Genomic DNA, 72,089 nt, shown 5'->3' on the forward strand with positions numbered 1-72,089 from the left:
AAAGGCAATGTCTCACCTCCCAGCCTGGCCCTGGCTACTGACTGCAACGCCCTTCATCTGCATATGTCTGTGGAGACAAATGGTGCAGCCCCTGGAGTGTTCTCATGGAACTCGAGCATCAGTGTTCCTCTAACCTGATGCCAGAAACATATCTCGTAATGGGGGCGGGGGGTGGGGGGGATGTATGCACAGCAACACCAATTGCTCCCCCTATCTTCTCACCAGTGAGGTCCTGACTGTCTGGGTAGTGCAGAGACTGACTCCAGTTCACTGTTCCTCCCATTGGCTAGTGATTGGTCTAGGTGGGAGTCTCCATTTATCAAGGAAATGTGAGGCTGGGGGAGGGGAGCTGCTCGGAGATACTGTCTTCACCAACTAAAGGAAAGAGATCATCTTCCACTCCGAATCCTCCCTCCATGTAGTTGGGTCGCTATCACTGGGGACATGGCTCTGGACATTTTTGACATCCATTTTGCACTGTAGAAAGAAGTGTCAGCGATTCCTATGTGCTAACAGATTATAGACAGCCACTGTCACCAGTGAGCCACTGTGTCAATCCCGGGAACGTGAACATCCCGCCAAGGGAGCTACACACATCTTTCCGGGGACGTGAACATCCTGCTAAGGGAGATACACGCATCTTTCTGGCTCCAGCCACTGTTAATCCAGCCCTCAGCTACTTGTAACCAAGCCCATTTCTGATTCAAATCATAATACAGTCGATATCTTACATCAGCATGGCACTTTACAGTCTTCAAAACACGTCTACATCCACTGCCTTGCCTTATTCAATCCTGCCAACAACTTTGAAAGAGACAATATCACTACTGTGAGCCTTCATTTTTATAAACAGAGAAACTTGAGATGTAGACAGAGCTAGAGACTCTTCTTTGCTTCTGTCTCTCTTGGAGTTCACAAACGATGATCTACAAGCCAAATAAATAGATGAAGATTTTTTTCATTCCTGCATAGCAAAAATTAAAAATTGGAAGGATATTACTTCTTGGCATGGACATTTTTTTTTTGGTGTCCATAGTAAAGATGTGTTAGGATACAGTCACATATAAACTCTCATGTTGTCTACTGCTACACTAGTGCTATGTTTACAGAGCTACGTAGCTATAACCAACTGTGTGACCCACAGCCTGAAAAAGCTGTTCTCTAGCCCTTTACAGAAAGCTCTTTAGAACCCTGCTTTATCCCTGTCATACACACACACACACACACACACACACACACACACACACACACATACACACAAGTCTCAAGTTCCAATAAAAATTGTATGGAGTGGTTGGAACAATGTACTGTGCACCCTAGCACAATGCCCTCACATTTGGTTTGCTGTTTATCATTTTTTTCATCCTCTATAACCTACTGACAGGACCGTAATCCCCAGACTGCCCAGATAGGAGCAGGCAAATGCCTTGACTGACTGTTAATTAATCAGTCTGGCTTGAATTCTTCCTTTAGTAAACACCAGAGCACAGCTGTTTAAAACAGTAACAGTCCCTCAATCAAAAAGAAAAATCTAACACCCCATCAAGCCAGGAGGCAGCAGCTTTTTCTTCTCTGAGATTTGCCATCCTGTAATTGTCAATGAATCTGCTAAATTTGATACAAAGCTCACAGAACTTCCGGGCAGATTATAGGCTACCATATTATTTAAAACAAGATTACACAAACCAAACATAGCAAGTAAAATAAGCAAATCATTTTGTTTCTTAACTGATGTCTAGTTTCAATCTGTATAACATGATATTTGGTAAATAAAACATTTCACTTAGGTGAGAAAATATAGATCTAAATATTTAACAGAGTATGTAGTGGGTTTTTTTGTTTGCTTCCTTGCTTTTTGTTTGTTTGATTGTTTTTGTTGTTTGTGGGCTTTGCTTGTTTTGTTTTGTTTGAGCCAACTTCTCATGTAGCCCAGGCTGGCCTCAAAGTCCCTCTGTAGCTGAGGCTAGACTTGAACTCCTGATCCTTCTTGATGCCACCCCCCAAAGGCTAGGGTGTTAGGCCTACACCACCGAAGCTGCCTTTCCAATTCGTACTTTGCATTCATCAAAAATTAGTTGAAGGGAGCCAGGAAGATGGCGCAGTCTGTAAGTAAAGGGAGCTGTCTCTAAGCACTTGATGCACAAGCATAAGGAAGTGAATTCAGATCCCCAGCACCCAGATAAAAAGCAAAATGTTGTGGCACTTGCCTGTAATCGTAGACCTTGGGAGACAGAAATCGGTAGATCCTGGGGGCTCACTGGCCAGCCAGTCTGGCCAATAGGTGAGCTCTAAGTTCAGTGAGAGACTGTCTCAAAAGAACGAAGGGGAGAGTATCAGAGAAAGACACCAAGTGTTGACTCTCTGGCTACCACAAAAATGCATACATACATGACATATCCCTGAGCACACATGTATACACACACACACACACACACACACACACACACACACTCAAATTAGTTGAAGACTGGGGTGTTACTCAATTGCTTGTGGGCTTTGGGTTTTTATCCCCAATATCACAAAAAGAAAGGAAGGAAGGAAGAAGTGAAGGAAGAAAGGGGAGAGAAAGAGAGAGAGAGAGGGAGGGAGGGAGGGAAGGAGGGAGGGGGGAGGGAGGGGGGAAGGGAAAAAGAAAAAGAAAAAACAAATTAATAATTGAACCTGAAAGTTCATGAACCATAAGGAAAAGTATCTTTAAATATCTTTAGCACATAAATGCCCAGAGTCTACAATCTTCTAAGATTTATCTGAAATTTTTTTTCATATTATTATGGCTCTGGGTTAAACTACTTCACTTAGCCCCTACCGATTCCTTGAACAACAGGCACTTAATTCTGAAGCATGCCAGCAGTTCCTTATACCAGTTAGCAACTCTTTTTGTTGTTATAAAGCAGAAACCATTTACTGCTCACTAAAGAGTTTCCCAGGATTTTTAAATTAAAATTATACTCACCTCATCCCTCCCCGACACCATACTGAGGTCACGGATTACCTAAGTGGAAGGTTTGGTTTGGTGCTTCAGAACTCCTGGCCCCGTGACCTGGAGAACTTGGTGTTTTCAGCCTCTCGGCTGTCGGGCTGGCTCAGCGGTGACTACCAGGACCCTGGAGCTGGCCTGCCATCTCATGTGATAGAAGTATACAGCAAAAGAATAAAGGCAAACAGCTGCATTCATGCCAGCAGTTTCAACCTTGCGCCAGCTGAGGAAGAGTCAGTGCATCAGAAGGGAACACGCTCAGAGAGGAAAAGCCCTCGAGACACCCAAGCGAAGAGTCAGGCTGCATCCAACTGCCCCCACCACCCAACAGGAAAGGAACTGTAAAATGTGCAGACATGGTTTTAAGTGGTGGTTGAGAATGTTCTTTCCCATCCATAAACACCTCCTTTCAATAATAGTATATTCTCTGAAGAAAAAAAAAAAAATAGGAAACCGGTCACTGTGTTACCTGGAGGACAAAGGTTTGCCGATGACACGTGAGACTGACTCCTTTATAACTGAAAATGAAAGGTGACTTGTGTTTGCGTGGACTCTCATCAAGTAATTGCACTAATTAGCTAAGCGTTAATTAACTCTTAAGATTACATGTTACACATCAGATACGATCTTCAACTAGAGGTAGTAAAACACCCAATTCAAGATCTGACTTCTCACCTGCTCCTTCATTCTGTTATGTGCTGGGAGCTGCTGTCCATGTGACAGACTTTAAGCAGGCAAAAGAGCAAGATGTGGTCCCTGCCCTCACAAGTCATTTTTTCTAACAGAGCAATACATTCTAGGCATTCAGTCAAGTGGACACAAGAATACGGAGCACAGGACACAGGAAGACTGCCCCCCAAACACTCCAAATGTATGTTTAGAAAACAGTCTCCTGGAGGTACCATTCGCTTGCTACAGGAAGATTACGATTAGTTCAACACTGAGAATTCTGTAATCAACAGATAAGCTGTATCAGTTAGTGACTGTCATCGTAATGCTGTGTAACAACCACAAAATCCCAGTGGCACACAAGTGTTTATTACTCAACTACTCAGAGAGGCCAGAGAACCTTCTCTGCTGATCTTTACCACTCACATGTCTGGGGTAAAGGGGGAATGTCAAATAGCTCTCAGTTTATCTAAACTAGCTATGGCTATAAAAGAGGGACCACCACTACTCCGTTTTGAGTAACCCACACCTTCCAGGAGGCTCGCCCCAAAGTGTTCTCAAGACAACAGCAGAAGTCTGAGAGGGCAAGTGGAAACATGCCAACCTCGGGGATCTTGACTAAAAGGGCACACCCTATTTAGTAGACTATTGCATTCTACTGGCCACAACAAGTCCTCGTGCCGGTTCAAATTATGGGATGGAGAAGCAAACACCACCAGTTTTAGTGCAAGGAACTGTAGTCACGGGACAAAGAACATAGTTGCAAAAAAAAAAAAAAAAGAAGAAGAAGAAACATTAAGCTTCATCGCTGCAGTGTACCACCAAACTGCCACAAGAGCAGTCTCTGAAGTTCCTTCTCTTAGTTCTAATCATCTTTCTTCCACGAGAGTTGATTTCAGATGATTTGCTTTATGTCAGAAATTAAACCCATCCTCAACATCAAGGTAGTTGTTCCCTATGGATATGTAGATGCTATCTCATACTTTTTTATGAGTCCTGGAAACTGCCAACACAGAATCTTACGACATGAAATGCCTGAGGGGCGTTTGTTGGATGGCTGAACAGCTATGTATACAAATCACAAAAGTGTTTTGAGTGACAGCTGCACAGTAAGATGGAGCTGATCCTCTCAGGTGACCATTTTGACATGGGCAATTTCAATAGAAGTGTTCCTGAGGGTGTGTGTGTGTGTGTGTGTGTGTGTGTGTGTGTGTGTGTGTAAACCAAAGGCCAATGTTGGATATCTTCTTTAATAATTTCTCCACCAAGCTTTTAAATAACTGAACCATGTCTCCAGCCCACTCCTGAGTCTTTATTTTTTTAAATAACCAATTTCACACTATTTAAATATTCAGATTAAATTAATTTATTGATTGTTATTTATAACATCACTAATTGTCCCTAATTAATTATTCAGATTAAATTAAATATTCAGAGCCTACTCTGAATTACAGAACCGAGACTCACATTCATTGTCGGTTTCTGAAATCCCCTTCCCATTTTTCTCATAGTAGGGTCATTTTGCAAACACACTATGTGCTAAGCTCGTGCTGGAGATGTAATGGTCTGAATTTCCCTGGGGATGGAGAAATGAAAGCAACCACTTTTAGAAAGAGGAAATGTAGTCACAGGAAGAAAGTATGTAGTCATAAAAATTTTTTTTAAAAAAGTGACTCAGTAAGCCAGTTCACTGCAACGAAGAGAGAGTGACTGGAAAAGATGAAATAACTGAATCAGAGTTTTATTCCTGGGGAAAAAGGAGTCTCATAAAGTGATCTCAGGAACCTTATGCAAAATTAGTACATGATTAGGCGATCGGATATTTGCCAAAGAAACTTCCAGAAACCATTGATAACCTTCTCAATGGCTGGGTTGGCGCTGTACCTCACAGAATCGCTCAGAGACGTTTACATGATGGGTTCTTGGAGCAACAGCCTGCTCAGGCGCTTTGCGTACTAATAATTCTTTATGTTTCTAGAGCAGACTCTCAGGAAACTCCCAGCACTGCACATATGGCGTGTCGGTGTAAATGATGTCCCACGAGTGGGTTAACTGCCTGAAGAGGGGCATTAACTCTTTCAGGTTAGTGTGCTTCCCTCTAGAGCAGTGTTGGGGAGGCAATAATTGACTAAATCATACCCCAGTGGCTGGGAAGAACAAGAACGATATGAATTAGTCCCAGGGAGTAATTTACAAACTCCAAAAACCTGGTTTATTGCCTCATCTAGTCAGGGTATCTCAGACAGCAGGAGAGAAGTAGCTAAAGCAGGAAACTAGGTAGGTAAGGTTGGGAGGCAGCAGTTGCCTAGTTACACAGCTTGCTACGGGCAGGGCTGCCCCTCTGATTGCCTGATCATCCAGCAAGACGTCTTCCCAGTTTGGATCTGGGGCTTTTGAACTGAAGTTTCAGCTAAGTGGGGCTGGGATCTGGGTAAGTGAGAGAAGTCCTGAGATGTAAAATGAGGAACCCCACTCCCACCCCTTGCTGCTCGTTCAGCGAGGGTGTTGACTTGAAGCACTCATAGGAGCCCAAAATTCCACGCTTCCGTTTGTTTCTATTAAACCCGTCAATGTTTACAAGGACTCATTAGTTGATTAATTCCGTTTTTCCACATTGAAGAAAAGCAGAGAAGGTCTTGTGGGGAAAGCGAGAAAGTATACAGAGAGAGTGCCCTAATGTTCCTTGCCTAAGTCCGAATGGCCATAAGTCATCCATTTTACAGAAGGAAGAGAACATTCTAGATTGTGGTCTACTTATTATGCAATTAACACAGGACAGTTTTAGCTTGAAGATCTAAGTACTGATTCCTTATCTCACAGTCAGTTTTCCACAGCGGCAGTATTCTCTAGCTACCTTGTGAATTCCGGCTTCTAAGGAAGATCCAAGCAGATTTTAAACACCCATTAGGTACTCTGCAAAAGAACAAAGAGACAGGCTGGAGACAAGGCAGAAACAACGCAAAAGGAGTGGAAACTGTAAGACTCCGAGGACCAGGCCCTTCCTGCTGCGAGGTGGTGTCTTCTACAAGGGACAGGAAAGCTGCACCCAAGGAAATCTCAAAATTCTAGTCACCTAAACAAGACCTGCACAACGGTACCAGTTTACATGGGAATGTGAATGGGGAAGATGTCACAAGGCCCCTTCCCTAGATGAAGAGCTACAGGCAATGAATGGCTGCTGAGAGAGAGAGACAGAGACAGAGACAGACAGAGAGAGAGACAGACAGAGACAGAGACAGAGACAGACAGAGAGAGAGACAGAGAGACAGAGAGACACACAGAGAGACTCAGAGAGAGAGAGAGACAGAGAAAGAGAATTCAGTTTTCTCTTGGGACGAGCCCCAATAGGTTATTCAATTCTAAGCAGTCAGCTCTACACACATAAATAGAAGCATAACTAACTGGGCTCAGCAGATTGTATTCAGGTCCACATTTGTGTGTGTGAAAACAATAATTAAAGAAAAACTCGGGAAGTGGAGAGGGAGTGGAAGGCATGGAAGCAGTTGGAATGGGGAGAAAGAGAGAGGGAAAGTATGTAAATACAATACTTGTGTACGAAATTCTCAACACCACCAACAACAACAAAACCTCAATTCAAATTTTTAAAAGATAGCAATCAATTTATTGTCAAAAGTTTGCCCCCCCCCACCCCATCCGCTTGACTTCCAGTAAAATGCCAATTGATTCCTCTGAATGCCGACTCATTTCTTGCTTCAACAAATTACACTAAGTCACAAGTTCAAAGAAAGACACAGCACCCCTCAGAGTGCGCCCTCCCAAATGCATAAGCCACTGAAGCAATCCAGGAAACATGGGCCATTGACTAGGTGCCGTGAATCAGTCAGTTAACCAGACATCCTACCCTCTGCCTTTGCTTGTCTGGTGACATATGGTGACTGGACTAGACAACTCAGCCCCTTCATCCTCTGCATCTCATAACTCCACTGTCCATCACCACTGGAACAGTGTGAACCATCACACGCTCTGATCAGAATCTTCTTTCTGGAAAACAGGAGTCTCATAAAGTAATCCCAGAAACCCAAAACAAAACAACATGAATGGATAATTAGCCAACCTGATCCTTGTTAAAAAAAAAAAAACCACAAACAAACAAACAACCTGCTGGTAAATCCTTCCCAATGCTAGGACTGGTTAGTTATGAAAACAATTTGCTCCAAAGAGATTGTATATTTTTAGTGTTTTTCTTGGGGGGGGGGATATCATTGTGGTGCCTCTTCTTTTTTATTTCTCTTCTTTAAGTGGTCTAAAGACAAATGTATGTTTTCTTCATGAGTAATGGTATCTAGAGTGAAAATACCTGATGAGAAGTAAACAAGCGTGGAACAAACCCCTGGCCCATAAAATGGTGACTTTGAAAAGGAAATTGTCCATCTTAATGATGGGTTCCATTTCAGCCATCAAGACCCAGGAGGGAGTCCAGGTAACCAGGTCCCACCCTCACAGGCACAGCAACAGAGAAATCCCATGAGAACTCTCCCGGAACTCTCTGTGAATGGCCATGGGCTCATCCCACCCCTCTACGTCTAAAGCTCCGAGCAAGAATGTGTCCATACTTTGCATGAATCTCCCCCCCTCCCTCTCTGTACCTACTCCATGAAAGGCTTACTTTACCATAGCCCTTTCCATAGCCCCATCCTACCCTGAGTTATTCTTCACCATTTTACCTTTGTGTTTCTCTTCTCGGGGACCTAAGACCCTGGCACACATCTTGTTACCATCTGTTTAGACATCTTCAGCTTAGAGATCCAAGAAATTCCCATGAAGATATGAGTGAAATGGCCAGGGATTCAGTTATTTGCCCTAGAAGAAGAGATGTGAACATTTATTCCCTCCGATCCTCAGGAAGGGTTTTCTAGGTGAAAAGCCAAGATTTGGGGACAAAGCAAGAATTCATGGCTGCTGACATTGCTTCTTTATCAGTGAATACTGCTTTAGGAGTGGGAACGGTCCTGCAAGTCACTGTCCTCCAGACACTGCAGGGGAACAGGTTCAAGTCCAGCATAGCCTGTGTCCTCAAGATGATGGAACCTCAGAGCTGCGGGGTCTTCCCTTTTCAGTTTTTTTGGGACTCAGAAATTGTAACACCAAGCTGTATATGTATGCCCAACATATCAAATGCCTTCTTCTTGCTTATCTGTGTATAAAGTGTTCATTTCAGAAGAAACTGCTCTGTTTCTGGATGCTTGGGGATAATCCTGGACATAAATAGAAATATTTATTTCAACTCTCAGTTTTCAGTTTGGCCAGGCATGGTGGCAGGTGGCATATACTTTTAATCCCAATGCTTGTGAAGCAGAAGCACATGATCTCTGTGAGTTCAAGGCTAGCCTGGCCTCAGAGTAAGTACCAAGATAGCCAGGGCTGCACTAGAGAAACACACACACACACACACACACACACACACACACACACACACACACACACACACACACACACAGCCTTTATTTGAGACCTTGAGAGATGGTTCAACGATTAAGAGCACTGGCTGTTCTTTCAAAGTACCAGAGTTCCATTCTCAGCACCACATCACAGCTCAAAACCCTCTATTGCTACAGTCCCATGAGATCTGGTGCCCTCTTCTGGTATGTAGATGTACATGCAGACAAGACACCCAGATAAAAACATAAATGAATCTTTTTTTTTTTTTAATGTTTTCGGTTTCCTTTATACTACCACTGAAGATAATTAATATGCTAAGAAGCATCCTCTTGCCCTAGAAGGCCCCAAAATATGTTTCCTACTTTTGCTTTAAAGAAAAAAAGAATTGTAAAATGATTGCCATAATAGGCACAGGAAAGTTTCCAAAGCCCTTGGGGATCAAGAGATGCTGGCTTAGTGGGCTGGGGAGGAGGCTCCTCTTACTGCTCAGTTCCCAACACCTGTCAGACTTAGCACCTGTAACTCCCGCTCCAGAGCATCGGATACTCTCTTCTGGCCTCCATGAGCACCTGCACACACATAAATAAAAATAAAACAAATCTTTAAGCAGGGTCAGGGGAGATGTTTAATGGTCTACGACAAAGCCTAGGGTGATCTGGGTGCGTTCTGTGCTTTCTCCAGGGTCTCACCAATGACAGGCAGGGCAGACTCCAGTACATGAGCACGTCCATGGCCACCAAACTCATTCTCATTCTGTTTTACACCATGATTCCACGTGACTCTTCTATGACTGCTGCCATGGTTTAAGTGTAAAAGCCCCCCTCCCCCTGATACACACTGGTCACCCCATTTTGAGAGGTTGTAAAACCAATTGGACATAATGCCTACCTGGCAGAAATACTGCCCTCGTGTCAGAGGAGCGGAGCTTATGGGCCATCTCTGCTTTTTGACCCATTGATAAGTTATGCCTCAAGCTCCCACAACCATAGTTAGAGCCCTGGTCATCATGCCTTCCCCACGTGAAGCCAAAATAGTTCATTAAAGATACTTCTTGTCTGGCATTTGGTCGCAGTGATAAGGAAATAATTAATATGGATGGGTACACTTATAAAGGAAGGAAGTCGTACCTCATTTAACAGACTCGGATAACAGGCACAAGACAGGGCAGTTGAAACTCCAAGTGCCTGCCATTAGCACAACTTTTTCTGTGTGATCAGCCATTGTGAAGAGAAGGTAGAAAGGGACCCCAGGAAGGTTCCTCAGCAAAAGGGCCATGGCTGTGGACTTCAAGATGTGAACAACTTGGACTCAGACAATTGGCCCCGGAATTGTACCTGATCTGGGGTCTGCCTTTCTCCAGGGTGACCTGCCATCTCTGAAGAGGCCCGATTAAAACATTCAGTCCAGCTCAAATATTTTGTGAGTGCCTGGCAGCAGTTGCTTTCACTAAAGAAGTTTAAATGTGAGATCACCAGAGAGCTGAGCAGTTGGTAGCTGGTGCCCAAGCCAAGGGACACACGGGGAGGAAATCAGGGAGCGAGGAGCTGAATTGCCTTGGCGGCTAAGCCCCATTAGTAGGGACAGACAGATGCCTGCTGCTGAGGGGGTAGCAAGATAACCCCAGCCCAGAGCTGCATCCTGAATGACCTTCCAGTTCCTGGACTTCAATCCAGTTTTCGTGAGACCTGGCTGAGCGGCCTTTCCGGAAGGCTTTTGGGAGACACGTGGCTGAGTGGTGGAGATTCCGGTCAGCCTTCCTTTCACAGTTAACCCAGTGGCATCTGTCCCTTGCAGCCCCTCATCTGATGAGCACAATTCTCAAGGCCCAACACTTTCCCTAGCACACAGCAAGTTCTAAATAACTGCAGGTGTTTGGAAGGCCTGCCCATGCCCAGGGAAAAGCCTTAAAAAGAAATCATTTATGGTTTAAAAAAAATTGATTCAAGTCAACTTCAGATTCCAAAATAATGCTAAACTGAAAGTGAATACATTAAGCTTTTCCTTCAGCCCATTTCTAAAGTACGTTGCTACCATGCATCTATCAAAAAGGAAGCATCTCATTGTGCAGAGAGCGGAGAGCATCCTGCTTTCAGGTGAGGTATGTTTGGAAGACTTGCTTTGCACTTAGTTTAATCTCTCAATCACAGTAATGTTAGTAGGAACAATTTTCCGCCCACACTAACTTCACTGACAAGGCTCCAAAGTAGCTGATCTTTGACTCCGAGTACTTGTAATAATATGTGATCTTCACCCCCCACATTGCCACACACATTTCCCCTATCTATTGTCTCTGCTTCTTCAGAAACACACACTCCCCAACAACCGGATGACTCATAAAATAAGAGGTGCATAGATGTAAATTGAGCCTGTTTATGCTTTCCCTGTCTCGGACTAATAACATTAAAGAAATCCTACTAAATTCAGGTCCAGTGGTTTCTGGTGAACAGGTTTCCCTTAGCAGAGTCGTACCTTATTTTGCCTATGTCAAAGATAGAGCGACTTCCATGTCTGTGTGAATACAATGTATTTACAGTTCAGCCATATGCAGGGATGTGCAAAGACTGGTCCTTCTCTGGTCCTCTACAAAGAAGGCTCCTGGCTGCTTCTGGTGTTCAGCTAACCAACAGAAAGAAGGCTGAGAAGGTCTCACCTCTCCCCTTTTCAGAGCTCTGGAAAGAAGGCTGAGTTCCCCTAGCTGGACACTGTGCCCGGCTCTGTGCTTGCTTAGGTCCCCCCAAATGCTTTTTCAAAACTCTGGACAAAGGCGGGTTTTGCCCTACCTCCCTTGACCTCTTCCTGATAAAGTGATCTTACGCTTCTGGAATTGAGATTTTTGAATGTATGTGCCTACCCCAAGTCTGGTATTACATTACAACAAATGGAAATGGAGCCTAGGACTGAGCAGCCGGCCAGGCTCAGAAGCCTTCTTCGTAGCCTGCCATGTAATACATGATATGCAGAGCCTCTGACTTCAGCCAACAGATATTTGGAGGCCGTGTTGGCCCTACCATGGGGACTAAACTAATATGTGTTTAGGTCAGAAAGCGAATCAGAAAAGCCACTGGAGGGCACGTCACGCAGTGAGAGTTCTATAAATGCATCCCCACTCGTAGCGTCCTCTGGCAAACACTCTGCTCTCCTCTCCCTGCTGCTCCGCGCTCCTTCTCGGCAGACAGTTCGTCTCCTCGCCGCTGCCTTCTGCCCCGCAGAAAAGCCGGAGGGCGCGACACTCCAGGAGGACCCACAGCCTTCGACGGGCGCCAGGAAAGCCCCGGGGCAGCCTCCAGCAGGCAGTGCGCCCTCCTTCGGAGCTCCGGATCTCCCCTCCAAGTTGCGATTGCCCCCTGGGGCTGCCGTGAGCTGAGCTCCCCGCGTTTCTGTGGATCTACCGGGCTAGAAGGCGCGAGCCCCGCGGCGGTTCCTGCACCCCCGGGAGGGGCGCTCCGCGTCACCCACTCGCACTCCGAGCCCGCGGGCCCCCGCAGCTCCGGAGCCTCTTCCCCGGATCTCCGTCCCTCCCCCACGCCCAGGCCGCCGCTGCCTCCGGACCGCCCCCCTCCCCCTCTCCCGGTTCCCGCGCCCCCTACTCCCCAACCCCGGCGTCCCCACCCCCACCCCCCGCGGCCCGGGCTCTCCACGACCAGCCTGCCCTCCTGGCGCCCTCATGTCTTCAAGGGACTGCCAGCGCGCTTTGACGTGGTGCCTCGTTCGGATCCCCAGGCAAGACCTCGGCATCATCAGACAGGCCCGCCTCATACTCTCAGCCACCGCGCCCCGAGGAGGTGCAGAGTGAGGGGACCGCCTCGGAGCCACCCGCAGCGTCCGGGCCCCGTGCCGCTCCAGCCCAGAGCGCCGCGCGCGCAGCCGTGTCACCCCTCAGCCAAAGTAGGGGCGGCTGCTCAGACTTGGTCTTCTCGGGGTCCAGGAAGCCAGTGTGGGAGGTGTCGGCAGCCTTCGCTCTCCTCGCGGCGGTGGCGGTGGCGGCGGCGGCGGCTGGCACGGTGGCCGCCGCCTCCTGCGTGTCCTCGCCGTCCGGCGCGACCCCTGGATTGCGTGCTCTTGCTCCCGAGCTTCTGGGCGGGGCCCCGCGCTCCTGCCCGCGGTCCGGATGGGTCTCCTGGCTGGGATTCGGGCCACTTGGAGTTAATGTCCAACTGGGGGTCTACGGAGACCGGATCCGAGGTGAGAGGGGGAAGTGTGCAGGAGGGGACCGAGCGAGCGGGGTGGCGGTGTCGTCTGAGGGCAGAAGGGCGCGGTTGAACCCCAAGCGGACTACTAAGTGCAAAGTAGGAAGTCTAGTGGGGAGCTCAAGAGACAAGCCGAAGCCTTGCCGAGGGTAGGTTGCCTTTTCCGCGTGGGAAAAAATATATATTTATATATGGAGCTCCTGGTGGAAACCTGAAAAATCGGGGTTACGGGGGGGGGGGGCAATTCTTCTGCCTCACCCGGTAGGGCGCTGCTCTGTGCGGCCCCGGCTATCTTAGGACTGGCGAGACTTGGCCATCTACTAACCCACGGCCGCCAGTGTCTTTTCCAGAGGGCAACTGCAGCGTTATCATAGCTCGGAGTGTAACTTACTGTTGAGCTTGTTTTGGTCTGTTCTGGAAGAAAGCTAAGCCCGGGGAAGGAGGGCTGCAAAGGTGCTGTGAACCTAAAAATAGAGGGCTCACCTCCTCTGGCGAAATCTTGCAAAGCTACATGCCTACCCTTCTCCGGCCTTTTGCTAGCACTTTGTTAATGCCCTTGTGCGGGTCTAGATTAGGAGAAGAGCTCCTTACAGCGCCTAGGCCCCCGGCTTCTGTCCGGAAAGACTCTTGGGAAGCCTCCAGGTCTCCCGCTAGGCCTTCGAGGTGATTGTTTTAATTGCCTCTTCTCTGTGGCAACTATGTGTCTCTTCCCCAAGACACCCCCACTCCGCCCCCCCACACACACACAACACACGCACACTACTTTGTACCACTTCGAAGCGTAGACTCCTCAATGAGTTGGTTTCCAGCCCCACCCAGGGAAAAGAAACCCACGAATCAGGGTTTCCCCGCCTGGAGCCTCGCCTGTGGCAGAATCTGCCTTCAGGGCCGATGAGCGCGCCCTGGAAAGGCTGTCCAACCCCGGAGTTCGCCAAGTTTGTGCTGTTTGACCGGGATAAGCGCGACTCTGCCAGTCCCTTCAGGGAATGTATTAGAGAGCACTAGACTCACTCTCCCTCGTATTTTGAATTTGTGTTTGTTTAGGGAAATGCAACTAACTAACCCCCATAAGCGGGCACCTCCTCCCACCAAGCCTTCAAAGAGGGATTCGCTGTTGCCTTCTTGCCCTGACCATGCCTACTCGGTTTCTCTGCGCTTTGATGGGGGAGGTGTCTTTTAAACAAGTGTCTAGTGTCCAGGAAGCCCACAGCGTCTCTAGCTCACTGTTACAAGAGATTGGAGTGCCCCGGGGCCTAGAACTCAACCTTGGGTCCTCTAACCAACGGACCCCTCTGGTTTGCCTTCCAGAAGCATCCCATGTGTTTCTCCCTTTCTCCAAAGCATCCCAAATCCCCCCCCCCCTTTCTCCATCCTGGGCTGGTGAGTTATGGGGGAGTGATAAGAGAATGCGTCCTTAGTCAAGGACACTGAGGACAGAAGATAAAAACAACAGAGCCTTTTAGTAATGTCTGTCCGGACCCTAGAGGAAACACCGGAGTTCAGAGTGCCCTCTCCTCCCACGCCACCGGGTCTTGAAAGCAAATCCCAAACAAACTTCCCAGCCTGTCAGCTCCAAAAAGGTGCGGGGGCACTGGCTGGCGGCGGGAGCAATCGCCCACTGCAAAGCTGTGACAGAGGATCAGGGTGTCGAAAAGCAGGTTGCCAAGAAACCACCTCAGGTGAAATGCAGAGAAGGGGAATGGGGGAGAGGAACAGAAGAATAGAAACCTGAAAAGTGAGGATTCGCATAAGGACAACCACAGGTTTCTGGGCTAGTTTGGAGATAGATGGCAGACACAGTGGTTCTTCTAGGGTTTTATATTTTAAAATGATAATTCAGCCTACCCGCCGCACAAGCACTAGAAGGCCCGAGCGGTTTCTGGTGCCCCCTGGTGCCGGGAACTCAGAATCGGTGAGCAGCGGTTTGGCAGTCACTACCGCGGCTTTCCGCGCATCCTTTAACCCCCAGTCCTGGGACCCACCCGGTGCCCACGTGCGCCGCACAATTCTTTTGCTTTGCTGGCATGAGTTGGTCCCAGATGCAGAGGGGAACCAGCTTTCCAAGCCCGAGAGAAAACAAGGGGTCACTTGGCAAAGCCAACCTCGGAGTGAAAAGCTTGGTCTCCTGCAAGAGCCGGTGCCTTAAACTACTCTCACGCGCCGCAAAGACCAGGCGTGGCTGGGACAGGTCTGGCCGACGCTTTGGGTGGACGGCGACAAAGAGATAAGCAGAGATGGATGCCTCGAGGAGAGGCCCAGATGGATTCTTGGAGATGCACACCCCATCTTTTGACCAGGGGGAATAGGGAGAGCAAGTGTCACCAACTACAGCGCGGCTTGGGGAGAAGCCGGCCTCGCAGCTCTCAGCGAAGAGCGCGGCGGCTCAGTCTCGGGATGGGAGGGAACGCTTTCCGGGGTGCCCAAGGCTCCCGGCCTAGGATGAGATGGAGAGCCTCCTCTGGAGAGGCGGAGAGGGAATGTGCCAGTGTTTCCCCTCCTTTGCCAACGTCGCCACACTTCTGATCGAGACTCTCCACGTCCAATTTTAAAAGCCCTCCGTGAGCCAAACTGGGGAAAAGGGGGGGAAACCCTCTTAATGCGGAAGGGAAATCTGGTGCCTCCGCAGCTTCCTGCTGCTGGGCACAGCGATCCGGGACGGCGCCTTAACCCTGCGCCTCCCTGCTGCTCGGGATCGCCAGCCATTTCGCACGCACCCTGGAGCTGGCAGAGCTGGCACCCCGGAGGAGGCGGGAGACCTCGCCTCCCCCCCCCCACCCCCCCCCCCACTCCCAGCTCGGGAAGCAAGCGCCTCTGCACTGCCTAGGAGTTTTCCTGGGCCTGCGCGCCGGGAGGGACCCAGAGGCGTCTTTTCCCCTCCTCTGGGGTGTACAAGCCAGCCCGCGCAGCCGGAACCTCGGCGCTGTGTGGTTCTGTCGCTTCGCATCTCCGAGTCCAACAGCTGCAGAGACAACAGACGCCCAAGGGGTGGAAAATGAATTCATCTCCGCAGCGGTGGGAGGTGGTGGCCGAATTAAACGCTTTCCTGGTGGCCTTATCAAGGGGCCTAGATTGGAATTCTGGGTGGAGTTTGTGAGGGGCGGTAGGGATGTACCCCGGAAAGGAGAGAGGGCAAGTGCCTGAAGACTAATAGGAAAGGTGCGAAGAGGATCTTTTGGTGTTTTGGTTTGTTTGGTGTTTACCTGGAAACTGTTTTGCCCTCCCCCCAAGGAAAATGTCAAGGCTGTTTTATGAAATGCATGGATTCTCCGATTTGAGAATGCTCTCCAGGCAGTGGTCTCCCGACTCTGGAACACTGGGGCTCCTAAAGGCGAGATTAACACCATACATACCCCTTAGGTGATTCAGTCCTCCCATCTCTTTGGATAGGACTTCTCACCAGGTTCACAAAGCTTTTTTACCTCGCTTCACCCCAGACTGTATGAGCCTCCTTTTCAGGGATGTGAGGCCTAAGAGTCCAAAGGATTCTCTGGAAAGACGTGGCCCTCACCCCAATGCCTTCTTAAAGTCCTTCTGGTGCCCGAGGTCTCCTGCAGTGTTCAGGATTCTGACGATGGTCCTGGTGTAGCAAGAGACACAAAACGCCAGCATCTCTGCTGCAAAGGAAGGGGTTAGAGCCAAAATTTCACAAAGCTGCACAAATAAAATCAAGAGCATTTTCGGGTATACCACGGAAGATTTTTAAAAAATCAAGATATGTGCAATCCCTGCCTATTAGCAACGGTCAAACATTTATTGGGCATTTACTGAACTTTTTCATGTTAATGTTAATAATGATCTCGAGAAGTGGAACTAGCCTTTTAAGCCAAGTCGATGCTTCCGAAGTTAGGTAACTTAACCCAGACACTTTCATGCAGGCCAAAGTCTGCAATTCCACATTAACTTGCTCTGGGTGACAAAATTCCTACTTAGTTGGGATGTTAGAAGGGTGGGCGGCAGGCAGGGCGAGTGTTCCCACCGAGCCCGCATCCTACCTAGTGGGAAGGAAGGCCCAGTTTGAGACAGAGGGGTCAGCTTGATTTTAGTCCTTGTTGTTTGTTTGGGTGGAAAGCTGGCTCCCAGGGCCCAACTATGGAAGCTGCTAGGTGGAGAGGGAAGGTTTCTGTCCAGGGCCTGGCAAAGGCAGCCGGAGAGGGGCAACCCTGTTCTCCCCCGAGGGAATATGGCTACGCCAGTAGAAGCAGCCGGTTAGAGGTTGCAGTATAAGTTTACATCCCAAATCTGGGACCTGGGGATTGGAGGGCTGGGAAGAGGTCAGCAGAGGCGAGGCCGTGTCGGGAATGTGGGCTGCACCTGGGGAGCATCGGGGTGAAGGAGCTTTGAGCCGGAGACCTGGGCGAGGGCCGGGTGCTCGGGGCGCAGGGCTGGGGAGCGGCAGGGAGGCGGCTCTGCAGCCAGCGTCGGGGTGCCAGGCGTCGGAGCCTAACTAGCATGGTGCGGTTCTCTTCCCCGCCGCCCGCCCGCGCAGGTGCCGCCGCTGGACGGGATTCTAAGATGAAGTTATGGGATGTCGTGGCTGTCTGCCTGGTGTTGCTCCACACCGCGTCCGCCTTCCCGCTGCCCGCCGGTAAGAGGCTTCCCGAGGCGCCCACCGAAGACCGCTCCCTTGGCCACCGCCGCGCGCCCTTCGCTGCGCTGACCAGTGACTGTAAGAACCGTTCCCTCCCCCCTGCGCCGTCATCGGCCGACCCCAGGGCACCCCCACCGCCGCACGCACGCAGCCACCCGGGGCCAGCCTCGAAGGCTGTGGGCCGTGAGCCTCCCCTTTCCCGGGCAAAGTGGGAAGGGCTCTGAGGCCCTTAAGGGTACTCCTTTGCCCGCTGCAGCCCAAGGGTCCCCAGGTGCCTTGCTTGTGAGCGACACGGGACCCTTTGTCTAGTGCAGAGGATAGGGAATAGTGTGTCCTTTTATCAGTCCCTCACAAACAAACACCTCCAGAGCACACATACACATTGCCCGCCCCTTTTCTCCCCTGCCCCTCTAAAAACACGCCCCCGGGCTGGGTTCTTTCTTGAAAGCTATTTTGCTGTGCTTACCTCCAAAACCTCTTGCACTTTCTCCCCCATCTGCGCTTGCAAGGGGTTTTGTGAAAACCCAGCCAGAGAGAAAACACAGAAGAGCCTCCATGTCCAGGGCTAGCAGCATCTGCCTAGTGTCAAATCTGTTCTGAAGAGTGCTGAGGTTAGAAGGACTTGGGGGTGGCTAGTGCAAGTTAAACTGAAAAGGAGAAGCGTTCAGAACACACCCCAGAATGTTAGCTCAAAGGGGGGGGGAAACTAACAAAAAACAGGGTACTTTTACTTTAAAAACAAGTCTGCGGTTTACTACTCAAGGGCTATAGCATGTTCTAGAAGCAAGCAATTACAGTGATGATTTGGTACAATCTAACCTGAGTTCCTCAGAAGCCCACCTGGGTAAAGTGAGGAAGATAACAGAACAAGTGCCAGGAATGGGTGGGAAAATATCTAGGCAAGAAAGGTAGCACCAGAAAAATAGATATACCCTCAAATACTCATTCTTACCCACCAACCCTCCCCCCACTTAAAATGATTGACTTTGACGTTTCGCACTTGAACTGTACTGCCCAAGTCAGCCCCAGGACTGAAATCATCCTAGTCTTGGACTAGGAAACAAGCATGAAATGTGATGTGCGCAAGTTCCACAAAAGCAAAATTTTATAAGGATTTCTGGAGTGATTTAGGGGTAAAAGAGGAACGTAGTTGACCTTTTGAAGTCCTGAGACTTTCCATCAATTAACCGAGTAAACTCATCTTTGAAGAATTTCACATCCATCACAAGTTTAGGGTGATTTGTACAAACATTTCTCCAGTAGACCTTTGCTATTGGCTTCATTCATCCATTCCTATAGAGCGGGCCAGAGGGACAGGAACACAGTGGCGGATAATAATAGTTCTTTAATTCATGTATCAAAGGAGAGAACAATGAGTAATTGCAAGCTGATTAATTCTTGGAGGTTTAATTGCTATACAGGTAAACTGCCTACCTGGGCTTGCTAAGTTCAACATTCCATTAAGTCTTACAAGTTTATGGCTTTAGAACTCAATGAATAGTTTACAACTGTCCACCAAAGGGAAGCCTTTCTTCTCCCACATGCCAGTAGCGACCAGGGCTGCTCCTTGGCGTCCGTGCTCCTGTCATCCTTTGAGAAGAGACTCATACAAAGAGACTGAAGTCCTCTGGGAATGCTGATGCCCACTGATACTGGACTTCATGCCAGATTATGATATAATTGGTTTGATGTGTAGCATGGGTGTGTGGACTTTTTTAGATGTTTTCTAGGTGTAACATTCAAAGTTATGTCGCCATAGCTTGAAAACACCCTAGGAAAACCTACAGCTTCTGTGGGTTAATCAGCCACTACGCAAAGGGAAATAGCACTGAATCCCTTTGGCTGCATGGAGCCCATGATGATATGAGAGGGAATTGCTTCCCCTTTCTCAAATGATACTTAATCATCTGCGGACAAGATTCTGACTACTGATTTTGTTCAAGACAGCAGAACACAACCAATTCCACTCTGCCTATGGAAAGACCCAGTATAGCCTAGACAGAGAAATTACCCCAAGAGAAACTGAGCTGTGCTCTAAGCCAACTGACTTCTTTCCAGGTATGTTCAATTCGGTAGCAAGCTGTCGGTGCAGGGAAGGCAAAATAATGACAGTGTGCAGACTTTAAATATTCAGCTGGTGTCAGCACACCCCTGCCACAGTGCTGACATTTATATCCTGCACTGTACACGGAGCAACTGGATCAGTCTGGTGTAGAAAAACATTGAGTCATTTCATTTCATTGGAAAATAAAAAGTACTATAAATTTTGGTCCCTATGGTTTGCTTCGGGTGCTTGGGACTTAGTGATTAAGCAAAAGAGCTTCTACATCGGGTCACTGGAACTGGGTCCATCCACTCCACACGTTCACTCTTGAGACTGCATCCGTTCCACTGGGTCCAGTGCAAATTAAACACCCCAAATTCTATTCCTACATGGGATAAGCTAAGCAAATAGAATGAATAACTGACTTGCGTGTCTCAAGGCTGGCTATGAAATAAGCAGGCCGTGACCATTTTAAACTCAAACTTGCTTGCAGTTTGCCTTCAGAGGAGGCATCCAAGACTTTGTCTTTAGCCCCCTCCCCCTTGTTCATGTGTTTCTCTTCCTGCTTCTCCTCCTGCCACTGTCTTCTACAAAGGAAAATTAGAGATAGTATAGGGGAGGGTCTACAGTGCGGCATATACAGGTGCCGTAGCATTCTGAGGCTAAAAGGAAAACTTGGTGGTCCCGAGAGCTGAAAAAGCAAAGTCTGAAGTGTCAGATATCCACAGTGGCAGCTGACAGGTCTGGGGATGCCAGGGCCAGTGTTTGCCCAAACCACTAAACTATATTTTGTATGGAAGGGAGAAACTCTATAGGGGTTGGATGGTCTTCAACCAATAACTGATTGTTTTAAGTTTTTTAATCGTAGTGTCAGGTAATTCCTAATTTATTATATTACAACAGGATTACAGCCCTCCAGTTTGGTCACAAGACATGAAATCTTCCATGGAAATCATCTTTTAAATCAAGCTATCAAGTTCTCAGACAATAACCCATAAAACCCCCCTTGTGAACTGTAACTCACAAGGTTACTATGTATGGGTCTCTCTGCCCTGGGTACCATATCCCATAATATCTGGTGTGAGAGATAAGAAAGTATGAATTGGAGGCTACCTGTATGTAGAGAAATCATTAGGATAGACATTGAATTTAAAATTTAAGACTTGAGTGGAGTCAGCCCAGCACTGTACAGCAGGTGGTGTTAAACTTCCAAATCCAATATTTTGAGATGTGGAGCTCTAAGTAAGTACTTCCCACTCATTGCTTCAGCCTGTGTGGAGGAACCAATAGGAAAGGCAAGTCACTAGAGCAGCAGCAAAGGGGATCTGGCACTTGGAAAGGGGCTCTTGAAATTAAAATCTGTGAGGAAGACTCTTTTAGGGTACACTGATCTCTTATTTGAGATCTGAGAGTAGCATCTTCTTCCCCAGGCCCTAATAATGCTGTTCAGAGAAATGCTTTCAAAGCTCACTTATAATTGACCAGCCATAGGACATTGCACTGACCTATCAACCTAAGCGTTAGGCTCAGAAGTGCCCATGTTAGCTGACACAAAAGTAAAAAGTTTCTGGTATTTTCCTTTCCTACTGTATGTGTGACTTTTTTTTTTTTTTAACCCAGTACTTGTGGGCTTCACTTAATGAAAATACTTACAGTATAAATTAATCATTTGAGTTCCATCAGAAGCCATCTCACATTAAATACCCCTCATATGCCAGGTATGGGCCACATCCAAAAGGCAAAAATAAATCTAGTTGTAAATTATAAGTAGACAGGTAGGCAGGTGGAAAGGTGAGTAGACAGGTCATCCACAAGACAGATCTATCCGTTGTCATGCTGCCAAGAATCCCTAGCAAAGGACAGACATGGCACACGCCTTTAATCCCAGCACTTGGGAGGCAGAGGCAGGTGGATCTCTGTGAGTTTGAGGCCAGCCTGGCCTACAGAGTGAGTTCCAGGACAGTCAGGGCTGCTACGCAGAGAAACCCTGTCTCAGAAAAAGAAAGAAAGAAAGAAAGAAAGAAAGAAAGAAAGAAAGAAAGAAAGAAAGAAAGAAAGAATTTCTAGCGTTGTACTCACTGGGATTTAGAGAGCAGGACAGCAAAAAATCCAGGAAGGGGGAATTTAAGACTTGTTTAAAATGTGGGTAATTTGGAAGGAAAAGGAAAGAGACATTCCAGACAAGAGAGAAGCATGAGGAACTTGTAGCCATGCTATAGAGGAGGTGTGTAGTTGGACATACAAGGGAGACAGAGCAGTGGGCATGTGCAGGAAGAGGTACTGGAGTGGTGGTAACTGGGAGGTGTCTCCCCAGGTGATTATGGAGGAGGTACTGGAGTGGTGGGAACTGGGAGATGTCTCCCCAGGTGATTATGGAAGAGGTACTGGAGTGATGGGAACTGGGAGGTGTCTCCCCAGGTGATTATGGAGTGCTCTGTCTCCATTTAGGAAAATGAGTTTGCCCTATTTTCTATGGGAGGCAGGTGATAGCAGGTGGCCTCTACAACACAGCTGATGTGTGGCAAATATTAGTCCACTACTCATGAGTGGGGCTTTTAGCATAGGCAAATTTTTCACAGGTAGTTTTGTGTTCTTATTTTTAAAAAGCTTCAAGTCACAAGCACGATATAATCAACCCACTCACCCTCAAGGACATGTAAATACAAACTCACTACTAAAGTTAGTGTCCCGGCACCCTTTGACTATCCACATGAGTAACCTGGCTTGGAGCAAAAAAACTTAATATCCTAAAATCAAATTAGTTTGAGCTCTACTGAACAAGGTTATCTCCATTTTATAGGTGAAGGAGTAGAATCTATCTAGAGAGCTGTTCCAGGTTACAAGTCAAATAGGGAAGGCACATTTCAAACTTCAGGCAGGCTTCTAGTCCCAAAGTCAGTCTTTTTTTGTTTTTCTTTCTCATCATATACTATGATCCTGAGTTAGTATATTTAAAAAAAAAAATACAAACATGTAGCTGGAAATCTATCAACTAACCCTAAAACATAGATTTCCTGGAAAACCACACAATGGAGCCAATTGATGATGAGAGATCATTACATTTCCTCTTGGTCCCTTTTCTGCCTTTTTCTGGCCAGAGGAGGTCTAAGGCGACATTATTAATGACTACCTCAAAACCCACATCAGAAATACATGAATTCTGTAAGGATTCCCACAAAACTGGCACAAACTTCCAGAAGACCTTCTGGGAAACACACTTGCTCTTTGATCACTCCTACACTGCCAGGTGACAGGAAACCTTCAGGTGGAGGCAAGACATGACCACAAAAGTTCCCCGGGGGACAGGAGTTGGCTGGAAGAAGCAAGGCGTGGGTCACCACTGGGACATGACTGCTATTGTGGCTAGCTTGGCGTAGTCAAAGACCACATTTGTAAGGCTTTAACAAAACAGTGGAGCTGAAAAACCATGGCTTTAACAGTCCATGGTCTTATGTCTTGTGCACTTTGAGGTGGACATCTACATTCTTCTATCATGACTTTAAGTAGTTATATGTCATTGGTTGACCATTTGGAAAATATATTTATATTAACAAAATTTTGAAAAAAAAACAAAAACAAACAACAAACAACAACTTGGGCCTGCCAATTTCCTTTTAATCACGGTAAAACTCTCAGACTAACGAAGCCCGATAAACTAGCTTTTTGATCAGAAGAGATCTGACTTCATAACTCAAATATACAAGCTGATATGTACTCCACAGGGGAAAAGTCACTTCTGGATCTGAATTATAAGAGGACTAAATAAATAGACTAGGAAACAAAACCCCTGCCTTCCTTGCCAGCAGTGCCTTGCCAGGAAGAAAATGGAGGCACCCAGTATCTTGGCTTGCTCATGCAGACCCTTCTTTGTAGCATCTATAGAATGGTGATCACCAGCCACCTCTCACGAAGTTTTGTCTTCTTAGGAGAAATTTGCCTCATTTGTTTTTTCTCTTCAAGCCATTTGAGAATGTATTAGGAAAGCCACAACACTAGGTACGTTCGCATATGTCTTCTAAGAATAACGCACTGTCTTGCACAAGCAAAATTCAGCTACAAGATCAGGACATTTGACATCAGTCTAAGGCATTTATCCAACAGATATTCCAGCTTCACCAGTCCTGGTGATAATGTCCTCTGTATTACTTTTTAAGCCCAGAATCACACGATACATTTGATTGTCTGGTTCCTTGATTCTTCTTTACTCCCTCCCTGCAACCAATGACGCTGACATTTGGGGAAGGCTCCTTTGCCTATCCTTTCCCTGACAACCCCTCAGTTTGAACTATTCTAATTATTTCTATATGATTATGGAATCTTAAATCAGAAGCACCTCACATCACATGATTCTAAGCTGGCTGTGTCTGAATTGTCCTTGAGTGGTGCAGGAGACAGATCCTCAAATGAAATCAGAAAAATGGGTGCGAAGTACATCTTACACAGTAAGGAACCAAAAGAACTAAAAAACAAAACAAAACAAAACAAAACAAAACAAAACAGGGCCAGGGTGGTCACCAGCAGGACTGTCACAGGCCTGAGAGACACAGTAGATGTGAAAATTGAGGAATAGACAAAACCCCATGAAGCTACCCACGGGTGCAGCAGAAAGCTTTCTCATAATATTTCCAGAGGACATGTGCCTCCCGATGAAGACAGGAAAAATCCCATTCATGGCCATCTGCTGAGTCTGTTGTTGCTCAGAAGGTTCATTGTCAGGCATTTCTAGGAACACAGAAGAGGCAGCACACACCCCTGGGACTGATGATTCCCTCTGTCCATAAATCACTGAGCCAGGGCCTGAACAGAGGTCTGTCCTCTGTAGAATATGCTCTAGAGTCTAAACTATGATGAGATCCATTCCTGGATCCTCTGTGCTTTGTCTAAAGATGCACAGTGGTGTTTGTTCCCCTGCCTCTGATATAAATATCAATGAAGAATGATCACAGACACAATATGTTGGCTTCAGAGAACCATTCTTTCCATTCACGCCAAGCTCAAGCCTCTGCTTGTGTTAATCTTGACCTAAAGGTAGAGTTGACTTAGGACTGCCTTAGGATGTCTTGGAGAGAAGAGCTTCTAGAGACACCACATAGCCAGACTCCAAAGTCAGGGCAGCCTGAGCTCATAGTCACACTTGTCCCCAAACCATAAAACTACAACCTATGACCCCAGGACACTCACATGTGACTCATCTGGTGGCATAAAGGAGAGAGAGAGAGGGAGGGAGGGAGGAAGGAAGAGAGAGAGAGAGAGAGAGAGAGAGAGAGAGAGAGAGAGAGAAAGGAATCTAGCATTGAGGGTTTGCAAATACAGTTATCTCCAAATGATGCTTGTGCCTAATTCTCTGAAGCCTTTTGAACTCTTAGAGGTTTCCATGAACATATTAACAGGCTAGAAACCCCTTCCTCATATCCAACTAGAGCCGTGGTTCTCTGCCTTCCTAATGCTGCGATCTTTTACACAGTTCCTCAGGTTGTGGTGACCCCCAACCATAAAATTATTTCTGTTGCTACTTCATAACTGTAATGTTGCTTCTGTTGTGAACTGTAATGTAAATAGCTGATATGCAGGTCTTAGGTGACCCCATATGAAAGTGTCGTTTGACCTCCAAAGGGGGTCTCAACCCACAGGTTGAGAAACACTGAACTATAGGGATCCACCAAAGAAGTTCAGATGATTACGAACATTTTTTTTTCTGCCTTCTTTACTTCTCTGCCATCTTCTCTTAATCCCTCTTGTTCTCTTCCGAGTCCCTAAGGCCCTCGAAGTTACTTTTATTCACTTCTCACCTCTTCCCCGGGAAGATCCAGGGGCTCAGGACGTGCCCTGGGGTCCTGTGGCTCCTTGGGATCAGAACAGTCTTCTAGGAAGGAGACTTTCCTCCAGGTCCCTCTGAAGCCCCTCCCTCAGTCCCCCGGTGCCACCTGCTGCTGGTAACATCACAAAGGATTGTTTTCCCTAGAGGCTTTTTTGCACAATTAATTTCACTGGGTAATTTCTCACCCTCCTCTCTTAAGTCTTTTCTTCTTCTTTTTTTCCTTTTTACAGAGCTCATGGCGTGTGCTCATTAGCATGGGGTATTTATTGCTAGCTGGAGAGTGCTTTTAGATCTCACCAGGTGTTCGTGGATTAGCTAACAAATAGGCATCCTGGTGGGTATTTTCCTGACTTAAAAGTAGGAGAATGGTCATTCCCCCACAGGGAACCATGCTGTACTGCTGGAAAATCATCATCACAGCTATATAAAAGTATGGACCACATACATAGAAATCAGAGCAACTGGAATATAAATAATGAAATTAATATAGTGTTCCCCAAGTGTTTTTTATTATTTGTACTCATGTGTAGTTATTATTATTAAGTTTTCTTAGTTGAGTTGTAGGCTAACAGCTCAAAATATGTATAACAATAAGTATGTGCCGTGTTACTCAAAGTAGATGCAGATACTGAATAAAATGGCATATAGGTTGACCAAGTGGCTTTTAAAATATACCCTGTGCTCTTTTTCTATATTCTGAAGTGCTATACATTCTGATTGGTCTTTTTCCTCTGCCTTGAGGGAATCCAGGAATGCTTTAAAAGAACAGCAACAAAACACTGTCTTTAAATAAACCAGTGTCATGTTTGGTCATGAGAAAAGAGCATGGTCACTCTGGAAAGAGCCAGAATGACCTTGTGAATTGCCTCAGAAAAATAGATGCTACTGAGCCCCTTCTGATTTAACCGAGTATAGCCTCTTATCCACTAGTCTGTTCTGGGCCCAAAATAGGAGAACAAGATGGTCCTTGGATAAAGGAAGATATACCAGCATTTGGACCTTAGTGATATCTGGGGTTTTTTTTGTTTTGTTTTGTTTTGTTTTGTTTTGTTTTTTTTTGTTTTTCTGTTCAGGTACAAGACAAAATGATGACTTTTAAACAGTACACAATGATAAAGCTATACGGAACTCTTCAGGGCACTGAACATTTTTCTACACTCTTGCCACACATTTCAGAGGTCCCTGACAGGCAGGCGGTTGACCTTCCAGGTCTAGGACAAGCTATGGAGCGTCCCCAACCCCCACCCATTTTGTGGCAGTTGCCGTGAGTGGTTGTAGTATTGAGACAGATTTGATATAACAAGAACAAATGGGGAAAGTTGTGATCTTTAAGAAAGTTGTACCTGACTTTTGAGTGGCGGGAGGGCTGGCTGATTAGAACAGGTTGTTACAGTACATTCTCTCAGAGGCCCATGGGGCCAATTCTACCTCTACAGGTAGAAACTGAGGTTTGAAAAATGCCTGGCACCAGGGCATTGACTGGTATAAATACAGGGTCCTTTCTGTATGTCTTTCTGGCTCTTTTCAGTAAGGAATGGGACACGATTTAAGAAGATTGGCAATGATTATTCTAAATTTCACAGGCAGGTTCAGCTGAGCTAGAAGGTAAAGTGAAGAGGCCTTCTAGATCCCAGAATACCTCCTGTCGGACTTCACAGTGTAGAGGGGTGGAGGGTAATAGTGGTAACTGAGCTGGATGCTGTCCCCCACCTAAGTATCTGGAAGTCAGTATCTGCTAGCACTTTTCAGGCCAAAGCTTAGACTGACCACATCCCAGGGCTTCAGAGCTAGGGAGCCCCAAAGGACAGCAAGTTGACCTCAGGATGGCTAAGCCACTAGTCCAAGGTCACATGCTGGTCAGGGACTGACCCAGGCCTGGAATCTCAGGCTCTGTCTTCTCCAACTCTGCAGCAAGAGCTTGGTCACAGGTGCCAGCCTAAGTATGAGAAGCTTCCGGAGATGGGGCCTCTCTGTCTGAATCTGCCCCCACTGCTGGCTGCTGGTGTTCCGGTTGTGACTGGGAAATTGGCAGACCTGCTTCAGAGTGATATACAAGAACAAGACTGGAGAGAGGTGCCCCCAAAAGGCATGGCTTTTCCCTTCTCAGAGACTCTTGGTTCTGTGGTCCATGGTAGCCTAACTTTGAGATCTACTTAATGTACTTGAGTTCATACTGAACTTTTCCCATAGCTGGTGCCTCTCCCGCTTCCACTTCCAAGTCTTAAAACCGGCATATCTTGCCCTTGTTTCTACATTAGTTTCCCAGGCTTAAAAAAGGCTACAGAGCAGTAGAATTTTTACTTAGAAACAAAAAGGCAGCATGCAGGACAAGACCCACACTGATCTTTGAAACCAAACCAGCCAAATTTCTACTCACTCAGCACACGGTCATGAGCAAATGTGGCTGCCCCGAGCCTTCCCAGTCGGTAAGGAGATGTGCGGAGATGTTCAGTTCCATTCTGGTTGGCAGTAGTATTGTCAGGTCTGACCTTCACTCAGTGAGACTAAGCAACCACTCTGCCTTGATACTCTGTTAAATGCTTCAAGGAAGTGATTATTCAAGACGTCACTTGAGAAAATATTATAATATGGAGATTTTTTAATGTGAAAGCAGCCACATACTTGTAATAACTTTTCAAAATGAGTGGAAGATTGTGTTTGCACCTTTCTGAAAGGTACAATAACCGATTTCTATGAAACGATATTAGTCATTCTTGAGAAATTATACTGATCCTAGGCTAATGTCTTCATAGAAACAATCATTTGTGTGTGTTTGTGTGTAGACACGCATAAGTATATGCCTACACATATGTACAAGAGACAATTTCAATGTCTCAGAAACTTAGGCTACAAGGCGATGTGTCCTTTGCCTGCAGTGAAGGTAGGAACTTCAGATTGAAAACCCCTTCCCCAGGGGATTTTTATGTCCCCAGCCTATGGCTAGCCTCTCCAGGCAGGCTTTGCATGCCACAACTAACCACCCAGTGTCTCAGGAGCCCTAGGGCAACATTCCACAGCACCTCACCTTTAAACCTAGCACCATCTCAGAAGTGGGCATTGCCTAGGCAAGACCCTCCAGGCACCGATTTCTAGCATATGTATTAACTATATGGCCAACTAGGCCATGGCTCCCACTGGGAGCTCAGCACTTTTGTCTTGACTATTCCAAAGCTCGTGCTAGAGGCTTCACAGGGCTGTGGAGAGTCAGACCTTCCCTCCCACACAATCGGCACCTGTACCTTCCATAGAGACTTGGCAGGACTCAGGTTGGCCTGGAAAATCTCTACTTTCATAGGGACACTATGGTGCTAGGGTCAGCCCCTCCCCTTTTCTGGAACATTCATAGCTGCAGAAATTCTCCACCATCCTCTGAGTCCACTTCTCAAGTGGGAGGGGCTCACATCCTCGAGCTTTATAAACAACCTTGGGTTACCTCTTAGACACAGGCAGGAGATAGGCTAACGGCTGGCTGAGATGTTGGTCTGGCCAGAATGAAGAGGAAACATGACCACCAACACAAGTGGCCTTTGCATTTACATATGGCTGACCTAGAGCTCTTAAGAAAAAATTGACATTTTAGCCATCTTTGCCAAGATAACACTTTGAATTTTGTAAAATTTTTTAGCTTAGCTGTTAAAAGGAATGCTCAGAGCCCTCATCATTGTTCCCATTAAAAATTCAGTTGGCTTTACAAAGTCGTGGCTATCCCAGTCCTTAGTTATTAAGGTAATATTACAATTTTCCCTCCAAATCAAGAGAGATGCAGCCTTTGCAGTGAACAGTTTGTTCCCAGAGTTACACTCTGGTACAGGTTTCATTTGTTTAAATAACACTGTTTATACAAAGGACACATCAGAGTTAAAATATTTGAAACAGAACAATGCCAAAATATTTGGTTGTACTCTGAAGGATGACTTCAAGCAACTGAGAATTTTGATAATCAAAACGCTAGCTTTCAGTCAGACATCGTTCCCAAACTGTAGCTGGGAAATGAGCAAGAGTTTGACCAACCTGTTTTCATTGTTTTCCTTATTTGCATTACTTTTATTTTATTTTGCCTTTTGGTTGTTAAACGCATGGTCTTCTTTTGTGGTTTGCAAGTATTTTATGGTAACATTAACGTTGGTAGGGATGTTTGTAGAGCTCACATTCTGTAACGTTTCGTAGGGTGAGAGCATGCTGTGCCACTAGGTCACAGTGTAGGAGATAATCTAAACCCAAACCCCCTTCCTCTCCCCTCAGCTCAGTGAAGTCCTGGAAGGTTAAAGCAACTGTGGACCTCTGAATTCCACATAGGATGTTACTTACCTGGACAAGGCTGGAAGTTTCTGTAGAATTCTTAAGAACAGGCTGGTGAGGTTTGCCCAGCACCCTTCTATAGAATCGTTTGGCTACTCATATCCCTACACACTAAACATGATAAAGTGACACTGTCCCTTCAAGTGAAACTCAGGGGCACCAAAAGGCCTGGAATTAGGAATTGAATAGTCTTGTGGTTTGAAAAATAGGATGTTTTATCCTCATTTTTGATTATTAATTCTTTTTTTTCTGTTCTTCCCCCCCTCAGGGGTTGATTATTAATTCTTAAGCCCACAATTTACATATGTAAAGCTTTTCATATCAATATCTGTATGCTCCTGTTTTTAAGAATATGAGAGAAAAAAATTACCCTCCAGCTCAGTAAGTTCAGGTAAAGCTTTGCTGGGCATGGTGTTTAAATGACATTCCACCTTAGCATCCATGCAGAAGAGAGATTCCCATCAAAAAGAGGGGTCCTAAGCTAAACCTTCGGTTCAGCGCATTGAACCAGTGTATCCCTTTTGTTGTGGTGGTTGTTGTTGTTGTTTTGAGACAGGGTTTCACTATGTATCAGGCTGGCTGAAACTCACTAAGTAAACCACCAGGCTGACTGACCTCAAACTCACAGAAATCCACCTGCCCCTACTTCCAGGTTGCTGGGATTAAAAGCATGTGCCACCATGCCTGGCTCACTTTTTGTTTTGTTGTTGGTGGTGTTGGTTGGTTGTACTTTTAAGTAAGATAACAGCAAAACTGAAAGAATGTTTCAGAGATTGCCCACACACCTTCTGCCTTCACACATCCCCTACTCCCAATATCAACACCTCTCACGTGAATGGTATTTGCTTCAATCACCCAAGTCCATAGGTGACGTTGGAGTTCATTCTCAGTGTCGTACATGTATGGGTTTGAAGCAAGTTCATACAGTATGGGCTTCATGATGAACCAGACGCTTGTTAGCCTGGTTCTGTGGAAGGGCCAGAAGGAATTTAAAACACGAGAAAAGCACTACACTGTCTCATAGTGATGTATAACGGTGTCCCAAATATTACAATATTTGTCCCATGCTAGATTTAGAACTATTAATAATTTTTATTCAGTATTTGTCCCTGATGCCAACTTAACTCAGCATCCCAAGTTGCATCTGCTAGACACAGCCTGTGACAAAGCTGTGTGACCATAAGGTCTGGAAATGGAGGCGTTTTTCTTAAGAGGATTGAAGATGTTAGAGCCAGATTATGTCCCTGGTTCAGGTCATCACGGGACTCTGGTTATACGAAATTGTGTCACATGTAAGTCCGTGCCTTTCTGAGACCAGAGAACTTGACTTTTTGTAACTCCAACATTTTGTTGTTAGCGTCTGTTGAATTTTTGAATTTTGTCCTCATTTTTTGATTAATCTTCAGCTGATTAGTAATTAGTCTTAACTTCCATCCTCCTGGGTTCCTAAGTTAATGATCACTTAGGAAATTTTAAATAGAGTCAGAGACCTCATAGTGTGAGTCTTTCATTAAACAACACCTTTTTAAAAAAATTAAAAGCACCATGGTATTTTAATTAATCACTTTTTTTCTTTTTTGGTTTTGGTTTTTCGAGACAGGGTTTCTCTGTGTAGCTTTGGAGCCTATCCTGGAACTCACTCTGTAGCCCAGGCTGGCCTCGAACTCACAGAGATCTACCTGGCTCTGCCTCCCGAGTGCTGGGATTAAAGGTGTGCGCCACCACCGCCCAGCTAATTAATCATTTTTTATTTTAAAAGTCTGAATTTCTATACAAGCATTCTTTTACGAATATAGGAAAAAAAATATAGTTTTTGTAATTAAACATAGACATACTTTCACCTCACTAATTTCACTATTTGTGAAAGAAATATCAAAAAGCACACTCAGATCACTTTTAAAATAAGTAGTTTTGGGGCTGGGGAGTTAGCTCAGTGGTAGAGCGCTCGCCTAACAAGTGCAAGGCCCTGGGTTCGATCCTCAGTTCAAAAAAAAAAAAGTAGTTTTCCATACTAAAGCAGAATCATTTAAGGATCTGTTGTTGTCTTTTTAAGAAAACTCCCTAAAGGAAGTGCCCTGAGAAAGCAGAGTTTCTGGGGAGATGGGAACCAGGCACACTCTTCCGGTCCTTCCCTTAAGGAAGGCATGCCTGAGAGGCCCCTGGACTAAGCTGGGGAGTAGGGGAAATGAGTTTTCTCCCCTCAGGTCTGAAGTACCAGTACTGCTCAGGGCTTACCCAGTCCCCCCACCCCCACGCCCACCCCCTGAGATTTGGCTTATTTTAGAGCCTTTCACTTTATGAAGATGGAGTTTTCAATAGAAGCCACAGTATCATCTTAAAAAGTTAATTTTCTTTCCCCCTCTACAAGTGACCTCATTGCTGATTCAGAACTCTATCCCAAGCTCCTGTTTGTCATCAATCAGTCCCTGCCTCCGTGGACCTCAAGTCTGAGGTCAAAATCTGGAGCACAAAGCAAATGTGGGCCAGCCTAGACTACAAGGCAAGAGCCTGCCTCAAACATCAACAACGGGAACACACACAGTGTCTGCATCGTTGTGTTGCCATTCTCTTCGAGGCCACGGAGAACAAACCAGACCAAGTTAGACGGCGTTAGCATGCAGGGAATTACATAGGGTGGAAGAACAAGGCCGAGGGGTTAGACACTTGGGAGGAGTTGCATTTTCAACAGAGGGGTCAGGAAGTGACCAAGTCAGTCAGTCATGATCAAGTGGATACTTACAGGAGATGTGAGAGAGGTTTCTGGTACTGTGAAGAGCGGTGGTCCAAGCAGAGGCAGCCCCACCAAGGCCTGGGTTTAAGCTGTATTTCTTAATCTGGGCGATTTAGCCCCTGAGGACATTTGGCTAAGTCTAGAGACGTTTTCATTACTTTGTTATTGGGACAGAGAGTGGGGTTACAGTTTGCTCTTCTTTTGCTGTGATCGATGCCATGACGGACAGCACCCTGGGGGTGAAAGGGTGTACTTCATCTTGTAGGTTGTAGTGCATCACTGAGGGAAGGCAAAGCAGAAACTGGAGGCAGAAACGGAAGCAGAGACCATGCAGGAACTCTACTGACTGGCTTGCTTTCAGGCTCGTTTTTCAACTTCTTTTCTTTTCTTTTTTTTGTTTTGTTTTGTTTTGTTTGTTTGTTTGTTGTTTGTTTGTTTTTGTTTCGTGCCTTTCCTGGATCTCACTCTGTAGCCCAGGCTGGCCTTGAACTCACAAAGATCCGCCTGGCTCTGCCTCCCCAGTGCTGGGATTAAAGGCATGTGCCACCCGGAAAACTTCTTTTCTTATGGAACTCAGGCCCACCAGCGAAGGGATAGCTCTGCCCACAGGATGGGTCTTCCCACATCAATTAACAAAGGAAGGCAGGGAGGGAAGGGGGAGGGAGAGAGTGAAGAAGGAAGGGGGAGGGAGGGAGGGAGGAAGGGAGAGAGGGAGGGTGGAAGGAAGGAAGGAAGGAAGGAAGGAAGGAAGGAAGGAAGGAAGGAAGGAAAGGCAAGGATAGGGAAGTGAAGGCTCCACAGACATGCCCAGAGGCCTGTCTGATGGAGGCAATTCTTCTAGTCGAGGTCCCTTTTCCCCAAGTGTGTCCAGGTGACAACCCAGATTAGCCATCGCAGATAGTACTACTGGCATGGCCTGGATAGAGGCGAGGGACTCAGTTTGACGTCTGTGTACAAGACAGCTCCCTAAAGCAAGGAATGACCCACCCCAACATGCCAGCAACAGGTCGGGAAGGGAGACGGAAGAGAAGTAGATATGCTCAGAGTTCACCGAGGCTGGGCAGAGGCCAGGTCAGGTAAAGTCTTCCGGCCAGTCTGGGCTTTGGCTCTCAGAGGAGAGCAGCGGCGAGCTTTTGACCGTTCTGGGCAGACAGAAGGAATCCGAGCTTAAGAATCTACCAATGAGTGGAAAACAGGTTAAAGAGAGGTGAGAGGAACCGGGACGGTGTGCGTGTTATGAAAGCCTGAGGCCGAGTTCAACCCCCGGCAGCCATATAAAAACCCAGGACCAAAGGCACACCCTGCCATCCTAGCCTGAGGGAGGTGGAGATGGGAGGGTCCCTGTGTCCTGCTGGCCAGCCAGTGTAGCCCCGTGAGTTCCAGGTTCAGTGAATCTCAAAAATAAAATGAAGGCACACATGTCGACTTCTGGACTCCATATACACACCCATACTTGTACACGTGTGTACACAAATATGTATGTACACATAAATACACATGCCCCCAAAGGAGAGGTAGAGGTGGATAAGGGACACAGGTCAGAGACAGTTAGCTTTTAGGCAAGAGATAAAGGGCCTTAAGTAGTCAGTACTGAAGCAGTTTGTCACTTAGAGCCACCAAGCAAAGCAATGTTAATTTCCACATAACAAGCAACAATGTACTTCTTGATTCCAATTCCCAATCTGTTCATTATCATGTATCACTGTGTGTGTGTGTGTGTGTGTGTGTGTGTGTGTGTGTGTAAAATCTAGTAGCTGAGCTAGGCACTTACCTAGCACCTGACACATACACCCATATACCTACACACACACACACACACACACACACACACACACACACACAGAGTCAAGTCACATTAACTAGATTTCATTTTACACAACAGGTTTCTTGCTGAGTTTTAACAATTTGGTAAGTTGTGTTTGTGATAGAGTAATCTGAGGTGGACTAGACTCAGTGTAATCTTCCTGAGATTGCCAAAATACAAAACTCACTGACTCCAACAGCTCTATTGAAGTATAGTTTTCTAAGCCACATAGAAGCCAAAGTCTGAAGTGGACGAGATGACCATAAAAGCTTAATGCCTGATTTTGAAAGAAGGGTAGGGGTTAGGTTTTCCTTCTTCTTGGTGTGTATTAAATCATTCCAATGGTTATTTTCCCCTTAGTCATCCAATGCAAAATGCTGAAATACTCAGAATCTCAGATGATTGTAAACCCATGTCTTCCCCAGAGGTCTCTAAATGTCCTGGTGTGCCCTCATCTTCCCTCTGTGGGGTCTCCCTGGAGCTCACATCTCTTGTCCCGTTTGTAACCACACAGTGGGAGCGCTGTGGCAGCTGCAGGGTAGACTGCCCACCCCACCCCACCCCACCTCCCGGACCCAAGGCTGCCCCTGTCCCCAACAGCCTTTCCTTTATATTTAAATCATTCTGGTTGTTGTTGCTGTTAGAGTCACGCCATTTACCATTTGTTTGTCAGTAAAATATAAATATAATCCGCCTTTCTGTTTTTCTAGGTTTGTGGGGATGGGTTTAAAAATGGAGCTGAATTTCAGAGATCTTTGTCTCTTCTCTTTGAATCTGGTCCTACTCAGTCAGGTAGTGTAGATGTAACCATCTTGTTAAATAAGAAACACAGATCCAATTGCAGAGTTAAAAGCCATGAGGTCAGAGCAATAGCTGAGAGCTGAAAACCTTACCCTTCACTGCTTCTGCTCAAACTTTGGGCACCAAGGTAGAGTCGAGGTAAACGTTCGGCAAAGTAGCAAAGCCAGAAGATGCCACATTTCCTCAGCCTCTGACTCCGATACCCACATATACCAGAATTCTGCAGCAGCTTCATAACATGCAAACGCCTCCATTCCTCCCCAAACCAGGGCACCAAGGTGTCTGGGTTCCGGGAGCATTTGAGAGTATTTCAGTGAGTGAGAGCTATATTCAAGGCTACAAAACAGGACCTTAGATATCACCCTGGTCACAGCCACCTGGCAGACATCACTCACCTGAACAACTAACCCTTAAAGGCTTATTTCCTGCAGGGAACTGCATGTCATCACTACATGACTCTTCTCTTTTGACACCAGCAGATTGCAAAGTGTTAGAGGGTACATTTTAGCCTTTGCTTCTAGAGGGGGGCACTGTGAACGCTTGGCATAGGTGGATGGTCCTTTTGCTGTGGGTACAATTCTAGCTAGTTCCAGTGATGCTTTGACTTAGAAGACTGCCTGAAATGATCACTGTTGTCTCATGGGACATTTTCTGTTTTGTCGAACAGCCAATATGCCTGAAGATTACCCTGACCAGTTTGATGATGTCATGGATTTTATTCAAGCCACCATTAAAAGACTGAAGAGGTCACCAGATAAGCAAGGGGCAGCACTTCCTCGAAGAGAGAGGAATCGGCAGGCCGCAGCTGCCAGCCCAGAGAATTCCAGAGGGAAGGGTCGCCGAGGCCAGAGGGGCAAAAATCGGGGGTGTGTCTTAACTGCAATACACTTAAATGTCACTGACTTAGGTTTAGGCTACGAAACCAAGGAGGAACTGATCTTCCGGTATTGCAGCGGCTCCTGTGATGCGGCCGAGACAATGTATGACAAAATAATAAAAAACTTATCTCGAAGTAGAAGACTAGTGAGTGACAAAGTAGGCCAGGCCTGTTGCCGACCGGTCGCGTTTGACGACGACCTGTCGTTTTTGGACGATAACCTGGTTTACCATATTCTAAGAAAGCATTCCGCTAAACGGTGTGGCTGCATCTGACTCCGGCTCCAGAGACTGCTGTGTATTGCATTCCTGCTGCTACAGTGCGCAGAAAGGGACCAAGGTTCCCAGGAAATGTTTGCCCAGAGCGGAAGATGAGGACCAAGGAGGCGGAGGCGGAGAAGGAAGAAGAGGGAGAGGAGGAAGAGACAGAAGAAGGCAGCCATCGTGGGAGCCTGGTAGAAGAAGGCCCAGCTACCGAAAACTGGATAGGAGTGAGAACAGCCGTCTGAGCACTCCAGGGTGGCAGGTGATTGTCACCAGAAGCTCAGGGCTGGTGTCCCTGCTTAGCTGTCGCCAGCATTTATCTGATACAGTCCATGGTCACCGATCGCGGTCCGAGTCGCGGATGCATGCAAAGAACCAAGCCGGCGGCGTATCTCCTGTGGTTCGTTTTCACGTGTCTGAAGACACCGGGAACATGTGGTGATTCTGATGTCATCTCTTGTCACTACGTTTTACTGATGAAAATAAGAAAGCTGTATTTTCCTGTCACTCAACGGATTCACACCCTGGAAAGGAGAGGGGGAGGAACGGAAGCAGAGGCACAGGGAGAGCATGTACCCTTTGAAAACTGAGGCCTGAGGTTTACTCCATCCAGCGTTCGTGGGGGCGGGAGGGATGCTTGGTGGTTGGTTTTGAGCACAGTGTATGGAGTAGGGAGAAGTTGGCTAGGAATCCAAAAGGCTGTCCTCCTGCTTAAAAACAAACCAGAAGGCGTTTCCTTGATGTCCTCGGAAACCGGAAGCAAGTTGTGGTCTTCGGCAGCATTCTCCTAGGAGAGCTAGTGGGGAAGGTCCCCGGCTGCCCCCAGCCAGGGAGACCTCGGGGCCTGTCGGTTTACAGGGACTGACGTTACATACACAGCTCCGTTTATGCGTGGTCACCAGTGACCAGAGAAGCTACTCGATGCAATGCATCTGTTTCAAATACAGAGATATAGAGAAGATATTTATTGAGATTTAAGTTATTGTTATTTATTACCATTCACTAATGAATTTCTCTCTTCTTCCCTTATTTATTAAAGTCTCTTTTCAAAGGTGCCAAAGTATATGTGCTCACAAAATACAAAAAAAAAAAAAAAAGTAACAAAAGGAAATAATAATTGGGAACAAGGGTCCACACTCTTCAAAGTATTAAAAGGGTTTTCTGTAGGCAAAAATCACTTACTTTACCTTTATAAGACAATCCTTCACTAACTGCCCCAGATTTTCCCCTGGTTTTGTGGACAGGGTCTCCTGTGGCCTAGGCTGACCTTGAACTTACTGCTTGGTCAAGGGTCTTCCTGTGGTGTTGGAATCTCAGACATCACTCCATAGTTCCACGCTAGGGATGGAATTCAGGGCTTCATCCTTGCTAGATGACTCCACCCACAGAGCTACACCCCAGCCCCTGCTTTTTATCTGTTAAAGGAGCATCTCAGCCCTGCCCCCTCCCTGGCAGTCCCCATGCTGATGCCACCCGGCTCTACCTCATCCTCACTCCACCACTGAACAGAGAGGCCCCGAGCTCCACTGTCTCTTGTGTCAAGCTCTACTTCCCATCCACATGTGTGACATCATAACCATATATACAGAAGGCTGGATTCCCTTGGTAGTCCTGGACTTACTGTCACCTAAAGGTGAAATGAAGGACCTGCCAGGTAACCAAGGTTTAGCCCTGCCTGGTGGCACCTCTGCCTCTGTTCTTGCCCGCCTACCTCCTCCCTTGGGGGCACACAGGCAGGAGCACATGGGGAATCTTGCCGGGAGAAGTAGTCTGCCTTGTCCCTTGCTGGGGCTCAGCTGTCACCTGGGTTCAACATTTGGGATCCCTTCTAATCCAATGGGTTATAGAAGAAAGATTGACAGGAAAGATTGTAGCATCTAACTGGCCACAGGACATATGAGCCCCATCCTCATGGTGTAGAGGGGAGAGGAAGTAGGTGGTGGGAATGGTACCTCTAACTGTCCCCATAGTGTACCCATCTAGCAGCTGGCATAGAAATCATGCCTTGAGTCCTATGTTAGAGCTTGTCACACATTTCATAAATGGAATTTTTATGCAGACATTAATTTATCACTTCCTTCATGGCTGCTATTCCCCCAACATAGGACCAATTGGCCTTTCTCAAATAATCATGTCAAAACTTCAAAGTAACCAAGAGGTAAAAGTTGCTGGACACCTCCCCCCATCAACTCCCATGGCCCTAAAGACCCAAGTTATGTTGGTTCCACGCCCTCTGCAGGACTAGGAAATGGAGGCAAGGGCCAATCTCTCACCCTCTCCTGCTCAAAATGGCGATGCCCTCAGCTGCCTGGCATGAGTCAGAGGTAGTTCAGGATCCTCTGTTCAATCCAGAGAATCCCAGCAGATGTGGCAGCTGACGTTCCCAGGTCCAGACCCAGCCACCAGCTCTCAGGGGAGTCCCCTGCTCAGCGTTGTTTGCACACCGCAAGCAGGTTCTAATGGGAGCAAGCTGCCCCACCAAGTCCACAGAAGGGTAAAGTTTGTGATTTTTTTCTTTATTGTTGTCATTACCATCTGACACAGGAAGGAGCACGCTTCTTTGGAAGTTCTGATCTCCCTGATCTGTCTCGGTCGTTTGTGTTATACAGCCAAAGTTCTCTACAGACTTTATTTTTGTACAATATCATTTTGTAACTTTTTACAAATAAAAGCTCATTTTTATTGCTTTCTGTGCGGTTGTATTTATTTCTTCGAGTACCACTCAGTGAATTCTGGTGGGGCCAGGCATACATCAGATATTGGTTGAGAGCTGTGCCCTTCACCACCATACAGTGCCGTGGTTGGTCAATGACCATGCTCAGCAAGTCCTCATAACCAATCACTACTCAGGTGCGGGAACATTGTTCTTTGTGTATTCATTCAACAAATATTTATGGTGTGCCTACATTGTGCCATGCACTGTTCAGAGCCCTGGAGATCCAAAGTGGCAAGGAATAAACAGATAACCAGATAGACGATTAATTAATTAATTAATTAATTAATTAATTAATTAAAGTCCTCGGCCTTGGAGAACTGAGATTGTTTGGAGGAAGACATGGTATTCAACATGGTAAACTACAAACATGGTAGTGTTGTAGTGGCCAATATGATGGATATTACCAAGAATGAAAGCAGCATACTATGATTAAAAATAACAGGAGAGCCTACTTAGAAGTGACCTTGGGACTAAATATGAGAAGTCACGTCAACCAATCAGAAGCATCTCAGCAGAAACAGCAACTTAAGCAAGATCCTGAGGCAAGCAAGAGCCTAGAGAGTCCCTGATTCTCCATGGTAATGTAGCAGAATTGCTAGAACTGTGCAGATAGTTGTAGTTTACTGTAGTTTGGTGGGAACAGACTAGAGAGGACATGTGAGCTGGACTGAATGAAAGGAGCAGACCACACACACACACACACACACACACACACACACAACCCCTCTGTATTTGGTATATTTGGGCATTGTGGTTTCTGGCTCACCAAGAAAAACAAAACAACCAGTGGCCAACTTTGGGAATTTCATTCAACCAAGAAGAGTGAGTGTGTTGAAAGTTGGGAAATCCTTGAAAATAGAAAAGGGAACTTTCACCATCCCGTGTGACCGTCTTCCCAGGCTCATGCTGCCTATCTGGCAGCTGGGTCTTTCACAGGTGGGTGTCCTCTGATGGGAGCTGATCTCATGGGCACCAGGCTCTTCAGGTTCATGTTGCTTGCAGTCATGCTATCTGAGGAGGGTTTCCTCCTGTGTTAAGCAAGGGATCCAGGATGAGTCCCAAGTGAAGCAGGTTCAAGATCACTTTTAAAAGAATGGATCCACTCTTGCAGGGCGTGGTGGCATGCGTCTTTAATCTCATCACTTTCTGAGACTCAAAACCAAAAGGACTATCTCCTACACAGATTTCTGTTTGAGCTACCACCAATTCACCCTGGAAACAGAATCCCGGAGAAGAGGGAACCTGAGACATTGCCACCACCACCATATGGTCCACCCTTGCAAATGGCAGAGACAGACTCGGGTCTCAGCTAGAGGCCTCTGGCTTTTTTCCACTGGGTGATGACATGTTGAATCCTGAGTGTCTTGTTGAGACACATTAGCGGGGTTGCTACTGTAATCCCATGCGATAGTTAACTCATCTTCAGCCTTAGCCACGCGGCATCCTGAATGAAATTAAAACCAAATGCTGCCAAGTCATCCCTGAGAATAAACAGAGTTGGGGAAATAAGGGAAAACACACATTTAGTCACACACAACTACTCATCCCCTGCCACGTTGCCAGGCCACAGCAGGTGATGGTAATGGAGATGGGACTGGAAACGCGGGGGGGGGGGGGGGGGGGGGGGGGGTGGAGAGGGGGGGAGGCAGCCACACTCCCCAGGAGGTACTTGGTGACAAAAGTGTTTAGAAAGTGCCTTGACAGGAGCAACAGGTAAGGGGAAGGGCAGACTGAAAACTACTATATAATAGGGTCATCAGATAAAGTGCAGGCAGGATGTCCTGCTAAAGTTAAATTCAGATAAACACACATGATTTCCTAGTATAAGCGTGCCTGCTCCAATATCTGGAATGTGTGATGTGTAAAACACACTCATACTAAAAACATGCATGATTATTTACCTGAAATTCATGTTGAATTAGATATCCTGTGGTTTAATTGGCTGAATCTGGCAGGAGAAAGTGACATGGTAATTGGACCATGGGTGTGGACAGGACGTGACAAAGAGTGAGACAGAGTCTAGGCTGGGCTGGATTGGGTGACAGACATTTCGGGCAGTAGAGGTGGTGTGACTCAAAGTGACAGAAAAGTAGTGGGCATTCAAGTCACAGTGTGTGGGAAGGTGGGCTCAGGCTAGACTGCCATTAGGTACAGCTGACGCAAGGCCAAGGGAACACAGTCTTTTTGGAAATCCAGGAAATATTTTGACTTTATGGACATATTTTAAGGTCTATTTTATTCTTGACATAACAATAAATACATATATCATGAATCCAACACATACTAAATTAGTATCTGTGAAAGACAGGAAAATATGTTTTCTGGTTTTGTATGGAGAAGATGCTCACAAAGGTGGAAGTGCCTGGAGCCACAAAAGTCCTGATATGACCTGAGTGGCCACAGGCAACATACACTCCCATCCTCTGTTCCCTTCCCTCAAGTTCCCCCTTCTTGCCAATTGTAAAACCAACCTCGACCTTGACAAGGCTTCTTCCCATCTTCTGAGTGGGATTGTCTTCTCAAAATATTTGCATTTACTAAGGACAGGTTATTAATATCCAGGGTTTGTTAATGACTTTTTTTTAAAAAAAAAAAAAGCCAGAATAAATGTCCTAGAACACACTAGCCACTGAGGGAGCAGAAGCAGAGAGGCAGGTGACAGGGAAGATGGATCAGGTATGTGGACAGTTGAGGGAAGTTGAGAGAGGAGGTGCCACCCCCAGGATATCAGATCACCACGGAGTTGTATAACGCTAGAAAGGGAGGCAATGTTTTGAATGTGCAGAATAAGTTATCTAAACTTGGACGATTCCTAAGAGCAGTATGTGTAAGACATGTTAACCCCGTCCATGCTCCATTCCTGACCCTCTTTTATGCATCATTGTTGAATATCTATTACCTGTGAGGGGAAGGTACAGGGATGTGAAGACAAAGCCGTCCAGGAGCTGCCAGATTAGATGATGAGGCAGTATGAAAACACTGGGGGACACACAAAGGATCATGGAAGTATGAGGGAAGGGTGGCATATCATCTGGGTCAGATGGAGTAGTGAAGGGAATCAGAAATGGCTTCTTGGCAGTGATAGCCTAGATGACCGCTAAAAGATCTATTAGAAATGTTCCAGATGGGAGCTGGCCAGAACAACTGCAGAGGACAGCTATGAATTCTATAAACACTGTCGGCTGAGTGTGGGCATAGTATCAAACTGTGGACTTTATGGGGTGAGAAGGGATGTAAGTAGCATCCTTACAGACAGGGTGGTGAGGTGGGGCATAGGACTTTACTCATCGGCCATCCTTGGGAAAGGATCACTTTTGATCTACCTACCTGCCTCTCCATTTCAGACCCTCAGTCTCCCCAGTTGTGGTGGTTTGAATAAGAATGGCCCCCACAGGCCATTCAAAATATGAATATTAGAATGCTCCATCATCAAAGAATGGCACTATTTGAAAAGTATTAGGAGGTATGGTGTTACAGAGTATTTATTTACACTGTAAAGATGTGTCTCTGCCTAAGGCTCCTTCTGAGTGGTTTAATAAAGAGCTAAATGGTCAGTAACTAGGCAGGAGAGAATCAACAGGACTTCCGGGGAGAGAGAGGACTCTGGGAGGAAGAGAAGCAGGGATGCAAGCATGGTGCAGAGCTGGTCAGACATACAGAATGGAAGAGAGGCAAAAGCCACGAAACAGAATGTGGATTAATAGAAGCATTTAAGTTATAAGAGCTAGTTTGGAAAAAGCCTAAACTAAAGGCCAAGCTTTCATAATCAATTTTAAATCTCAATGTCATTATTTTCGGGCTGGCAGTCCAAGAAAGTCCAACAAGAAAGCTTACTACAGTATGACCTAGTTGGAGGAAACGTGTCACTGGGGGATGGGCTTTGAGATTTCAAATGCCCACACCAGGCCAAGTCTCTCTCTCTCTCTGCCTGCAGATGAGGATGTGGCTCTCAGCTACTCTTCCAGTGCCAAGATGAAATGGACTAAACCTCTGAAACTGTAAGCAAGCCCTGGTCTTGGTGTCTCTTCACAACAATAGAACAGTGACTAAGCCACCAGCTCTTTCCCTGGCTTACCCTCCCAAGGCCTTGTCTGTGTAGCTTTCAATCACTCACATGGTGAAGAGACTAGAGCTTCCAGACCAGCATTGTCTACACTGGACCTTTGAGCTGTAGGAGTCTCCACAGAGGCTGTGCTTCTGTGATACTAACAGTAGGGAAATGCTGTCATTGTCCCCTTTCAAGAAGAAATGTCCCCACTAGAGTATTAAACAGCTCTCTAAGAAGGCCCATGAAAGAAAGATCCATTTAATCTCATTCAGCCCCAGCATTTCACAATCCTGTTTGACCAAGGAGTGCCTCTGGTTTCTAATAGAAGCTTTCTGCTGGTTGCAACATAGGAAATACTATTCGAGAATCAAAAGAATGCCTCTCTCGTGGAAGAGCCACAGAATCAAATGGCAGATTACTTCTGGGAGGGGAGGTCTTCCAAGAAGTCAACCATAGTTGAACAAAAAAAAGTATATGCAGAAGTGGAATGTGTGTCTTCTGAGCTGAGCATTTCATCATCATTGAGACCCTCTGGGGCCTTTTTCCCTTTGAGCTAGCAACATTCAAGAGTTGGGGGGGAGGGTTATTGTTCATTTTAAGAGACTATGAGGAAGACAGCAACTTTTCCAATCGGTAACTAACATGTGAAAAATAAACCCTGGTTATTGAGGTTGTTTTTTAATTCAGTGTACCTTGGCTTATCCTGACAGGTGCACACATTTATGGTGATGAGGTATCACAGGACCATAGAAGAGAAGCAAAACTCCCAAACAGAGATGGAAAGGCTAGCTAGTCCAAGGACTCAATGGGGTGAAGAAGTAGTGAGAAATAACATTGAAAATGAAGCCAAGGCTCAGATTCTGTAGCCTCTAGGGTCTTCTGGGCCATAATAGGGACTGGAGATTTGATCTTGAGTCTGATAGGAAGACGGCTTTGAGGAAGTCGGGCATAGCTAAAGAATTATTCCAACTGCTTTGTTGAGGGTTGGATTGTAGGGATGGCAAAAGTAGGAGCAGGGAGGCTAGCTGAGAGGCTCCTGAGAGAAGCCATGCCAGTGGTGATAATGGCTTGCTCAGAGACTGGGTGCGAGGCGAGCCAAGGTGAGAAGGTTGAGGGCTGGAGTCTCGTCTCAGCCCTGTTGTGTTGGGAAGGTAAGAAGATCGGGGTTCCCTCCTAGCATCCTAACTCCAGGTAGAGCAGGGGCCAGTGCAGGGGCAAGGATCTGAGGGAGCCTGCCAGGCCAAAGCTCTGGAATGCCATTAAAATCGTGCATGCCAGGCAGGTTGGCTAGGGGTCTGGGATGACTCTGCCACTGCTCCCTCTGACAATGTTTAGCATGAAATAAAAAGTATGGCCTTCAAACCTTGCCACAGGAAAGAGTCTTGAGCAAATATGGCCAGGGCCTGTCTGCAGAATGTTCTCAGTAAGCTGGATCCCAATCATGACTAGACTTATTTTTCTACTTGGTTTTTCCAAGCCCGGCACTATGGTTCAACTGGACAACTGATTGCCTCCAGTTGAGGCAATCTCAATCTCCTGCCAATCAAATCATCCAAACCATGAGAGTCCCCACAATATATTCAAAGGAATATTTTCTTTGGCTGGATGTTGTTGCTGTTCTCACCTCCAACTCTTCCCCCTGAACCTAAATTCTGCCTTCATTTATTATGAATGCTCCATGGAAGCTCAGAACACATGCTGAGTGAGCTTTTGGCCCTTTGTCACTGTGGCACCATTGTCCAAATCATATCTTCTTCTAGAAAGACATTCCCTTTTTTTTCCCCATGCTCCACCCTCTTTAGCTGGTATTTATGACTCTTCACTGGGATCCTATGGTCAGAGCTCTTTGTGTGTGGGGGTCAATTTGATGACTGGACTCCTTAAGTCAGTGGAGTTTTTCGTCAAGACCACTGGCCAGCTCCCAAGTAACCACACAGAGACGTAATATTAATTATAAATACTTGGCCAATAGCTTAGGCTTGTTACTAACTAGCTCTTAAATTAACCCATATTTCTTACCTACCCTCTGCCACATGGCAGTACCTTCTTTCAACATGGCAAGTTCAGCTTGCTTTTCTCCACATCTTGATGGCAACTCCTGAGATTACTCTCCTCTTCTTCCCAGCGACCTCTCAGTTTGACTTCTCCCATCTCTACCTCCTGCCTAGCTAATGGCTGTGTAGCTTCTTATTAAACCAATCAGAAAGTGCCTTGGAAAAGACACATCTTCACAGTGCACAAAAAGATTATTCTATAACATCCTTACAGTTACTTAAGGCACATATAGATAAGATGCACACTGATCTTGTGTTCTCTGAGAAGTCCAGGGCTCCTTATGGGGAGGGACCAGGTCTGTAGGGTCCTGAGCACATGCCTTGTACATTTCACATGCTTGAAAAAAATCATCCATATTTGTCAGGACTTTGGATAAAGTGACCTAAACATAACACAATAAGTGCAAACAATGAAAGAGAATGGGATGGAACAACTCAGAAAATGGAAGAATCCTGAGGGAGACCTAGCTTTATAAAAAGTGATCACATGATGCCCTGAGGTATAGCCTCTCTCATGCTCTCCCAGCTCATTAGTTTCTTCTGTTAGCTTCATTCTCAAACTGTCTTTCCCCACACAGGAACAAAGATGTGTGGTGAAAGCCACAGGCTTAAGTCAAACTGTACTTTTCCCAGTAGAATGAGTGAATTTCCCACGTGATGATTCCAGCCAGAAACTTGGGGAGATGACAACTGACCAACTAGAACCAAGCACTAATTTCTTGACCAATTGCTATGATGTAAGTAAGGGATGGGGTTTTCTATTCTGGTTGAGAGCATGTGCCTGCTTCTGGCGTATGAAGGTGGGCTTATGCTACCTAAATCACATGGACATGTAATCGGTCATGTGGTGGCCTGGATGAGAAATGTCTCCCATAGGCTCATGTATTTACATACTTCGTCCCAAGTTGGTGGTGCTGTTTGGGAAAGTTATGAAACTTTTAGAAGGTGGAGACTTGCTGGAGGAAGTATGTCACTAGGGGAGAGCTTCGAGCATTTGTGGCCTGGCCCTCACTTACTGTTCTCTCTTCCTCCTCCTCTCCCTCCCCATCCCCCTGTCCCCTCCTTTCCCCCTCCTTCTCCCCCTCCCCCCCCTCTCTCCTTCCTGTACATCTTGGTCTGTTTTCTATTGCTGTGATAAAGACCATGACCAAAAGCAACCTGAGGAGGGAAGAGTTTATTGGCTTGCTCTCCTATGTCACAGTCCATCACTGAGGGAGGTCAAGGCAGGACCTCAAGGCAAATGCTCGAAGGCAGGAACTGAAGCAGAAGCCAACCTATATCAGTCATTAATCAAGAAAACACCCTAATAAAATTGCCTATAGGCCAATCCGCAGGAGGCATTTTCTCAGCTGAACTTCCTTCTTCCTAAGTGACCCTGACTAGTGCCAAGTTGACAAAAGATTAACCAGAACATTACATATGATTGAAATGTGATCAACCAGCTTCCTGCTCCTGCTACCGTGTCTATCTGTTGCCATGTCTTCCTGCCATGATGACTTCTATCCCTCTAGAAGTGTAAGCCAAAATTAGCCTTTCTCTTCTAAGTTGCTTTTTGTTACTGTATTTTATCATAGCAACAGAAAAGTAACTAATATGGACTAGGAGATCACACCATCAGTAAAGTGTTTACTGCACAAGTGTGTGGGTCTGGGTTTGAACCCTCAGCACCTGTGTAAAAAGTCAGGTATTGTAGAGTGTACTTGTAATCCTAGTGCTGGGAGTGGCAGGGTTAGCCTTGGGGCTTAGTGCCCAGCTGGTCTTGGCAACTCAATGAAGTTCCAAGTTCAGCAAAAGACCCAGTCTCAAAAAGTAATGTGGCATGATAAAGGAAGACACCTAACATTGCGCGCGCGCGCACAAACACACACACACACACACACACACACACACACACACACACACACACAACATGGGAGATGAGTCTCTGCGAAGGAAATTTGACTGCTATGACCTGAAAAAGGGGTGAGCGATACCAAACATGCAAGAACAACAGATGTCCATAACAGAGTCGGTTTGGGTGATCACATATTCTGATAAAACAATTTAACACTTCTTTATTCATATCAGTTTTGACAACCATCTGCTCAAAGAAATTAATGTTCTCATCTTGGCTGACTGATTTGGCCATAAGATTGAGTTTACATAACAATTCAATCAGATCAGCAGGGAGCAGGGCAGATGGGTAGGGCACATTTGAGATAAATATGAATATTGGCCCCTTAGTTATTTCCTTTTATGGGAGAAGGGTGGGAAGAGGAGAAGGAAGAGAAGGAATTCATGAATGGTGGATGGATGGAAGAGACAAATGAATGAAAAGGAATTTACTTATTTGTTTATGCCATTTGTCATACTAAAATCCTGTCCTAATGGACCCAGTTATAAAGACAATTCAAAGTCGTTTCAATTAACAGAAAAATCTATTTACCCATCTCATGTATATTTGTGAACATAGTCATGGTGTATGCCACAGTAACAACTTTGACAGGCAAGTCTATCACTGATTGCTAAAATTAGTGATCAGATGTAGCAAAATGGCTTATCTGGATAACCTCAAATCTCAAAGTATCTCCCAGAAGATATTCACTAATTACATTGAGGAAAACTTCACAGCAGGCACCATTTTATTCAAGGGATCATGGCTAAGGTTGCCAGTAGTGAGGTCTGTTGAGGTCATGCTTCCTAATAGAGTACTATACTGAGATGGAGACATCAATTCTGGATTGTTTTTCCAAATACTGTACAACTTCACTTGACTTTGAAAACATATCAGAAAAACTCAAACTGGGAAGCAATCTGCAAAATAACTAGCCAGTCCTGGAGAAATATTCCCAAGTTGGAAGGGGACATGGCAGCTAAATCAGTATGATGTCTTGGATTTGATCCTGCAACAAAGAAAGAACACATTTTAGTCCTTGCACTGCCCTATCAATACACTGTAAACTGGGGTAGCTGATAAACAACAGAATTTATCCCCCACAGATACACAAAATTAGAAGTCCAAGATCAAGGCACTGATGTCTAGCTTATATGAGCCTGTTTGCTGCCTCACAGAACAGAATGGTGTCTCCTTGCTGTGTCCTCAAATGGTGGCAGCAGCAAAGCAGAGCTCTGGACCACCAAAGTCAGCTCTCAGAAACCCAATTGTCTGACAGCCAGAATCCTCCCAGGAGCAGCAGAGAGGTCCAGCCAGCTAGAGGCTTCCTGACCATGGCTGGACCACATACATGCATTTGACCTAGAGTGTTTGTACTGTGAGATCTGGCAAGCTGAGCTCCTGAATTTCTTACAGAAGTATGTCATTATACATCATCTCTTCATCACTAATGACCTGAACATCCCCATTATCCAGGAAAAGAATTCCCAAGCCTCACATCAAAACAACAAAATTCATGCAAACAAGCAGGAGCTGGGAGGAAGGGAAGAGGTGACCCTTGGATCTCTCCTAGAGCTAGCCACTCTTTCTCTAAGGGACAGATGAGTTCTACTCTCCATCTCCCCCATTTCTAGTCATCCATTTGAGAAGTATTTGCATTTTCTGACAGTATCTGGAAGGACAGTGCCTTCCCTGTACCATATCAGAAGGAATCCTTCAAAGGACTAAAGCCAGTGAAATCCTGCTTCTGGTAGCATGTGGTAACTAAGACATGACCTCTGCCTTCAAGATCACTCAGTCTTGGGAAAGGACAAGGGGTGATTATTCACAATATAGTATAAAACTGAGGCTGGACACAAAGGTACAGGAGTCCAAAGGAGACAAAACCCTATGGTCCTGGCTTCGGTGACTCATTCTCATCTTTGGTAGCAGGACCTAGATGACTCTTTGAAAGCAGAAACTGTGCTTCCAGTGCCCAGCATAGACTTGCTGCATACATATTTTTAGGCTAAATAAATGAATCATCATCTTCTTAGTCAATTCAATATCTCATTCCTGGAAAAAGCAGAACCATAGCAGAATACAACCAAGTTGTAAGTAGGTGAAAGTTGAGCTTTTTTTCATCTACCTAAAATTTTCTTCCCTTCTCATTTTTTTCTTTTTAGTTGATATAAAACACACCACAATATAAAAATAACCATTGAAGTGTGAGTTTTGATATCATTTAGTTGTACAGTCAACACTTCTCTCTAGTTTCAAAGAATTTTATTACTTCTAAAAAACAGTCTTATCTATTAAGTAATTATGCTCCAGTCTCCCTTTCCCTCTTCTGTCCATCCCTACTTAACCATGAATCTGTTTTCTTATCCTATTGACTGGCCTACCCTGGATATTTCAATAGAAAAGGAGTGCTTCTTTCATAGGGCAAATTTTGGAGGTTCATCCATGCTGCAATATGCATCAGGACTTGGGGTGCGGGGCTAAGTGACATTTTTTTGCTTAACCATACATTCACTGATGGACAGCTGGGCTGTGTCTACTCTTCATTATAATGAATAATCCCGTTGAAAATATTTTCATGCAAGCTTCTGTTTGGACATATGTTTTCCTTTCTCTTGAATCTATTCCCTGGAATGGAACTGCTGGGTCATATGGGAGCTCTTGACTTTTACAGGCCCCAGCAACTATTTCTCACAGCAATTTGACCACTTAACTCTCCATTATCGACATCAACATTATGATTATGGCAGGTAATATTTACAGTAGGCCAAGCACTATATTTCAAATCAACACCATGAAACTGATGCTATCATTGTCTTCACTTCAAAGATAAAAAACTTCGCATCACTGTAATTTGCCCAAGATCATCTAGGCAGGAGGTGAAGTCTGTGTGCAGGCAGAAGAGTAGACATAAAGGCAGGAGATGTGTAGGACATCTCTATTTAGGAGAGTGTTGTGGAATATTAGTTTAAGATATTTTGCATTTGTTTATTCTGTGGAATATTTGTTTAATGATGCAAAGATGTGTTGCATTCTTTTATGTTGCATGACTTTAACTCTGTGAAGCTGTGTTACTTTGCCTGCCTAACACACCTGATTGGTCTAATAAAGATCTGGATGGCTAATAGCTAGGCAAGAGAGGGATAGCAGGGCTGCCGGGCAGAGAGAATAAATAGAAGGAGAGAAAGAAAAGAGGAGGAATGAAAAAAGGAGGAGAGGAGGATGCCAGGAGCCAGTCTCCCAGCCAGCTATGGAGTAAGAAGTGAAGAAAGGTATATAGAATGGAGAAAGGGAAAAGACCAGAGACAAAAAGTAGACTGGATAATTTAAGAAAAGCTTGGTAGAAATAAGCCAAGCTAAGGCCAGGCATTCATAAGCAAGAATAATCACAAGTCTCCATGTGATTAAAAACAACAACAACAACCAATAATAAGAGAGAACCCTAAACTAAATCTTGAATGCTATGTGAGTATCTGCCAGTAGCTGTGGATGAAGCCCACAATTTCAGAAAAGTAATAGAGAATTGAGTCAACAAGCAGAGAGGCACTAATGCTTGTGATGACCTCATGGCCTGTGACCAGCCTGGGATGAAGGGATGGATGGAAGGGATGGCCTCCTTGGGGCACAGCAGGTCACATTGCTTTTTCTTTCATTCTCTACTGGATGAGATGCATTTAAAAGCCCACTGCACATGATGAGGAAGATAAGCTTACGCTCATTAAGTTAAATTCTAAGGAGACAAACAGAATCACCACCATAGTAATGCTTCTAAAAATCAAGGTGCCCCAGCCCTGTAATTCTAACACCCAGGAGGCTGAGGCAGGAAATGATTGCAAAATTAAAGTCAAACCTTGTTTCAGGGGAGAAAAAAAAGGAAACAATGCTAGAGAGGAGATAGGTTTTAAAGAATTTTCCACCCAGATAATTGTCTCAGCAGAGTTGTAACACACTTCTGAAGAATTGCTTGTGAGGTGGTTAAGAAGTGAAGATTTCCCAAGGAAGTTATCAAGGAATGATCTGATTAGCAGGGTTTGACTAGAGGAGGGCTCTTGATGCTCTTGATGCTCCTGTTGCTCTTTGCTGTTCTTGATACTCTTAAGTTGCTGAAGAGATGCCCATCTGGTTGGACAGCAGGCAGTGAGGAGAGAAGTGTCATGACAGGGTTGAGACAGAATCTAGAACAGATCAAGCTAAATTTACAGGTCACCAAGAATCTGACCTGTAAAGGTACACAGGTGTCAGTGGAAGGTTTCAATCTGAAGCTCTCCATGGCAGTGTCTGGTTTGTCAGAGATGTAGAGTGGGTTTTATGAGACTGGTCCAAGGACTAGGCCACTGGCAGTCATATACAGCTCAGCCCAGAGTGATGATTGTAGGAAGAGCTTAGTGATGCTTAAGAGGTGCAACGTCCAATGTGGCAATGAACGGATGTGAGAGGAGAAAACAAATACACCAAGTCTTCACTGTGATGTTCGGCTCTGTCTTCCAGAGTTCCATGTTAGAAGCTTAATTCCCAGTGCAATGGTGCTCAGAGTAGTTGGGTCATGTGAGTTCTGTCCTCACAAATGGATGAGTTTGTTATTGCAAAAGTAGGCTAAAGATCGCAGAGTATGTTTCTGACCCTAGCTTCTCCCACACGCTCACCCTCTGCCATGGAAAGATACAGTAGAAATGCCCTTGCCAGTTGCCAACATTTTAATATAGGACTTCTAGGCTTCCAGAACTTTAGGGAATGGGTTTCTTTCCTTAATAAATTACCAAGTTTATGAAATTCTGTTATGGCAACTGAAAACACACTAATCCAGCTGAGGCTACTGGTACCAGAACCCCCAATTTCCAGACAAACAAACCTTTGGAAAGCTAAGTAACCAAGAAGTTAAAATGTGAGGTTCCCAACCCTCCTGACACTTAAGCTGTCATTATTTCAGGTACGTATCAAGTGACTCATCATTACTTCACAGAAAACCCATGGCCCGACTTCACATGTTTTGAATGCCAGCACACCATGGCAAAGGCCATATAATGAGAAGGCACCAGAGACAGCGAGTGACATCATGAGCCAAATAGAGTCGCTATTCAAACGTGCACTGTGAACTCCTTACATGATCACCTAATTATAGTTCCTGAGGAAGTGCCGTACAATAACATGCTGTACTGAAGCCAGTGAATACTTGTCAGGGGGCCAGGCAGTCCTTTAATCCAAGTTGATATTTGGAAGATAACGGGTAACAAGCCCAATGAGGTGCTTGCAGTGGGGCTTTTTGCTGAATAGGTCATCAATCAGCATCTCTGAAGAAAGGGGCCCATCCAGCTCAGTCATTGAACCAGGCCTCTGCAGAGACCAGACAAGCAAGCATGATTAAAAGTACAGCTGACCTACAGATTTTTCCTCCCATGTCTCAAAGAAAGAGAACCAAGAGGTCATAGAGTTCCTGTAAATATGTGTTTATCTGATATGCAACAAGACATCTACATATCCACGGCTCCTCTGGTTCACTAATTTGGGCAGGATGGATATCAATTTCTTTCCAAATATTCTGATTTTAGTGACTGAACTGGTGGTTCCACTCTCCCCCTACCACCCTAAATCTGGTGCCAGTTATTGAAACTGAGTCTCTGCTAGCACAAGGCCAGGCTTTTTCATGGCCCCATGCCGCTTTACAGCCAGTGGATCCTCAGTTTCTGCATCAGTCCCAGGACATTGTGTCTCTGAACACCGCAGCAAGAACTTGACTTGAGGTGAGGGCCTAGCACACGGTCAGTGCAACAGACTGCATGGGAAACCCGGCTGGAATTCAACAGGGGCTGGGGTAAGTAGTATATTCGAATGTTTCCAGAATGGGAGAGACTGGTATGGAGGGTCACATGTGTTCGAGCTATCGTTTAACATGAACATCAGACAATTTCCCGAGTTCTTCAGGGAGTCAGTTCAATGAATGGAATTGTACCGGCTGTGTAGACTCCATTCTTATCTCCCTGTATGACTGTTCTTTGTGATTCTTCAGGCCCTCCAAGGCCTTGCTGTGCTTTGGAGCCTTCAATGCCAACGCCATGTGATTTGTGTCACATGACAATCGTATCAGTGTTGTTGTAACGATAGGCTTTAGACCCCACAAGTATGGACGATACCTTGGCCATTGCCATCGGGTATTATAGTTCAAGTGGTTGCTGGGACCCTACAAGCCTCAGCTAGGATTCTTTCTATTCACAAAGAAGCCTTTCCTTGTGGGGGAAAGATAATGAAGGAACACTGCCTCAGCCTCAAAGAGCCAGGAATCTTGCAGAAGAGTCTGCCAGATTCTCCTCCGTTCCACCAATGAGGAAGGCCCAAGTTTAACACTCCCTCCAGCGGGTAAGACATGGATGGGTTCACCCTGCTGAGTGGGAGGGGAGCACTGTGGGGCCATGCAAAGAGTCCTCACTGAGCCCCACTGTGATCGACTCACATTTGGTTCCACTTTAGATAAACACGGGAGAGGCTGAGCTGGCTTCCCGCAGCCTGTGGAGTCTGGCCAGGCCCGGCCTCTTCTCCTCACCTCACCTCACTCTCCTCGGTGTATCACTTTCTTCCACCCTATCCTTAGCTCCTGCCACCTAGAAATTTTTCTTCAGATGGGAGGACTGGCAATCAGCCCCCTCCCTGTGTAATCAGATATCTCACCCTGAAGACATGCTCAGTCTCCCTGGCCTCCGCTCAGGCCTCCCAGTTTCTGGCCAGCCACCAGCCCAGCGCCCACTGGCCTCTCATGAGAACAAAACAAGACTTTCCCTGTGCACAGATTTTCTTGGAGGAGAAATAGCAGGTGCCCCCAAGGTTGGCCCTTGGGTCACACACACTGAGAAACTGTCTGTGAAAAAAAGGCAAAGGGCTAGGATTTGAAAGGCCAAGTAGATTTCATGGAATTATTATGAATTGCTACCATTATTGTTTTAGCTGTATGGCTACTACCTGACTTGGATGACAAAGAATTTAAATATGTCTCGTGTGGCTTTCCAGAGTGTGTGTGTGTGGGGGGGCGCAGAATCTCATTAATTTAATGGGTTGGAGCTGAAAAAATAAAAAATAATTTCCTGTCTCCCTTAGGCTATAAATTTTTACATAATCCTCTCTAGATTGATCAACCATATTCAGAACCATGCTACTGAAGAGTCAAGACCTTTAAAAATAAAAGTTTTTATAAGCAAAGTATGAAGGTGAAAAAAAAAATCAACCTGAACCCCAAAGCTATCTGAGATTGCTTATTGGCCTCTATACATCATTGTTCCATGAGCCAAGAATGGTCCAGTCACCAGGTTCACATGCAGATCTATTGCCCAAAGGCAAAGGTGATATTCCAAATATTTAACAACCATTATGAAGCAAGGCAAGGACTAATCAGGGTATGGTGGTGTGTGCCTGTCATCCCAGGACTCAGGAGGTTTGTCACAAATTTGAAGCCAGGCTGGGTTACATAGTGAGTACACATTGGGACCCTGGCTGAAAAAGTGAGGGTGGTCTGGGGAAGGTATGAGGAAATCATAAATTGAATGTTGGACTTAGCATGGCAGTGGGGACCTGGGGTCCCTGTACTTCCAGATGGATTCTTATTATGTCCAGATTGTGGAGAAATAGGTGGAGAGGTGCCTTTGAAGAGTGGTCTTGAGTGTGGAGGACACCCTGGGAGCTCTGAAAGCTATTTACCAGTCAGAGCAGAAATAGTCCACCAACCTCACAGTTTGCACACTGGTGCCAGTACATGCCCACTATTAGGAGCTCTGCCCAAAGGGACCAGGCAAGAACAGAAATGCGGGGACAGCCATGCCTCAGCTCCTGCCCACCACTGATAAGAGCTCATAGTTCTCCCAGTAGAAGCTAAAAAGTCTGTATTTCAACTTGGCAAATAACCTGTGTTCAAAAAATGCCATGTAAGCCAAATCAAACAAGCTTGCAGGAAACCATTTTATTAACTCTTGGGACACCGTGACACCAGTGACAAATGCAGTCAAGACCACCTGGATCCATACAAACCTAGAAACACAAGCCCATCAGTTCGTTCACAAAGCCCCCCTTTTCTCTCCATGCCATGGCCTGCATCCTACTTCAGATCACCTCATGCCTTGCCTATTTGTTGTTTGTTTCTGCTCTTTTGGAAGACCCACCACCCAGCTCCCAAATATATCACATAGGACAGTTTATTTTTAATTATAAATGCCTGGCCTTAGCTTGGCTTGTTTCTTGCCAGCTTTCCTTAACTTATCCTATCTACCTTTTGCCTCTGGGCTTTTCCCATTCCCTTACTTCTATAAATCTTACTCTTATTCCATGGCTTGCTCTGTAGCTGGGTGGCTGGCCCCTGGGTCCTCCTCTTGCTCTGGCTACTTCTTTTTTGCCTCCCAGATTTCTCCATCTATATCTTCTCTCTACCTACCAACCCTATCTATCTTTTCTCCTGCCTTGCTATTGGCCGTTCAGTTCTTTATTAGACCATCAGGTGTTTTAGACAGTCCCAATAACACAGCTTCACATAGTTAAATAAATGCAACATAAACAAAAGTAATGCACCTTAAAAATAATATTCTGTAACACCTATCTGATCAGAAGATTGTAAACTGGTGATCTTTTCTGAATACATGCCCCCCTCCTACAGCAGTGACTTACCTCACTCAGAGGTGTTGTTTTATTATTATGTATTGTTGTATCTGCAGAGCCTAGCATAGCTTGCCATCCAGAGGACATACAATGACCGTGAAGGGAGGACAGTAGTCTACTGTCACTGCCATTTCCTACTATCATATCAAACAGCAGCACCTAATGGTGTCATGTGGTCCTGCAACCAAGCTTTATTTTACTCTGAACAGAACTTCAGTAAATATGAGTGCACTTTATAAGTACTTCGTGTCATGAGTCCCAAATGGAAAACTACAGGCAATGCATCTGTGGTAGACATGACCTTTGTGTTGAGTCCCTTTTTCAGCTAGAAATATTGATTATTTTATTAAGCATAAGCAAATAGCTCCATTTACTTAGTAAGTTTTTTAGAAAATAGTTTTCTTTCAGAGCAGATCTAGAGTTGTTTCTTATATAAAATTTAATTTCCAAAAATCTATGTATTTTTCAGGTGTCAGGAATTGTCTTAAACAGAAACAGCCAGGGAGCTGCCCAGTCAGTAAAGCTTTGCAAGCACAAGGACCTGAATGTCAACTCTAGAAACCAAAGTAAAAAGCCACTTGTAATGCCAGCACTGGTGAGTCCCTGAGGCATGCTGGTCAGCCAGGTAGTCAAATTCTAGGCCAGTAAGAGAGCCTTCCATAGAGAAAGAGATGGGAGAGAGAGAGAGAGAGAGAGAGAGAGAGAGAGAGAGAGAGAATGGTATCTGAAGTGTGACACCTGAAGTTGTCATCTGACTTCCACACATACATGAATACACACACACACACACACACACACACACACACACACACACACACTTAGAAAAATCTGGTTAGCCTGGGGATGTGGCTCAGTGGATCATCGCTCAGCTTATGTGGGTACTCTGTCCAATCTCAGCACCACAACAAAAGGACACAATTTTTGTATCACAATGATGTGATTGTATTCAATATTACTAATGTTTATATACCTAAAAGTGGTTAAGATGGTCAATTTCAATACATTTTTATCATAACAAAAAAAAAGTTGAAAAATTCATTTCTAGGAAAACAGAAATGGTCCTCAGTGGCCCTTCTTCAGAGGAGGAAGCCGACACCAACAGAAGATAAACAAGGAATGAGACATTGAGAGGAGCCCTATACCCTTGGTGCTGATAGTCAGTCCATGGCCCAGATTTGGGAAGCTACAATGAGGGAAAGCTTCCTAGTGAGATCTGAGCTTGATTCACACAGCAGGGCTGCATTAGGGGATGGCTTGACCACATGCCATGCATGGTTACCAGGTGATTGGGATGGTCTGCACTTGGCTGTGCTGGGGGGAGGTCTTTTGCTCCATTCCTTGGCGTTCCTTTAAAAGCCCTTTAGTAGAGACAGAAGGGGCTGGTGTGTTTTGACCCAGGCCCTCCTGAGGCTATTTTGTGTTTCTGACTTTCCTCTCTTTCTTTCTAAATATTTCCCACTTCTCCCTACTCAAGAGTACTATGGCTTGTCCCCCACAGTTTACTCCTCTCGTTTTCTACCAACTGACTCTTCTGGGATGCTCACTCATTCAGAAGGTCACTCATTCAGAAGGTAGTTTTTGAGTGCCTATGACTGAGGCTCTGAGGACACACTGACTAGTCTCCAGGCCCTGGTCAGTGTACTTCCAACATTCTTGGAGGAGGAACAGTTACCTAAAAAGGCCCACTCTCTCTGAGGTTCACCAACTAATGGCAACATCCATAAGATGAGGCAATTATAGGGGAGCCCCATGGTCTGTCTGTTGCTAGAGATGCCCACCACGTTCTTGAGCATACTGGGTATGAAAGCACCCAAAGCCACCTCATCAGTCTCCTACTTACCATGTTCTCCTCCTCACCTCCTTACTTCCTTTCTCAAGTAGCATTGAAGAAACAGAAGGTAGAGGCAATGGACAAAAGCCTAGTGGGCAGCCAGGCAGTGGTGGCACACGCCTTTAATCCCAGCACTCTGGAGGCAGAGGCAGGAGGATCTCTGTGAGTTCGAGGCCAGCCTGCTCTCCAAAGGAAGTTCCAGGAAAGGCACAAAGCTACACAGAAAAACCCTGTCTCGAAAAACCAAAAAAAAAAAGAAAAAAAAAAAGAAAAAAAAGCCTAGTGGGCAAAAAAATGTAAATGGACCCCTACTCCCACGCTTTTTCCAAACTGTGAGCCTTCTACTTGTCCATACTTCTGGAGATCCACCAAGAACCAGTCTTTTTGTGCACAGGCTGGATCTGAGGTACAGCCCTAGCATTCCCAGGGTCTTGCAGATAGTTAGACTGAAGAATGTTATACCCAGAAGGTCTAAAGTAAGAAACCTTATGTTATAATGGAAAGGGGCAGAAAGATTCTAAGAGCCAGTGGTTTAGGAAGGACTGGAGCAAAATAGTGTTTTATGTGTATGGCAGGACCATCATTCTCATGAACACATAAGACTTTGGTTGTCTGCACAAGACCTGCACAAGATCAAGCCAATCAACATTTTAGCATAAATGGGGAGGGGCTTGTATGCCCCTCCCCCTAGCTGAGGAGCTATTGGCTGTTGATGGTTGCTGGGGGAAGATGAGTCAGTTTTCTTTGAGTGTGTGGGCCCTTGTAGGTTGAACATGCTCTAGTGGGTGGCCTAGTACCCATACCCATGGGTATATGGACAGCACTAATTGGCCACAGGGGACTATTTTTTGTGAAGTAAGGAGGGGAGAACATGGATGGATATGGGGGAAGTTAGGAAGAGGGTGGAAGTTAAATATGATTGACGTACATTATATGCCTGTATGAAATTCTCCAAGAATAAACTTAAAATATTAATGATGGCTCAGTGGTTCAGAGCACTGACTGCTTTTCCAGAGGACCCAGGTTTGACTTGCAGTACCAGATGGAAGCTCACAACTCTCTATAACTCCAGTCCTAGAAGATCTGACTCTTCTGGCTTTTGTGGCCACTGCATGTATATGGTGCGCAGATACACATGCAGGCAAAACATCCACACACATAAAATAAAATGAAAAAAAAAAATCATTTAAACATCACTTTCACACAATATATTTTGATCATGTTTTTCTCCACCTCCCAAATCTTCCCAGGGTCTTCCCATCTTCCTAACCTGCCTAAATTTACATTCTTTCTCTACCTTTCAAAACAAAAACAAAAAAATGAAAATCAAAACAAAAACCCAATAATTACAAAAACATTGCCAAACAAGACAAAATGAAACAAAATGTGTACACACACTCACTCACACAAAGGAGTTTGTTTTGTGTCAGCCAACTACTCCTGGGCATGGGGCCTGCCCTAGAGTGTGGTTTCCTAGGGGTCATCCACCAACCTCTGGCTCTTAAAATCCTTCTACCTCCTCTTCCATGTAGATGGCTGAGCCTTGAGGGAAAGGGTTTGGTGAAGACATCCATCCCAGTTAGAACTGAGTGCTCCGAGGTCTCTCACTCAATGCACACTGTCCAGTTGTGGGTCTCTCTGTTAGTTTCCCTCTACTGCAAGAAGAAGCCTCTCTGATGTGGGTTGAATGAGGGACAGCTCTATAGGAGTAGCAATATGTCATTGGGGTTACCTTAATTATGATTTTTAGTCAAATAATAGTAGTAAATTCCAAACATATTAATATATATTAACAAAAACCCCTTACATTAAAGATGAAAAAACTGAGACTGTAGATTAGTAAATTTACCAAGATCACAGCAAATTATTGGCTGAGGCTGGACCAGAACTAAGGTTTCTGACTTCTGGTATAATCAACCCCAAACAGGAGATTCCTTCTTTAAGATACTATTCAGTCAGAGCTAGCACAATTAAAGGAGGGAATACAGTCACATAAAAGCCTGAAGCTTTTCATGGTCATTTAAAGCATATTTTTGGTAACCATCTGGAGTAATATAATAAATGTAACCCCTATACTCCACAATCAAGTATGAATAGGTGCACATACTTCCTGCATTTTACACAGACAGGAGAGTATAATAGAAATACTGCTCCATTGGCCATTAGATAGTGTTCCAAACTAGGACTAGTGGACACAGGAAATCAAAGGAATGGGAAACATCTGCACAAGAGTCCAGAGGACCCCATCCCCACAGCCAAACACTGTAAAGTCATCAATAGATTCCCAATAGCCAGTTTGCAGATAAGGTCTCCGGGCTCAAGTTCATGTTTCTAGACAGCAAGGGGGGTGCTGGATGTCACTGCTGGCTCTAGAACACATCTCTGCTATGTCTCCACTTCTTCATGCATGAAATAATTCATGGTGACATTCTTGAGACAGTAAAGTGAAACTCCAAAGATAAAGTGAAAGGCACCATTATCAAATCGTGTGTTATTTTAAGGAAGCACACATTCTACTCAGTATTGCCTGCTGTCATACAGCGCCCTCATGAATTCAGAGAATGAACTGCTGCGTTCATAAAGCCAAGATCAAGAGATTGCAAGGGGCTGAGGTTGAAGCACTGCTTGGGTTTCCCCTCTCACCTCAGCCATATCACTGCCAAGTTCTTGAAAGAACCTGAGTAAATATGTCTCATACTTCCTCAGGCTCAGGAGTGCTGTATGTTGTCTTGTCTGGGTTTCATGATGAAGTGCTGTGACCTCCAGTTTCAGTGTCTCCCAGGACTCTGGTTGAAGCTAAGTACCTGGGGATGGAGCTGAGGACTGGGCCTTTCCAACCATTATCCCAAATGACCAGTGCACCCAGAAGCTTCAGAACACAATTCTGCTTGTATTGGCTATATATATAGTGCCGAGACTCTGGGAGACTGAATGCACAGCTTGTCTCTACCCCCTCTCCCCAGGCAACCTTTCTTTTCAGCAGCTTGTAAGAGCCCACAAGCCACAAGAGTGAGCTGTACAAAGAAGAGTATCACTGATGGCCTTCTGGGTTTCAGAAGGGGGAGTGGTCCAACTGCCATTTCCCAGAGAATGACCGCTGCAACACATGGCTGGGTGAGAAGCCAGCAATGCAGACAGCTTTGTGCCACCCAGACGCTGCCCATGTGCATGACTTACACCCCAGTCATGACTTTGACCTTTGCAGGGTCTCTGGTCTGCATTCTTGAGACCAGATGACATTCCCTATGTTTGAGATATTTGTGAACAGTACCCATAAAATGCCACCTTGGGGGTACAGAAGCCCTTGATTGCAGGGTCAGCTTATCCACACCTGCTCCCTTAAGTCTCCTGTAAGTCCCTGTGTCTTGGTTTCTTTAGAAGCCAAACAGAAACTCTGTGCTGTCCTGCCTCTGAAGGGAGTGGCCAGGATCAAGAGACAGGATTTGCAGAAAGCTGGGTGGCACAGAGGTGAAACCTCGCCTACGCTCAAACGCCCTGTATGAATTATGTTCTCTGGGGTTTGGGCGAATTTCAAAATGGGCATGTTAGGCCACCTGCTGTGGCTCATATTCTGGGTCTTGCCAATACACTCAGGGAAGTGAACTGAAGAGGATCCAGCTGCCCCTTCTCATCCTACACAAACATTTCAGAGCTTGGCCTTCTACTGTTTAGATCCTTTGATTCGATTAATTCAAGAGCTCACATGCCAGCTCAGCTGGAGCTATCAGCCCAAGATGGTCTGCTGCTGTGTCTAGCGCTGAATAATCCCAGAGGAAGTGCAAGGGTCACTTCAGGGGACCGTCCAGGGAGGCGGCCACTTCAGGACTCACCACTGAGACATGCTGGGTCTTCTTTTCCGCTGCTTCCAGGCAGTGCACCCCTTCCTCACTTCTGTGCTTTGCTGTTGGGGATCCTAGGGTGTTTATTTTATCTCAATGGGTTCAAAGCAGCTTCAAGTGATCAAGGTGGTGGTGGTGGTGGTGGTGGGGAGGTGGCTTATAAAGCCAGCGAAGGCAAACACTTGGAGAATGACCTTTGCTTGGAATCCTGCAGAGTCTGGAGGCTTCAGAGAAGTCTCCGGATAATTTGCATTTACCGATGTCTATTTTTAAAAGTACAATGTGAATGTTAAGTAGGTATCTCAGCTGCTGAGTAGATTCCAATATGACTAATTATGGCTGAGGAAGTAATCAGGATAAAACAAAGAGATGGATTTCAGTTTCTCTGGTCTGCATTAAGAGACAAAGGACACACAGACAACCTCATCTGTCTCTATAAGCCTTTCAAAGACCAACAGAAGGCAAACTCAGCTGAGAGAAAATGAGGAATTTAGTTCAGAATTACAGGCAAGTTCATTTTAGTTAAGCTAAACTGATGTCACAGTTGAGTGATTTAGGTCTACCTCACTGGCCCTTTATATAACTAAATCACTGCTACTCACCATCTTGGCCTGTTTAAAATTAAATATCTCACTTGATCTCGACAACAACCCCTGTGAGCTCAGTGTTCACATCTCAAGTTTTGTGGGAGGGGGCTGCATTCATCTGCTAAGGCTATTGTAGCAAACTGCCACACCTGGGGTAGATTAAACACAGAAATGTTTTTGTCTCAGTTCTAGAAGCTAGCTAGAAGTCCCAAATCAAGGTGTGGGCAGGTCTGGTGCCTTCTGAGGTAACTGTCCTCCTCAGTGTGCCCTCCCATGCCCTCTCCATGCACACATGTCCATCTCTGTGGTCCTTTTTTGGGTCCAAATTTCCTTTTTGCAGGGGAGGGCAGTAACTGTGAAGATTGAAGGAGAGGCTTATTCATACCATCTACGTGTCCTACCACCGAGCTCTGTGTTCAGCCCCTTTGTGTATATAGTTTTATTGTGAGGCAGAGTCTCACTAAGTTGCCCAGGCTAGCTTTGAACTCACTTTGTAGATTAGATAGAGCCTCCTGCCTCTGCCTCAGTACTATCTAGGGTTCCAGGACTACACATGAAGGACTACCTCAGATTTCCTCTTCCTTGAAGTCAGAATGGATCAGAACTCACTGTCACAATCTCTTTTAACTTAATCCCTTCTTTTTTAAAATTACTTTTTATTAAATTTTTTCATTTTTTGTACATACTGACGACAGTTTCTCCTCCCTCCTCTAATCCCCCCCACACACCTCCTATCTACCTCCCCTCCATACACTCCTCCTCCATCTCTGTTCAGAAAGGGGCAGGCCTCCCATGGGAGTCAACACAGCATGACTTATGTAGTTAAGACAGGACCAAGCTCCTCCCCTTGCATCAAGGGCTGGGTGCTTTCTTTCTTTCTTCCTTCCTTTCTTTTTTAATTGACTTTATTTATATGCTTAAATACTTGAAAAACAACGAATAAACATAATTATGAAACTCTACATTTTTATTTGCTGAGCCAAAACATTAATGAGTAGTGAAAACAAGTCATTAAGGAAGCTTGTTTACACTATTAATATAAGTGGATATCTCGCATGTATCATCAGAATCTGTTGCTTTCTTGGCTCCACTGAGCATAGAGCCCAGCAGGAGAATTTTCGCTCCACCCCCACTATTCAACCTCATAGTTTATGGAAACTGATCAGAAAGTTTGATTGGCAGCGTCTTATTTCTACTGGTATTCTTGACGTTGACCTCTGCTGACTCACATTTAATTATGATATAGTTAAATCTAACTTTCATTTCCTGCACTGAAGTTGTTTGTTTTTTTTCACTCTTTATTCTTTTGGGGGCCTGCCACCATCTCCCAAATTATCACACATGGAGACTTCATTCTTACTTATAAATGCCTGGCCTTAGGCTGGCTGATTTTCACCCAGCTTTTCTTAACTTAAATTATCCCGTCTAGCTTTTGCCTCTGGGCTTTTACTTTTCTCTATTTCTGTGTATCTTATCTTACTTTTACTCTTACTCCATGGTTGGCTGTGTGGCGGGGTGACTGGTTCCCTCTTTTCTTATTCCTTGACCTCTCTTGCTTCCTGATCCCTCTTTTTCTCCTTCTATTTATTCTCTCTAATTTAATTATTAATTTAATAGATAAATTAGAGAGAATGTATAGCCCCTCCAATCCTTTCTCCTGCCTTGCTATTGGCCGTTCAGCTCTTTATTAGACCAATCAGGTGTTTTAGACAGGCACAGTAACTCAGCTTCACAGAGTTAAACAAATGTAGCATAAAAGAATGCAACACAGCTTTGCATCATGAAAACAAATGTTCCACAGCATAAACAAATGTAACACATCTTCAGTTGGGTGTGTGTGTGTGTGTGAAGGTGGATTTTGTTCTGTTTTGTTTCTTACTTTCTTTTATTTAACGTACCCTGCACGGTATAATATTTTTATTAATTCTTTGAGACTCTCATATGTGTGTAAAATATATTTTGATCATATTCAGACCCCACTCTGCCCCACACTCATCCGAGATCTACCCCACCTCAGACCCCCTCCTAACATCATGTATTCTTTAATTCTGGCATCTTCAAGCATGCTTTGTGTTTATTGATTCTGCCCTCTCACCTTCTCCCCAAGCCCTCTCATCCTCCTACTCCTGTGCCCTTCCACCCAACCAGCACCATCGCCTTTCTGTTTTCATGTCACTTGTACCCTGTTGTCCCTGCTCTCCTCAGCGCCTTCACGCCCCCTTGCAAGCTTCCAGCCTCACAATCCACACCCCTGCACAACCACACTTGTACAATATAAGTACAAAAAACTAGGACTTTTATGAAAGAGAATATGAGATTTTTCGTCTTTCTGAGTCTGAGTTACCTACTTTTCAGAGCCATCTATTTTCCTGCAAATTTCATTTCAATACTCTTTGCAGCTGAAAAAAAAATTCCACTGTGTATCTACATCACATTTTTTATTGTCTATTCTTCTGTGATGGACATCTTGGCTGCTTCCATTTTTCTTGCTGTTGTGCATAATGCAGCAACAAGCATGGATGTGCAGGTAGCTATCAAGGGATTTGGGGTAGCTATAAAGCTATTTCACAGGAGGAGTATAGCTGGGTCATATGGTGGTTCTGTTTTTAAGTTTTTGAGAAACCTACTGATTTCCATAGTGGTTGTACTAGGTTGCACTGTCAGCAGCAATGATTAGAGATTCCTTTCCCTACATCCTCAGCAGCACGTGTTATTGTCTCTTATCTTAATGATAGCCCTACAGTTGGGGTTAAATGGAATATCAAAGTAGTTTTAATTTCCATTTCTCTGATGGCTAAAGATATTGGACACATTTTACACCCCTTATTGGCTATTTGTGTTTCTTCTTTTGAGAACTGTCTGTTATTTTTGTCAGTCCATTTGCTGATTGACAGATATGGGGTATTTTGCTATTTAATTTTTTTTACCTCGTTTTAGATATTAATCCTTTGTCTGATGTATAGCTGGCATCAATTTCCTCCCATTATGTAGGCTGCATATTTACTCTGCTGATAGTTTCATTGGCTATAAAGAAAAATTTAATCTCTTTTGGTACTGTTTGTCAACTCTTGGGTCTATTTCCTACTGGAATGCTATTCAGAAAGGCTTTGTCTATTTATATAACTGCAAGCATATTCTCTATGCTTTCCTCTAGCAGTTTCAGCATTTCAGATTTTAAATTAAGGTCTTTGATCCACTTTGAATTGATTTTCATGCAGGGTTAGAGATATGGACTTCCTTTCATTCATCTACAGATAGATACCAGTTTTTCAGGATTATTTGGTGATTAGATTCTCTTTTGATTCCAGTGTTTGCTGTTGATACTTTTGAAAAAAATAGATAACCACAACAGTGTGGACTTATCTCTGTGTCCTTCCTTCTGTTCCACTGGTCTACATGTCTATTTTTGTGCCTCTGCCACTATGGCTCTTTATATAGTTTGAAGTCAGGCATTGTAATACCACCACTGTGTTCTTGTAAGGGCTGCTTTGTCTATCCTTAATCACTTCCTTAAAGGCCTCTGTATTAGTCAGTCTTCTATCTTTATACTAAAATACCTGTGAAATAGTCAATACACGAAGAAGGTTTATATTGGTTCACAGTAAGGAAGCTTAAACTATGATTGATTGGCCTCATTATGTGGGGCCCATGTTGAGACAGCACATTGTGGCAAGGGTGCTATGGTAGAACAAAGCTGCTTACCTCATAGTCAAGAGGCCAAAAAGAGTGAGGGGTAGGCTGGGGTCTGTCCCACTGTTTCTTTGGAAGGCATGCTCCCAATTACCTGGAGGCTTCCCATAGATACTTCCCAATAGTACTACCCTGGGAACCAAACTTTCTATACATAGGGCTTTGAAAGACTCTTAAGATCAAAACACAAGCAGTGTCCTATCTCTAAATAATTACAATCTTAGGTCCTGGGATTAAAGATTCACATAAATTTGTAGATGGTACAATTCAGCCCATAATAGGGACACCGAGGCTCACAGAAGTGAAATATCTTGACTCAGCTCACAATACATGACAGAGCTGATATCCCAGCATAGGCCTCTATCATTCCAATGTGTGATTATAGAACATGGATCCAAACATGGTAGAGCTAAAAGAGCACTGGGTAACTATTATTGGCTAACAGTGTATATCCTGGCACCAGTGGCTGAATTCACAGGGCCTCATGTTTCTAGTCTTTAGAACACAGGGCTTGGAGTGGAGGTTCTGATATTCCCTCCAGGGCTAATCATCTTTCTGATTATAGATTATAGATTATAGATTATGCACATCACTCTGGAGGCCTTCTGCTGCCTTTACTGGGTTTCATGAAACATGGTCGGTCATAACAATGACTTATGGGGTATCCAGTCCTTGGCCTTCTAAGCCTCCCAGTTATAACATTGTTCTTACAGGTAAATACAATCTGCTTGGCATGTGTCTGCTTTGCCAGACACAGGCTATGATGCAAAGTCCACGGTGCACTGAGTCAAAGGCAAGGGTCTGTCTGTCAGATCTCAGAAATAAAAGATTCTATGTTTTGTTGTGGTGTCCTGTCATTTTGTTTACACTTCTGGGGTGCTGTATAAAGGACAAAATTGAAATATGACTTCATATACATTAAAATAGTAATGCTTACTGTTGTTGGTTGTTTATAATGACCCAAATCTTGGAATAGCCAAGGAATTGCAGTTACAACAAGGTTAGGATTTCACATCTGGCCCTGAAGTAGATGCACTAGGCTTCACTGTCAGACAAAGGAGTGCCATCATGTGGAACTCTCTTGATTGACAGCCAGTCTGAGATCTGAGTAGAAGAAAGAATATGACAACAGGAGAAGGGCTCAGGGCATGACCCAGAGGCTGGCCTCTACTTTCTAGGAGGATCCTTGGCTGTGAGAGTGGGGACTGGAGATCCCAAAAGGACTGCAGACTTCTGAAGCAAACAGGTAGATCTGTAACTTTTTGTTGTGTCTTCTTATTTCAGATCGTACACATAGGTCTTTATCTTGAACTTTAAAAAATGCTGAATTAGAATCTCAGGGTGGGAAAAAAGCCTGTGTATTCCTCCTGCTAGGGTCTCACTGAAAAGAGACATAGGACTTAGGGATGTCTGTGTGATGTTTTTTTCACTTTCAAAGTGATTTCAAACTGTGATCCTTGTAGTACTCCTCAGAGTCACTGAGGAGCCACAGAGATCATACAATTTGTCCAACCTTGGAGGATTTACACACACACACACACACACACACACCACCACCACCACCACCACCACCCCCCACCACCACCAAAGAAAGCCAGATTTCTTATTTTGAAAGCAAAATCGGGGGAAGAAAAAAGTCTCTGTGCTTTAGAAGCAAGAGTGCTGCTGGCCATTTGTCACGGTTAACTGACTATTTTTCATAAACAGGAGGCAGTAGAGGCAAAGGGACCAAACAGCTCCCCGTGAAATGAGCACAATACTTGTTCATATGGGGGGGGGGGGGCAAAAAGAGAGAGGCAATATCAAAATAGCCTATGAGAAATACAGAAGACAACTTTCCCATTATTCTAAATTTGGAAAGGTTTCAGATGTTGTCACAGCCAGCATCATGAGGTCCCTTGTGTTGAGCATGGCCAACAGTGAGGCTGATAGGCACTAAGTCAGGGTCCCAGCTGGCTCCAGGAGAAGCTGAATCAACCAGACCAGAGCCTCCCCCAAGACAACTTTAGCCAAATCCTGGATAACTTTCACAGTGAATGGTAACTTCTCAAACATGCACAATCAAAATTTCCCTGGTAACAGAGCATCCTCTTGGCTACCACAACAACTCGTGATTATGGGACTGATATAGACTTGGACTGTTATCCAAGAATAGGACTTTCATACACATTCACTGAGATATTAACAATATATAAACCCTAAAAGGCCCAAACCATATTAGTATTTTATAGTTTGACAATATCTCTGCCTCTCCTTTTCCCTCTTCCCTTCTCCTTCTCTTTTAATTAAGCCATAAAACATTCTTCTGGGTGCTAGAGAGATGGATCAGGGGCTAAGAATATGTACTGCTCTTGCAAAGGACCTGAGTCTATTCCAGTACCCACGTGAAACAGCTCACAACTCCCTCTAACACTAGCTCCAAGGAATCCAATGACTTTTGGTTTCCATGGGAACCTGCATTCATCTTCATGCATGCCACCCCACAGGCACAGGTGCATACACGTTATCAATCATCACCATCATTATCATCATCACCATCATCATCAGTGTGTGTGTGTGTGTGTGTGTGTGTGTGTGTGTGTGTGTGTTGCCTGGATGCATATCTGTGCACACATTACTGTCTGGTACTTGTGAAACCAGAAGAGTGCATCAAACCCCTTAGAACTGGAGATACAGATGGCAGTGAGCCACCATGTTGGTGCTGGGAATCAAACCTGGGTCCTCTGGAAGAATAGCTAGTGCTTTTAACAGCTGAGCCATCTCTCTAGTCTCCAAAATTAAATTTAAAAAAAAAATCATTCTGGATGTTGACTAGATGGCTAATACTGTGCCCATTCTACCAACAATCAAAAGGATCACAGTTTATGTCTTTAATATACTCACATAATCATGACATAGCAAATGAGCACAAGTCCCAAACTCATGACTTCATAGTTCATGTGAATCCTAAGATACCAGCCATGCTACTTAAGACACCCTGATTAATGTAATAAATAGAATTCCATCATATGTTTATCTTTCACTGTGGCTGATGAACAGCAGAGATCTGAGGAGAGGCACCGGATATCTGGTCAGGACCACTCTGTCAGGCAACTATGAGGAGAGAGTCCAGTAGTTGTCAGCCGCTCACACTTCAAAGTGAATTATAAACAGTAAAACAATCATTGGTTATTCAGCAGCAAAGATTTGCCCCTAGGCCCAAGGATACTTGGAATTAGGAAACTACACATTATCTGTGTATGTCCCAAGGACACAACTTGAAAAGCTATAGTGGCATGGGTAACCACAGTCAACTAGTGGGGTTTGCATGAGGTGGGGAGTGGACAGGGACAGAGACAGCGACTTTGCTGCCTTGGAAGAATAGCAAGGGAAAAAATAGCATTGTCTCCTTGAGATAGAATCTCCAGGCCAACCCAAGTCATGTCAATTATCCTGCTCTATAGAGCAAACAGTCCAGAAGTGAGATCAAGTAATCAGATTACATTGTCATAAGAAAAATTCTTAGTGCCTCACCTCAGAAGACCGAGAAAGAAGTATCAAACTGGGGGCCAGCTATTCAAAATGTAAGAACAATCACCCAAATTCTAAATTGTATTAGGTGTTTGTTGCTATATAACAAATTGCTTCCAAATTTAATAGCTTGGGGAAATTATTATCCAAAGCCACACTAAAGGATACTGGAGAGAATTCTGAATTCTGACATCGGACACTCAACATCTTTTGTGGCTTTATTCATTCACTATTTTCTGAGTCTTTAGTGAAGGGACGCGATACAAACCTTGTACAGCCTCATCTGGATCCAAGCATTTCCTCACATCTTGTTGCTAAGTGTACTTGTTTTCTAGAACTTGCTTTAAAACTTACCACAGATGGAATGGCTTAAAACAACAGAAATTCCCTCAGAGTTTATTCTCTCATATCTCTGGAGGCCAGCAATCAGAAATCAAGGTGTGGGAAGGGAAATACTTACTCTTACAATTCCAGGGAGGAATCCTTCCTTGCCTCTTTGACTCTTCCTGACTTGTGATTGCACAACTTTTGGCATTCCTTGACTTACAGCTACATCATAATTTCCTTTGTTTCCCCGGGGCCATTTTCTGTGTATGTGGCTCCGTCTGTTTTTTTATGGACACTAGCCATTGGATTGCAGACCTTCCTTAATCTAGTATGATCTCATCTTAATTTAATATCTGCAAAGACTCTTCCAAATAAAGTTCTGGGTGGACATGGATTCCAGAAGGCCACCATCCAATGTACTGTGCTAGCAGAATTGCCCAGAACCATGTTCTTTCTCACTAGTTGGGCATTCATCGGCAAAGCACTTAGAGTACAATGCTTGTGGTTAGCAAAGATGAGGCATTCTTCTTGAGCCTCCATGATTCCATTTTTTGGTATCAGTTTCTAACAAAATAATTGTAGCATCATAGAACACTTAAGGCATGGAACCATTCAAGTCAGCATTGTCTGAAAACTATATTTGCAGTAACAGGTGAGTAGATGTCACACATGCATAATAGACTACCAGGCTACTAAAACTATATAAAGTTTGTAGTATTCTAAAATTTTGCATGTTTAGCAAGTGAAAGATAAGCATTTTATTCCTAAGTGTTATTGCAATTAAGCTCTAAGAAGTAGCAAAAAAAAAAAAAAAAAACACATTCAAGAAAAATATTCAGAGGTAGGCAGTGATGGCATATGCCTTTAATCCCAGCACTTGGGAGGCAGAGGCAGGTGGATCTCTGCGAGTTCGAGGCCAGCCTGGGCTACAGAGTGAGTTCCAGGACAGCCAGGACTTCACAGAGAAACCCTGTCTGGAAAAACAAAAACAAAAACAAAACAAAACAAAAAAAGACATAAGAACTAGATAACAAGAAGCCTGCTGTGGCCATAGTTTAAAAATAACATTAGCCTATGTATGTTTATTTGTGCCCAAGCAGCTGGGAGACTGGTGGGTGAGAGAGATTTGTCCTGACCACAGGCCAGGTGGGACACAGGAAAACTCTCAACTACATATATGTGTGTGTGTGTGTGTGTGTGTGTGTGTGTGTGTGTGTGTGTGTATGTGTATGTGTATATGTATATGTATATGTATATATATATGTATATATATATGTATATATATATATATATATTCAGAGCTGATTAATGGGAACATTAATGCTACTTATATTTTAATGGTTGAGTAGTTTCTCTGTAAAGCTGTTGAGGTTATATTGCTGTATCATAACTTCACAACTCAGCAGCTTCAAATGATAACACTTATTTTCACTTATTTTGCTCAATTTACATCTTGGTCATATGGGTTGCTTCATCTCTGTCCCCTGTTATCACAGCTGGTATGACTCTACTGGAACCAAATGATGTGTTTTATAAGAGGGTAGAAGCCAGATGTGGTAGCTCACATCCATAATCCCAGCACCAGCAAGGTGGGGGCAACAGGATTGTGAGTTTTGGGCCAGTGTGGGATATATAACAAGATCCTGTCTCAAAAGAGAGGGAGTTCGGTCAGATAGGGAGCTTTGGTTGGGGTTTGTTGACCAGCAGGCCTTTACTTTCTGTTCAGTTTGGGTCCTTAGTGTTTCTCACATCCTAGCTACTTCATTGCCAGAATAGAGGTCCCAAGAGAAAGAAAGCACAAGCTTTTTAAGGCCTGGGCCTCACTTGGGTCATGTTCAACTGGTCAAATTGCTATAGAACTGGGAAGAATGCCAAAGAATTGTGGCCATGTTTAATTTATCAGTACCACCAACTGTTTTCAATTTTTTTCATATTATTTGATGTGCATGGGAGTTTTGCATGCATAGATTTCTGTATACCATTTGTGTGCCTAGTGTTTATGGACAGCAGAAGAGGATATTTGATCTCCTGGAGTCATAGATGGTTGTGAGCCTCCATGTGGGTGCTGGGAATAACAATCAGGTCTTGTGGTAGGGTGGCCAATTTTCTTAACTACTGAGCCATCTCTCCAGGCCCCTTTCCCAGTATTTTTTGTATGAGCATGATTGCAAGTGGACACTTGGAAGTACTTTAAAAATTTGTTTTTAAATCTTTTATTAAAATATAACTTAAAATTTCTGATAATTCAGAAATCTTCTTAGAATAGCAAAGTATCCTTTATAATTCAATATTCTTCCCCATTGTACACACACACACACACACACACCACAAATCGCTGCATGTGTATCTACTGCACTCACAACGCAGTATAAATGGAGGTGATAATAGGAGGTTTGTGAGCAATCAGAAGAGCAGAGGAAAAGACTGTGCTTGGGTAGGTCACACTCAGGGAAGGTGATACAATTCTCTAAGCTGACAGGAAAGGGAGAGCATAGCACATGCAAAGACATTCACTCAGGTGCTGAAGG

The 72,089-nt window shown here is 45.0% G+C and overlaps 2 protein-coding genes across 2 annotated transcripts in view; one reads left to right on the forward strand and one right to left on the reverse strand.

Annotated features, from left to right (window-relative positions):
- Positions 1-13,193: 13,193 nt before the first annotated feature.
- On the forward strand, positions 13,194-36,554 carry Gdnf (glial cell derived neurotrophic factor). Its single transcript, XM_036207459.1, has 3 exons — positions 13,194-13,228; positions 17,720-17,899; positions 35,986-36,554. Exons 2-3 carry the CDS (start codon positions 17,746-17,748, stop codon positions 36,468-36,470), a joined length of 639 nt encoding a protein of 212 aa, XP_036063352.1. The 5' UTR covers positions 13,194-13,228; positions 17,720-17,745; the 3' UTR covers positions 36,471-36,554.
- Positions 36,555-48,073: 11,519 nt separating this feature from the next.
- The window catches only part of Wdr70 (WD repeat domain 70), a 269,544-nt gene continuing 245,528 nt past the window's right edge, over positions 48,074-72,089 (reverse strand). The window contains exon 18 of the mRNA XM_036207244.1: positions 48,074-48,158. Within this exon, the coding sequence (XP_036063137.1) occupies positions 48,134-48,158 (25 nt within the window). The 3' untranslated portion in view covers positions 48,074-48,133. The remainder of the gene's footprint in view (positions 48,159-72,089) is intronic.

The sequence above is a fragment of the Onychomys torridus genome, chromosome 15 (assembly GCF_903995425.1).
Source record: "Onychomys torridus chromosome 15, mOncTor1.1, whole genome shotgun sequence".
Lineage (NCBI taxonomy): Eukaryota > Metazoa > Chordata > Mammalia > Rodentia > Cricetidae > Onychomys > Onychomys torridus.

Bases quoted from the DNA above. Each gene is read 5' to 3' on its own strand.
- Gdnf (XM_036207459.1), top strand. From the start codon at position 17,746: ATGAAGTTATGGGATGTCGTGGCTGTCTGCCTGGTGTTGCTCCACACC. The intron at 17,900-35,985 runs GTAAGAACCGTT...TTTGTCGAACAG, and splicing joins CGCTGCGCTGACCAGTGACT to CCAATATGCCTGAAGATTAC.